This window comes from Phoenix dactylifera, unplaced genomic scaffold, assembly GCF_009389715.1.
Source record: "Phoenix dactylifera cultivar Barhee BC4 unplaced genomic scaffold, palm_55x_up_171113_PBpolish2nd_filt_p 000304F, whole genome shotgun sequence".
Lineage (NCBI taxonomy): Eukaryota > Viridiplantae > Streptophyta > Magnoliopsida > Arecales > Arecaceae > Phoenix > Phoenix dactylifera.
Window position 1 is genome coordinate 288633 of NW_024067778.1, and position 72089 is coordinate 360721.

A 72089-nucleotide genomic window follows, 5' to 3' on the forward strand; every position below is an offset into this window, starting at 1 on the left:
GGAAGAAGATAAACAGTGGATTCCCAATTTTTTTATTTTTTATTATTTATTTATTTATTTATTATGTATTATTTATTTTTTTCTCTAACACTGTTGTTGACCCTCTAATGGATTTTGATGAATACAAAACACTAGAGCATAATTCCCTTTATCTTAACAAGTTATTTGAGGATTTTAGTTGGTTAATTAAGAGTATTGTTAAGAAATGTCTAGGCAAGTTCTCATATTTTTCAAGAATTTATTGAAGAATTTTTGAGCTGAAGAAAACAGATCAGGGACAGCCGAGATGTCTCCGGGTTGTCTCAGAGACGTCCCTGGCACAAACAGGAAGAACTGGCACGTCCGGAGACGTCCCCTGAAAAAGCGGAGTCGACTCTCTCAGAGAATTCCAGAAGACTTATTTTTCGGAGATATAACGGCGGAGTCGTCCCCGAAGCAGCGGAGTCGTCCCCATGCAAAAAGCGCAAACAAGCGGAGACGTCCCCGTAAAGCACGGAGACGTCCCCGGAGCGCGGAGTCGTCCCCGAAGCAGCGGAGTCGTCCCCATGCAAAAAGCGCAAACAAGCGGAGACGTCCCCGTAAAGCGCGGAGACGTCCCCGGAGCGCCTGGGACGCGACTGACAACTTTTTCAGGTAGATTTGAATTTCAAACGGTCATATCTTTGTGTCTAACGGCTATATTTGCTTTTTGGGCTATAAAAGGGACCTCTTAAGTGCTTCTCAACAACTTCTCACCAACCCAACACGAGATCATTCAAGAGAGAAGAAAGAAAAAGAGGTTCAAGGGAGTTAGAGCTTTCAAGAGGAGAAATCAAGTGCATTCAAGCTTTCCCATCTGATTTCGAGCTCATCTACTCACTCCCACTTGGCAATCAAAGCTCGCATTCAAGCCAACGTGATCCACATCAGAAGAACCACCATCATCCACGCTTCCAACGGCAAAAAGGGTTCTTCCGATTTTATTGTTTCTCATTGTTATATTTGCTTCTTAAGAGCTTTCAAATCTTTTGTAAAACGTTTGAATATTGAGCTTGTTTCAGTCAAGGGACTTGGAACAAGGGATAGGCGTCCCAAGCCTAAGTTAAAATTGGGGGATTGTAGGGTTCGTTGTTAGCCCGGGGTAAAACAACGAGTTGGGTAGTTCACTCGAAAAACTACCGGATTGTAGGGTTCGTTGTTAGCCCGGGGTAAAACAACGAGTTGGGTAGTTCACTCGAAAAACTACCGGATTGTAGGGTTCGTTGTTAGCCCGGTGTAAAACAACGAGTTGGGTAGTGCACTCGCAAAACTATCAGACTGTAATCTGGAGGATTATAGTGAAATTCCCAAGAGGTCTTGGGGAGTGGATGTAGGTGCTGGGGTGCACCGAACCACTATATGTTTGTTGTGTTTGTGATGCTTTTTGTCATTGTCTAACTTGCTCACCTACTTACTTAGATAAATTGCTTGCTTAACTCTTATCCGTGCATCCTTTAGTTGCAAGCATATTTAATTTACTTAATCAAGTCTCATTCAATAAATCAAACTGTTGCTAAGTTTAAATTCCACTGTGCATCTATACAACTTAGCATAATTAATTGAAAAGTTTTAGAAGTAGTACAAAAGTTTTAAAAGACCCAATTCACCCCCCCCTCTTGGGTTGTATCTACTGGGCAACAAGTGGTATCAGAGCAGGTGCTCTAAGATTAATTATTGATCTCACGATCAAGAGCCAAAGATCATGACAACTCAAATAGATAGTTTTCTAGGAGAAGGACAATTAATTGATACACCTCCACTATTTAATGGCATAAACTATACACATTGGAAAGCACGCATGCGCATTTTCATACAATCACTTGATTATAATTTATGGAGAATTATAGTCAATGGAACACACACAAACACTAGTCATAATGAGAAAATGGTACAACAAAACTCAAAAGCCATGAACCTATTATATTGTGCATTAGATAGGAATGAGTTTAATTGCATATCTTCTTGCATGACTGCTAAAGAAATATGGAATATGCTTGAAGACAAATATGAATGCACTAACAAATCTGAAACATCATGTGTAGAAGAAGAGCAGTATCATATTGCAAATCCATGCTTCGTGGCACAAGAGGTTCATGCTGAAACTGAAAGCAATTTTACATTTGATGAACTCCATGACGCTTTTTCTGATTTGTATTTAGAATATAAGGAACTTATTTGTAAGAACAAGAACTTGAAGAATGAAAATCAAATTCTAATAGATGAAAAACTGAAACTAACTAGTAAAACTGAAATCTTAATTAAAGAGAATCAAGAACTAAATCAAAGAGATCAACTTCTCACTGAAAGTCATGATAAACTTAAGAAAAACAATGAATTACTTTTAGAAGATAACAGAAGATTAACTAAAGAAGTTGACAAATTAAAACCTATTGTTGAAAGATTTACCTTCAGCTCTGAAAAATTGAACCTAATGATAAATAATCAAAGAGCTGAATTTGATAAAGTTGGAGTAGGATATCAACCTTGGTACACCCAAAAATCTTTTAAGAATATGTTTGTTAAAACAGTTTTTAATTATTCTAAAACAGATTCTTATAATACTAATAAACAATAGCTAAGTAAAATCTCGTCTGTTGTTCCTAAATCTATACATTACAAATTTGATGAACCTAAAAAGCAAAAACAGAAAACTGAAAGTTTATCTACTACTCATATTCGATCTAAGTTTGTTAAATTATACATCCCTTGTAATCCTAAAATCTGTAAATTCATGGACAAAATAGCCATTAAGAAAACATGGGTTACAAAAGGAACAATTATAGCTAACCTACAAGGACCCAAAAGAGCTTGGGTTCCTAAGTTGAAAATATGATTATTTTTCAGCAAGTATGTCTAGCTATCCAAGGTTTTAATGAAAGATGTTATCTAAACAATGGGTGCTCTAGACATGTGCTAAGGAATTGAATTTAAAATGTAATTAAGAAGAATGAGTTAAGTGAAAGAAATAATGATATAAGTTATTATTGCATCCTCTCATATTGAAATTACTTTATTAGTTGATTAAAACATAACTTGCAAGTATTAATCATTTTTGTGATATAAGTGATATTTTTGGTATGAAAAGAAAATATATCCAAATCACTCCATCTTTCTATGTTATACTTTACCTATTGTTGGATAAGTTGCTAAATGATTAATCAATTTATTAAGAATAACTCTATGAATTCTCTATATGCTCGATTGAGAATTTTTATCCATGGCATTTTTTTTTATCATAGACATAATAATGTGTACTTGGTATGCTTTTGAATATATGCACTATGAATACCAAGATTAAAACCATCTTTGGCCTATAAAATCAACTCATGCTAGTATGTACTTAATCTCAAAAGATCTTGCCATTGGCTTACTTAGATTATCTTCTGAAAGGTCAAAGTTTGCTATGCATGTTAACTAAGGAAACAAACAAGAATCAATTTCTAAATCTAAGGATGTTGTTTCCATCACTAAGTTTTTCAAAAGCTTACATTGGATTTGTTCTTGGCAAATAAAATTGAAGTATTCTCTGTATTTGCTAAATCTTGTAAAAGTGTTTCAAATAAAAAAGTTTCCAAACCGTAAAGATAAAGAGTCATGGCACAGTGTTGAAAACCAAAATCCTGATAAAGTTTATTCAGAAATTAATTATTTCAGCACCAAGGACACCTTAAGTAAAATAGGGTTAATAGAATTCTTGAAGAAATGAAAAAGACAATTGTGTATGATAGTCATCTACTTAAATAATTTTTAAAAGCTATCATCACTGCTTGTCATACATATGATTTCTATTAGATCTATTTTTTTATGAAAACTCCTTTTGATCTTCTGAAAAATGGAAAATGAACCATTGCATATCTTTCATATTTTTCAGTCATACACGTTATGCTTGATATGTTCTTTTGAAAATAATGCCAAATCTGATAAAGATACTTCTATCTTTGGATATCATTCATCAAGCAATGCATATAGAATATTCAATGAAAAGATCCTAGTTGTAGAAATATCAATTCATTTTATTCTTTATGAGACTAATGATCTTTCATCAAGTCACTAAAATCAGATTATATGTGTATATGTTAATCTTTTTGCTTGCATATAACAATCTAAAACTAAAACACCTTAAGAAGAATGAGCAAGATTATAATTGGTCAAGTTCAACTAAATCATTTTTTAAAAGAGAGAGAATTTGAAATCTTGCCGATAAAATCGAAAAACTTGTTAATAATTAGAACCAAATTGAGTTTTCAGAAATGCACTTAATGAAGAAAAATTGGTGACTACTAAAAGATTCAATCAAGAAAAGATGAATTAAATCTTGATGAAATCCTTGCATGATTAGAAGTAAAGATCACCATTATCATTTGCTTGCTTCATGAGCCTTATATTCTGTCAAATGAATGTGTAGAATGCACTCCAATGTGGTTATTTCATTAAAAAGGAGATCTATGTTAAATAACCACCATATTTGAAAACACTCATTACAAATATGTTAAAGCAATATATAATTTGGAACAAGCATCAAAAGCATGATATAAAAGCTTAAGTAACCTTTTTGATAGAAAGTAATAATGATAAATCTATACATCAAAAAGAAGAATTTGTGATATCTTATTTGCTCAAAGTATGCATTGATGACATCATTTTTGGTTCTACTAATGAAGAGTTATATGAAGATTTTACTTAGCTCATGTAAGGTGAGTTTGAAATATGTATGATGAATGAATTAACATCTTCTCTCAAACTCCAAATTAAGACAAACAAGAAAGGGGATCTCCATTGACCAAAGTTAGTCCACAAGAAAACTCTTATAGAAGATTGGCATAAAGAAGGTATGTCTATGACCCCATCTTGTAGAATTTGAAAAGGATGAGCAAAGTAGATCTATTATTTTAAAGCTATATTGAAGCATGATAGAATAATTATTTTATCATACAGCTAGTAGACCAGATTGTATGCTCATTATGTGACCTTGTGCAAGACTTCAATCTAACTTTAATGAATCATATTTTATTGATAACAAATAAATCATAATCTGAATTTTGATAGAAACAACTGTTTAAGATAAGTTGATTAAAACTTAGCTAGCGTGTCTTATTGATAATTATCTTAAGCAAATAAAATCTAAACTAAATCGATTTTGAAAATAAGAAATTGATTTGACCTTGATAAATCTTCCTATTGCTTCACGTGCTTGTCCTTGAACCATCTTGGTTAATGAAACTATCTCTTTAGTTCAAGTGATATGTGCTTGCTTATATTTAGGCAATCTCTTGAGTAAAGTGACTCAATATTCAACTATTGTCATATCTTATATTGAGTCATCTAGTTAAAAATATGTTGGATGAATGGTTTGTATCTTAAAGAAACTAAAGACTTTCTTTCAAGAAAGAAAAGGAATTTGTTAATAATGCAGGATCCTTGAGTAAGAAAATGAGAGATTTCAACTTGAAGGACACCTCCACATAAGACATAATAAACATTTACATGCAAACAAGAGAGAGGACCTTCTTCAGCCAAAAGTTCATACATAAGAAATCTAGTAGGTATTTGACTTGAAGAATGCAGAATGAATCGGTAATTTTAGATACCTCTCTCATAAATTAGCTAAGCAAAGTCAATAACTTAAATCTTATTGTGGCATGATTAAAATCTTTAAATATTAATTTCTAGACATCATGTCTATATATGCATTAATTGACTTATGCTTTTAGACAATTGTTTCATGGTTTGCTCAAACTAAAATATTTCATTGCCTATATCATAACCATGAAATACACAAGTAAATGCTTAAAATTTTGATTTAAAATAACTTGTGAGAAGTTATGAATCCTTGAGCACAATGAAAATGTTGTTTGCATGATATACATCTATATGATACATAAGATTATTTCCTTATTCTGCTCTTTCATGCAAATTACTTGAGAATAACAAAAAGAGAGAGAGATAAAGAAAAGAAAATGGATATTATTCAAGAGAAGTAAAATCTAAGTAAAGGCAATTACTCCAATCTTAAGGAAAAGCAAAACAAGCATAATATATTCGGCACATTTGTGAGACTTGTGTGAGCATTCTTTTGGAAGGGATAAAATTCGTAATTAATTACACCTAAACAGGAAGAGTTTGAAGTAAACATTTTAACATTTCTATATTGCTCATCATAGGGATGGTGCCAATGGGGAGGCTAGTGGTAGTACCCGGCACTATTTGACCCAACTATTCGGTGTAGGGCATATTAGGGACGGCACAAGAGGGAGGCTAGTGGTAGTACCTCGTGCCCCTTCCCAACTCCACCGGATAGGGAGCAAATAGAGTATAGAGCATAAGAAAGTTAAAAATGAAAGACAAAGTAAATGAAAGTATATAAGAAGAATCAAGTCAAATTTTTAATCACTTGAAAACACACTTTAAGGATGAATCAGTGCAAAATTATATAGGGGGAGTTTATTTGAAAAGAATTGATTTTGATCCTTGACATTCTTTTTCTTAATATTTTAATGCATGACTTAACACATAATATATTATGCATGTGGCATGATGTTTTGAATTATGGGTTCTCAATATTTTGTAATGCTTCATGGTTGGATAATTTGATTGAATGTTTGAAATACTGCATAAATTTTTTTTTTTGATATTATTGAAAAGAAATTTCAGATTTATCGGTCACAATCATCTTTAAAATCTGAAAGTTGAATAAATCTGTAAAAAGAAGAAGAGAAAGATATCTCTATTTAGGCAAAATGAATTGATCTTGATCTATCTCTCAACTTGCCTAACTTTGATATATAATATCCTAATACTTGTTAAAATATCCTCCATTTTGTATCGAAACTCAATATTAAATACAAAGACTCTGAAAGTGATCTAATGTTATTGAAATATGTGTTTTCAATCTTGGTAATTTAAGATGAACTACAATGTAGAAGATACATGTCTCAAATTATAATTTTGAGATCCTTCTTGGAAATTCTTATGAAAATTCAGAATCTGATTTTGTATAAAAGCTTAAACTTAACTTAAAAATGCTTATATCGTTACATCTTTGTAACCTTAGTCATATGCTTCAATGATCGTGTCATTTAGGAGAATAACTCAATATGACTTCTAAATGAAAACTTTAACATAAGAAAAACAGAATTAATTTTGATGCCTTGGTTGATTGCTCCGATACGCATCCGAAACATATCATTTCTTATCTTTAAAATGTACTAAAACTGGTTTAAGTGATGTATTTTTCAACGATCTTGATTGCGAACAAATGTTTCTAAATATATGATTTTATTTAGATATTAAAAAAATTTATTGTGTTTCATGTATACATTGCTGAAAAACTATGATTAAGAAATTGAGTTCTATAAATATATATACCTCAATGATCATCTATATGTTTTTCTCTCCTACATTCTTAAAGACTTCCATCAGAATTTATATATAGAGTGAATGATCTTAAAGCTAGAAATATTTCAGCTCACTCAAATGATTCTTAAAAGAAAGAAAATGTAAATGCTTTTGAAAGAAACTGAGCTTCAAATGAATCATTTTCTAATTAATATTTCTATACATTTTCTCTAAGATTAAGAGAAAGCATAACTTGTTCTTGAAGGATTAGAAAGAGTAATTGCTACAAATTTTGAATAATGCTAGATTACTCTACATTCTCGATATCATAGAATTTCAGTTTTATTCACGTTTATCATTAAAATCTGAAATTCAACAATAGAAAAGAATGATTAAAGAAGAATGCATCTTTTGAGGGGGAGCTTTAGATATTCAGTATCCTATCCTAAAGTTACTTTAATTTGAAGCATACCTTGATTTTTATGGATTGATTTTGATGAACCTCCTTATATTGCAAGACTTGCTTTAATTATATAATAAGTTTATACCTTGAGATGAGTTCTATAAAGGTTGTCTTATCTCAAACCTTGAGTCTTATGAAAATAAGCTGAAACTTATAGAAAATATATTTTTGAGATTGACAATTTTATTGAACATTATCTTCAAATTCTAAACTCTTAAATGGAATGATCAATTGAGGGGGAGAAAGAAAATTTCAGAAGGAGAGATCTTATGGAACTTAATCGCATAAATCTATAACTAAAGGAGAGAGAAAGAATACTAAATGAGAAGTGATCCTAATACTCTCCAATATGTATCATTTGAAATTTAAATCTGAAAATCTTTATGATACACCTTGAGGCTTGTTATTTGGTTAGTATATCTTATGCATCAATCATGAACCAAATTACAATTCAAACAGTTGATCTTAAGAGCCTCTAGTTCAATGAAATAGGGGAAGAATAATGTGTTGAATTTTCTTGAGTGTCTCTCAGAAAATCTATTTTGGAATTCACTAATGAGTCCTAATTGGCTTGCTCTTTAGAACTTCAATTTAGTGCCAATTGATATTCTTATATATCAAATTGTGCTTATCTTTTAAGAAATAAAAGAAAGCCTTTAAAAGAACTCTAAAAGAACTTTCAAAGCCTTGCAATTTATGAATGCTCTAAGATATATCATAAATTTCATGAATTCATATTTTGATATGTATGCCACAATATTTTTGTTCTTATATTCTGAAAATTAGTTCAATTGCTCTCATGTTGCTAAAATACTTAATATATTGGGCAAAAGATCTTAAATGAACAAGCTTTCATACTTATTATTGAAGAAAAGTTAAATTTCCATTCGTGCTTTCCTTGAATATCATTCTTGGTACTTCTTGAATTAACTTGAGAAAGATTCCACCTACACTTGATTTGAAAACTATCTTTGGAACCACATTCGATGTGTTCTCATTATAATTGGCTCTGATCTATGCTCATTAATCTTTTTCTAATATTATTGTCTTGAGTTATATGATTCATATTCTTGCAATAATTTGACATGCAAATCAGAGTACAAAAAGAAAAAGAAATATTTGAGTATTCTTATCTTTGTGCTTAATGTTTCATTATCTTGCAACCTTTTTGATGTTGTCAAAAAGGGGGAGAAATATCTAAGTATATGCTCATAATGCTGTATGTTTTGAATTGAATACAAATCAGCTTAAATTGAAATATGTTGATTGTGTTAATTGAAATATGTTGATTGTGTTAAGCTGGTTAAATCGAAAGCATTATCATGAAGTATGTTTTAAATATATATGTTTTCTAATTCATGCAACTTAGCTATGCATTAGTCCTAGAACACAATATATTTTATATTGCACATACTCCAAGTTTTGTCATCATCAAAAAGGGGGAGATTGTTGACCCTCTAATGGATTTTGATGAATACAAAACACTAGAGCATAATTCCCTTTATCTTAACAAGTTATTTGAGGATTTTAGTTGGTTAATTAAGAGTATTGTTAAGAAATGTCTAGGCAAGTTCCCATATTTTTCAAGAATTTATTGAAGAATTTTTGAGCTGAAGAAAACAGATCAGGGACAGCCGAGACGTCTCCGGGTTGTCTCAGAGACGTCTCTGGCACAAACAGGAAGAACTGGCACGTCCGGAGACGTCCCCTGAAAAAGCGGAGTCGACTCTCTCAGAGAATTCCAGAAGACTTATTTTTCGGAGATATAACGGCGGAGTCGTCCCCGAAGCAGCGGAGTCGTCCCCATGCAAAAAGCGCAAACAAGCGGAGACGTCCCCGTAAAGCGCGGAGACATCCCCGGAGCGCGGAGTCGTCCCCGAAGCAGCGGAGTCGTCCCCATGCAAAAAGCGCAAACAAGCGGAGACGTCCCCGTAAAGCGCGGAGACGTCCCCGGAGCGCCTGGGACGCGACTGACAACTTTTTCAGGTAGATTTGAATTTCAAACGGTCATATCTTTGTGTCTAACGGCTATATTTGCTTTTTGGGCTATAAAAGGGACCTCTTAAGTGCTTCTCAACAACTTCTCACCAACCCAACACGAGATCATTCAAGAGAGAAGAAAGAAAAAGAGGTTCAAGGGAGTTAGAGCTTTCAAGAGAAGAAATCAAGTGCATTCAAGCTTTCTCATCTGATTTCGAGCTCATCTACTCACTCCCACTTGGCAATCAAAGCTCGCATTCAAGCCAACGTGATCCACATCAGAAGAACCACATCAGAAGAACCACCATCATCCACGCTTCCAACGGCAAAAAGGGTTCTTCCGATTTTATTGTTTCTCATTGTTATATTTGCTTCTTAAGAGCTTTCAAATCTTTTGTAAAACGTTTGAATATTGAGCTTGTTTCAGTCAAGGGACTTGGAACAAGGGATAGGCGTCCCAAGCCTAAGTTAAAATTGGGGGATTGTAGGGTTCGTTGTTAGCCCGGGGTAAAACAACGAGTTGGGTAGTTCACTCGAAAAACTACCGGATTGTAGGGTTCGTTGTTAGCCCGGTGTAAAACAACGAGTTGGGTAGTGCACTCGCAAAACTACCGGACTGTAATCTGGAGGATTATAGTGAAATTTCCAAGAGGTCTTGGGGAGTGGATGTAGGTGCTAGGGTGCACCGAACCACTATATGTTTGTTGTGTTTGTGATGCTTTTTGTCATTGTCTAACTTGCTCACCTACTTACTTAGATAAATTGCTTGCTTAACTCTTATCCGTGCATCCTTTAGTTGCAAGCATATTTAATTTACTTAATCAAGTCTCATTCAATAAATCAAACTGTTGCTAAGTTAAATTCCACTGTGCATCTATACAACTTAGCATAATTAATTGAAAAGTTTTAGAAGTAGTACAAAAGTTTTAAAAGACCCAATTCACCCCCCCTCTTGGGTTGTATCTACTGGGCAACAACTGTTCACATGAACAGTGTTTTCGGCATTTTGGTTTTTTTTAACACTGTTCATATGAACAGTGTTTTAACTGGACACTATTCATATGAACAGTGAATCGTGAATATTTAGTTATTATTATTATTATAAATTTTATATGAAGGCAGGTAATGAATTGGTTGAAAATTAGCTTTGAATTTGCGGTGGGTCATGATCGTTGAGTTGCTTGAACTTGTTTTCGAGCCCAATGTCTTCCAAATTTAATTATTGCTAAACTGCTTCAGATCGAACTCGACCAGTTAAGACTAGAAACAAGACCATGACTTAATAAAAAGGGTTAATCAAACGTTTTCCTTAGCAAATTTAATTATAACTTTTGATCGAGCCAGAACCAAAATCTATTTAATTCTAACCTTAACTTCATCAGGTTTCCAAACCGAATCAACACAATCTCCCCCTTATTTTTTTTTGTAGTTTTCATGAAAGATCGTAACCAAAATTTCAAATTTATTTCAATGATTATTCAATTTTTTGGTAAAATATGTATTTATTAGTTTAAAAACATTGATAAGTGCTATGGAAAGATAACTAAATTATGAATTATTAAGCACTTATCAGCGTACCGGACCCGGGTGTTGGATTCGAGATGTGACAGAATTACCAAATATATACTTAGACCCTTTATTTTGACTAGGAAAATTTTCAATTCCCAGTAACTAAAGAATAAGAAAACTAAATATGCAAGACAAATGAAGATAATACTTGATGAATATATACAAAATCACTAACGTAGATACAAGGGATATTAGTTTCAGAATGTACTGTTCAAAATGGTCTTTTCATGTCCTCACAAGACGGATGATAAACAGAATTTCTGATGCTTCAATCTGCCCCTTGCATGCCGTAAAATTATCTTCAAGGGAAAAAAAGAAAAAAGACAAGCACTCTGCAATGCTCAAGTCGCACACAATAGTTTATACATGACATGATGTAAAGAATGTTCGCTAGGTAGCTTGCAGGGAGAGAAGTTAGATCCTCAAACCCAAGATAAACAACTTTATACTATCAAAAAAGAAAATCATGCTGATACAAGACAATGTAGTCCACAACATATAGCCAATATATCATAAAGGGTTTTTATAGCCACAGGGGATTGAACATCAAGGCTCCGGAAAGTAGTATTTTTGCATCATGGCACGAAGCAGAAACTTCTCCTTTGTGCAATATCTTCTAGAAAGCACCCCAATTATCCAAACATTACATATGATAATGGATTCATGAAGATTTGAAAGGCCCAGTTGAGCCAAAGGGGTCTTCTGCATCGTCAAATGATTCAAATTTTCGACTGTGACCGAAACCTCCGCTGCTGCTAATGGAGTCAAACTTTGTAATGCTTCCACTTGGAGGATAAAACTCACTGTCATGCGTCTTAAAGGAATCAAATTTGTTAAAATGGTTGAAGGAGTCATCCTCTCTCCCTTCATTAAACCTCAATGATGAACCAGAGTTGAAAAATGGAGAATTCGGAACGGAATCCTCAAAGAATATACTCTTCTTCTCTGTCCCAAATACACTGGCAGCACTTGGGGAGCCTACTTTAATTGGATTTAGACCAAAGTTTTCTTCAAAGCCAAAGAAAGAGTTCTCTGGGGTCCTCTCATGAGCAGCCTCCTACATGAGATAACAAACAAAATAAAGGTTCGTCCAATGATCATGTACAAGCACTTCCCTTCATGCAATAGGAAATATAAACATAACTGCTTATCCAAGAGAGAGAAAGAACACTCTTACCTTCATATGTATTGCATTAGAACCCGATACTGAATCAGCATCATCAAAATTCCAGGAGGATTCATCAGCAAAGTTACCACCAAATATAGAGGATTCAGCACCACCGTGATCACTGCATGCCAAGTATCATTGGCAAGTAAGATTATCATGATCAAGTAACATAAATAGACTTAAATACTCACATATAGTTTCAAGAGAATAAATAGCTAGCAGTCAATAAAGCAACAAACTTCTTCGATATATGGTTTCCTGTACATAAAGTTCTATTTGAATGCTAAGAAAATGAAAGGAAGGAAAAGTTGATCAACTGAGGAACAGAAAGGAATGTAAAAGTAAAGAAAATTGAGAAATTTTTCATGTTTTGTTGAATTGAAAAAAATTGCAGAGAGAAAGAACCATATTCGAAGAGATTGGTATATGAGGGAGTTATCCTGATTCGCTATCTTCTTGAGAAAATTTTAGGCCAGCTAGAGAATCTGGTCCCTTTACTTTCACCTTATTTTCATCTCACAATTTTCTTTCATAGGCGCACAATTTTCTCCTCTCACATTTTCAGCAACCAAACAGAAAAGTGTTTTGCTGCACCCGCCACCATTCTTTAGGAAAAAAATTATTATGAATTTGCAGAACTATGATCATCAAGATATGTTTGGAGAGTCGCAAACTAAAAAAAAGTAGAGGATTGATACATAATAAAGCATCAGAAATCATGCAATAATATGCAGAAGAGACTTTTAACACAAAATTTTGTTCTCCTTTTTTTGATAAAGAAAATATAAATTCATTTTTCTCTTGATTCTCCCGATAAACAAAAAAAAACATAACATGTATTTCACAAAGAAGGATAACACCTCTCTGCTCTTCATTGAATACACATAGAGATCAAATAGTTTGTAGCAGTAGAACTGTAGGGTAAGATAGGATGCAGTAATTAGAACATTACAGCAAGGTTTTGTAGCACATATTTAGGGGTGGTTTTCAATAATTTCCTGTAATGCTCAACATCGTGAATACATTTATCACCAACATAAAAGTTTTAAAAGAATAAATCAAATTCATAAGCAAATATATTAGGAAAAATGTGCCATATAAAAAATGATTAATATTGCAGATCTATGAAAAAAGTAGAAATTTTCTTTCAAAATCATACATTAAAGCAACAGAACAACAGATATCTCATTATCCGTTGATCAAACACACCATGGATGGCATGTTTCCCTTAAAGGGCAAGGTTCGCCGGACCGATCGTACTAGTGAGCACCGGCACCGGTACGGTTCCGGTTCGATACCGGCTTGGAACCGGTACCGAACTGGAGCCACGCGCGGACATCAAAAAAAAAAAAACAAAACAAAAAAAAATGCGTCCGCGCACAGGCGCGCGCAGACGCGTCTAATGCCACTCTGTGGCATTTAATGCCCCCATGAGGGCTGTCAGCCTGCGTGGGCATGGTGCCCCACGCGGGGAACCGCGCTCGGGTGCGATTCCCTACTGGGGAATCGCGTGCGGGCGCGGTTCCCTACTGGGGAATCGCGTGCGGGCGCGGTTCCTACACAGGGAATCGCGCGCGGGTGCGCGTTATCCGCTCGCGCGTCCGCGCACGTTTCCCAAAAAAAAACGCGTCCACGCTCTTCTCCGCGCGCATTAAGAGGCCCACGCGGGCTCCAGCTACGTGGGCGCTCTTCTCCGCGCGCGGGGCGCGCTGCCCCGCGTGCGGGCGCTCTTCCCCGCGCACCCACGCATGGGGAAAGAGTGGCTTGGACCGGTGCGAACCGGGGCCGGTTCACACCGGTCCAAGTACGGCAGCAATCGATTCCGACACAGTTTGGATCGGAACCGTTTTTATACGCTGTACCGTACCGGTGCCCGTCGACATCAGTTCGGTACAGGCTGAACCGACCGGTTCATACCTTGCTTAAGGGCCTGTTTGGGATCCACCGGCTGGAACCAGAAGCATTTGCTAGAGAGACAGCGCACGTGAGGGGGGGGGGGGGGGGGTTGGGGAAGGGTGGGGGTGTTGTACCTGTAACTTTCTTTAGTGCGTGGAGAAATATCATGCACATCAAACTGTGCAGAGCGAAATGGACTTTCCAGAGTACTTCTTCCAGGACTGCCAAGACTTCTTGCTGATCCTTCTTCACTATGGTCGTAGGCAGATCCACTCTCAGTAATCTGTTCACTAGTACTAAAAGGCTTCTCATTCTTGCTATTAGCATTAGAAGAAGATGCAACAGGGGAAAACTCATCTGTAGAAGCTTTATCACTCCAGACTGTGGGAGACTTGGGATTTGTAGCAGAAAACAAATTTTCCACCTCTACACCAAGATCTTTTACAACCATGAATCCTGGAAGTGCAAATGAGGCAATAGAGAACCATGGTAAGTGTCATGATATATTTCTGACAAATTTCCCTTAAAAGATTCCAATTCATGGTATCCACATATCTCAGGTACATAAACAACAAGCACCAGTAAGCTTGAATATAAATTATCAACAATTTCAAAAAACATTAAAGACAAAGATTTCAAAGAGATGAATGTGCTGCGTAAAGGTTCAGACAGGAGCAGCTAATAAATCAGACACTTGCACTGATGCAAGCTTAGACATAGAAAAGAATAACGATACATGTAGAGTCAAAAGTTGAAAACAAGAAAGCTGAACTCACATTACAAAGAAGACCAAACATGGCTAGTGGCCATAGTAAAAGACTTCAAAGAGGCTTAAATCAATGGAGAAAATGCCTGGTTTGGTTATGGTGATGGCCAAAAGTTTTTCCATACTGAAAGGGGGGGAATATTCAAAAAGACCTACATAAGATTATCAGAGAAGTACTAATTTCCATTTTCAAGTACGTCACATCTATTTTAAGTTACCAATAAGTTAGGTTGGCATATATGCATACAAAAATGTGAAATAAATAGACTTCATTCTATCATGGTACAGAGATCGCAATATAGAAATAAACATTGGCTAGAGGTGCAAAACAAGCTTTTCTATCATAAGGCTTAAGAAAAGCCCAACTAATTAACAAGAGACAAAGGAAAGAGAAGTTTATTCCAAGCTAATTCTGAGTGTGTCAGTTCAAATTTAAAGAACACAAATCAAAGTCTCATCTCAAGCATGCAAAAAAAAAGAAGGGTCAGACCCTGCTATGTATAAAGAATCTCGCTTCTGCCTAAAAGTCCATCCGTTGAGACTTCATATGTGCAAGCAAAAGCATGTTAATAAGCAATCCATTTGACATGACTGACAATAAAAGCACCGACTAATTGCTTGTATTTATTTATTTTTTGAAAGACTGGCTAGAAGTAATGCTCATCCGTAATCAAATAGGTGAGAAGGTATACCAATGGCATTCTAAAGTTCATGCAACTCGATACAGGGCATACTAACATTGCTCCGTCTGGGTGCGAGATGTCATGTGAGATCAGAATAAAGACATGCAGAAGTGGACAATGCTGAGGTTTGCAGAAGCAGGGTTTGCTTGAAAATGAAACAAGATACAACCCGAGTTCAAACTACAGAGTAAGATCCAAAAGTTCTCTATATCCTTAGTACAATAAAACAGATACAAAACCACGGGACAAGGAAAAGAGATGATGATTAATGAGCAAGCATGCTATCCATCCCTCGCTCACTGCACCAACAGCATGGTTTGCAAAGGGGTCACACACCTACCTCCTTGGAATCAACACCAAGGTAACATCAAGAATTCAAGATTCTACAAAATAGGCACTGCAGGGTTGGTTAAGGGTTAGCACTCCACCAGAAAACAGGGAGCATTAAGAAGTTCAAAACAAGTGAGGAAATTTCATTAACCTTTTTTTTCAAAAAAAATAAAATCATTAGCTTGTTAAAAGGTAGATTTAAGTGTGATAAATATAGACCAGGGGCTCCAATTAATCTAGGAATCCCGGTGATAAAATAAGAAAACTAAGAGACAAGTCACAAATCAGCCAAATTGTCATCCATAAAAGCAAAACGAGAAAACCATTATCATTGGCAGTTCTAACAGTCCTTCGGTAAAATGGTCATATCTCTTATATCCAAATTTGTGTGATTCTTTAAGCATTGGCAAGCTCATTTTATAAGCTACCAAATGGCTTTGTTCTGTCACCTGATTTATAGCAGAAATGTTGTTGGTGATACATGTTTTTGACTATAGTTTATACTAATTTAAGGGGGACCACAGTTAGACTCCAAACTTAGACTTGAACTTTGAAAAATTCTAAATTACAATTATAGTACTGTAAGGACTCATGACCAACTGAAACAGAAAAGAAAACAACTAATAAAACATGTTTAAATTGAATAGGACTCAACTAGAAATGAAGTTTCTTTCCACTTGGCATTCTGAGCAACCAGGTCATCTTTGATGATCCTCAATCAATCCCAACAATGAAAACCATGGGCTTATTCAACACAATTTGGATGGTGTTGATCTTGTGTCGATTTACATATATATTCAGCCATGATGAATGAGGGGATACAGAACCATAACTCACATGACTCAAACGAGAACCAAATAAATAGATTAAGCATTAAAATAAATGAATGTGTACATTTGATGCAAAGATAGGAAGAATATTTATCTAGTGAAATTAACTGTGAAGACTAACATTTCCCAGTGTCACCAAACTTAAGTTTAACATCACAAAATGAACTCTGTAGCTTGACATAAACTAAACACAAAATTCAGCCTTACTATTTCAACATGATGTTATTCATGTACATTCATCTCTATAGCATGAGGCCCCCTGAAAATAAACTACTTTAAGTAAATACACCCCCACTGATTCTTTCTTAGAAGAGAGGAAGACATAAAAAAAGTGTATTTATTAAATTATGTTTCCTAGAAAGAAAGAATGATGATGAAAGACCAGTTCGGTGCAAGACCAATTCAAACATTTCATTGATTGATGGAATTGCAGATATCCATTGGATACATCTTCCCCAGTCAAAAGAATTACCAACCTTTCCTTCAGTGATCTTACAACGAACAAGAGTTTTTCCATTGTAAATGAGTACAAAACATGCCAAATTTTTAATATGGAAAAAATAAACCAAAATTTTGCAGGGATTAATGGGAATATGGACATCCATCAAATGTTCCTTGCGCTTAAACAAATCTGATGCAACAAAGATCATGGGCTACAACCATCCATCAGACACTCCTTTCTCTTAAATCAATGACACACAATTCATGTCCCAAATAATTCAGATGAACTTTAAAACAAAAGGTTGATGCTAAGAAATCCTACATCTTGATATTTCATGATTGAAAATATTGACCCATCCATTAAATACTCTTTCCATATGTACCAATCATAAACATCACATATGATGAGATCAAAACCATTCATCATCACCTATCTAATATCCAAGGTTGTCAAACTGTCCAGGCAGTATCTGCCTTAACAGCCTAAGTACAGCGTATGTACCTGAGCTTAAAATTGCAAAACAATTTAACACCAATATGGTAATTTCTCATTTCACATCTAGAACAAATAAAAAGAATCAGCAATGAGGAAAAGGGAATTGGATACCAGATGGATGGTTGTAACCCCATTGACTGATTAAATGCGGACAAATAATTCTTTTAGGACCCATTCTTTGGTGGGTAAAAAACTTACCCGGCAATCTATATTTTCCTGGGTAAGTGTTTCCCAGAAAACATTTAGATAAGAAAATAATTTACCTATGTCCTTTTATGCATTGAAAACTGGCATCAGAATCTTACCTATGTTCTTTTGTATTACAACTTTCTTGGGTAAGTTGTTCAAACCTATCTATATTTTCCATAATACCCTTTATTATATAAGTATTATATTATATTATATTATACTATATTATATTATATATATTATAATATAATATACAATATTGTTATATATTATATTAGATTAAAATAATATTATATTATATTAGAATATTAATATAGTATATTATATTATAATAATAACTTAGTATGATATAATAACATTATATTATATTGTTATTAATAATATAATGTATATTATATTATTGTTATATTATTATTATAGAATTAGAGGCATTCTAGGAACAAATTAAAAAGGTTATTTTTCTGGCTAATGGGAAAATGACTTACACATCTCCTAGGTGAGTAAGATTTTTCACTATTTCATTGGTAAACGCTACCCATGGAAAAATAACTTACCTACCAAGAGAAGCATGAGACCATGGGTAAATTGGTCAATTAGAAAAGTTGACCAACTTTCCCATTATATTTACCCACCAAAGAACGGGCCCTAAAGCATTATTTGGAGAACATCTCAATTGTGTTCGCTAAATTAGAGTATAGGTACTACAACCCATAGCCACAAGTTTGGCATTCAGGAATGACTGGGCAAGAGGTAAAGATTAGGAAATCAGAAAAGCGGAAGATTCACTAAAAGTTTAGAGAGGATTTGGATTATCAAAAATAGAAAATAAATAAAATAAGTTAATACAATTGATATATTTATATATTTATTCATGTGAAAGCAAAGTATAGGAGGTGTAAGAACAGGGTCGGCGAAACCATTTTGAATCGTCTGGTTTGGGGCATCCCGAGCTATACTGGCGGCGAACTAGGATGGTTCCGGCAATGAAACCGAGACGCCATCGCCGGAGGAAGAGAAGGAAAGAGAGAAACAAAGAAAGCGAGCGAGGGACGGAGGGAGAGGGAGGGAGGCCGGTGGAGGTCCTACGGAGGCTGGCGCTCGGGCAGCTGGCGGAGGCCGCTGCGGCCTCCGACCTCCCTCCCTCTATCTTTTCCTCTCTCGCGTTCGCCTTCTACTCCTCTGCTATGTCGATACTGACTTGTGTTGCTGGGCAGCCGATATGGTGCCCGATACCGACACAGCAGACCATGGGTAAGAACAATAAATTAGCAAGAACAAAACTGCAAAAGGATCAGATGCTGGTATATCGATATCCGCGTCCAACAGCCACAAATATAGATATGGATGTTAAATGGATTCCAAAATGAGTATCCATATTTGTTCTAAACGGATATGAATGTACAATAGATATTAAGCAATTCATATTTGTTTTAAATGGATACAAATACAAGTCAGGTATTAGTTACATCAACATTTTAAATCCAAATACGGATATAAATTAGATATTATTTCTGATATAAATCAGATTTTTAGTAGAATTCAATAATGAGAACATCAATAACATTATCATAAAGAATAGAAACAAAATCCACCATCCAGATCACATCTGATGTATGGGTGCTAGCTAAGGGTCTAAGTCATCAAACCCATATAGAGACTGACCTAGCCAAGGGTTCATATCACTAGTCCGATTACCATCCCATTCAATCGCTAGTCTAATTACCATCAGATCAGGTTTGTATTAAAAATATATTAAAATTAAATATTATTTAAAATAAAAATATAATATAAAATATTGACAAATTTTCTATATTAAATATAACCCCTTAAATCGCATGAATTTATATTCGAAACTACTCTTTAATTACGACAAAAATAGTAATAATCACAAATCATCTTATTTTTTGGGAAAACCTATAAGAAGCTTATATAAAATTCAGGAATATTTAGAAGTTACTGATTTTTTTAATTATTTTAAATAGTACAGTTTTAAAAATATCATAAAGAATTGAATGACGTATATTCATTTTTCATTTTCTATCAAAGGGAAAAAGGATTGAATTTTATACAAAGTACTAATTATTGAAATGAAATTTTCAACATTATAAGATACTTTAAATAACTCTATTCAATGATGCGAATAAGTTTTAAATAAGTATAATAGACCATCACCATGAAACAACATTTAATATTATCTTATTGGTTGAGAACTTCTCAACTAAACAAAAGATGAGGGGTTCAATTCTGGCTTCAAGTGGAATTTGTCATATTTTTTTTACCAGATATTTGGACCCAGATCCAAAAAAAACTCTTAAAATCTGGATCCAAATTTATATTTGGCAAAATATGCATATATACAGATCCTTGTCCAGATCCAATTGGATATAAAAATTTCTATCTGAAACCAGTCCTAACTGGATACAGGGATACAGTCCACATCTGGTCGGATTTTGTCCCACCTGTTTTCAGCCCTAAGCAAGAAAAACACCAAAAACATACAGCATTGTTGATTTCTAATTAATAAAGACTCCCTGAATAAATCATAAATAATGCATCAATTTATCGAGAATAATTCAAAGAATCATCCGACGAAGGAAAAATTTCTAATACTTCAAGAATATATCAATAATTTGAAAAAAGAAGTTACTATGCTTGAAGCTTCTTACACTATCTAAAGTCTATTCAAAATCTAAATTCACAAGTGCAACTATAAAGGGAGTGTTGCTTTCATATAAACAATTTTGAGCTGCACTTAAGTATTGAGCAGTAGTCAAAATACCAATATACAAACTAGGAGTCTAGGATGCCTTTGGGCATCTACTAGCCTGCCTAATGCAAAGATTGTAAGTACCATATGGCACATGTCATGTCTGTGCAGGTCAAGGCTGGCATGGTAAATAACATGACATGCCGAACCATGCCAAAAATGTGCTTGCTGAAACAGCATACACCGGTAAGCACAATACAAGGGTGCATTCCTCTGAACCATGGCTCTATCCAATATGGACTAGCATGGTATGATACCTTAATCCTTGCCTGCTTGAGATTCATGAAAGTGGTAGATGCCTAGGCAATGTTCCTGCCAAAGCTCCTTGGCAATTGCCTTAGGCAAACTGCTAATATCCCTTCCTTGAATCACTTACGCGCAATGCACGATCAAAACAGTTACACATATAATCAACTTTTCTTCCCAGGTGGGAAAACAAGCTCTGCTAGTAGATGGAAATATTAAAATTCCTAGCGATTTATTCAGGCCTCCGTAAATGTATCATAGGCAACTTTGAGCGAAGTACAAATTGAAGCATCTTTAAAAAAAGAAAAAAGAAAAAGAAAAATTCACCTAAAGTTATCTAGAGGCAAAGAAGTATACCTTCATCTTCAAATTTGTCCCAATCTTCATCCCAATTGGCTGCCCCCTCTTGTGTGCCAGGTTGCCAACCTTTAGAAGATCAAAAGGAGCTATTCATCAAAAAAATAGTAGACAAGTGAATAAAAAAATATTAAAAGGGAAAAGAAAAGGAGAGAAATTAGAGTAGAGCACAAAATATCAAAAATATTATGATTAGATAAAAAAGATTGTTCTGCATATTAAGATCAAAATTTGCTGCCAAGAAATGAGAATGACATGCTATATTGGGGCTAATTTCAGTTTTACTTTTTGTCAATCATTATTTGTCATAGATGCAATCATGTAAAAGCTCATCATCCAAATCATACATTATCAAGAATTTTTTCAAAGAATTCTCTCCTAATTTACTACATCTCCAACAACTTACCGTTGCTCACAGATTTTTGTGAAGTAAAAAACTTATTCCAACAGCAAACAAGTCAAATCCATTCTTTTTTTTTTTCTTTCAGTGTGTTGTTTTTTGGCAATCAAGAAATATAACAAGGAACCGAGATGTAACCGATGGAGTGAATAGCCTGTAAGAAACTACACCTTTGAAACTTCTGCTACCATTTGTCTAATTGGCTGTTATCAACTATTGCCTTTGCAAGAATGAGAGGTGCTATTCTTTTGACAATTTTGACAGGAAAGATGATTAAGTTGTTGGAAGAGAACATCAAAAAGCAATCAAGTGATAACTCCAAATATAAATCAAGATCAGGAAATGCTTGCAGACAATGTCTAATAACATACTGGACCTACTAAGCCCTCAGAGTTTAACACATGGCATCATTGTGTTACATGTATGAGGCATAAGTGTGAATTTGGACTCTGAACCCCAAATAACAGAATCAACATGTGATAGGAGCTTTGCAAGGCACTCTTCTTTTCTTTTTGTATGACAAGATAAAGTTATAATCTAGCTATTGTTATCAAGATGTCTTTTATTTAGATATCTCTCTGAATCTCTAATATCTCTAACAATTTTCCAGTTTCTCATGAAATTTTCTGAAACGAAAATATATTCCTGCAATAAAACAATCCAACATATTTGTTTACTTGTTTTCTTAAATCTTAACATTGTTGCTATGGCTGAACAAAAAAGGAGTTCAGCAAGGAACCATATATATAATTGCAAATGGAGTGAACATCCTGCTACAAAAATACATACGCGACACTTGTGTTAACATTTGGCTTATTGGATGTTATCAAATGTTGCTTCTCAAGGAATAAAGTTGCTAATTCTGTGACAACTTTGACAGCAGAAGACAATTAACCTAAAGGTGAAAAGCAACTAACTCCTCTTAGAAACAAAACCAAGACCTGTTAATGCTTCTGAAGACTTTGACCACATGATACTACTAGACAAATGAAATCAAGATTTAATTTGCATTAAGAACAAATTATGCGTCCGCAGGAAATCAAAAGTACCCAAGGGAAGCTCAATTGATGTAGCTGGTTTAACATGCAATCTATGTTGCTTGCAACGTTCATTCAAAGCTTTTTCTAGCTTCTCAAGATCAGATTGTATTCGATCAGCACGAACCTGCAAATAAGTACTGAAACTGAGTTAAAATTGTCAAACAAGGAAAGCTTAAAGCCAGCGAAGATAAAGTTTACCTGAAGAAGACCATCAGCACTACCACCTTGTTCCATTTTGACTAACGCATGATACAGTTCAAGTTTTCTCTCCTATGAATGGTAAAATTCAGTCTAACAGATATTAGGATATTACTTGGAGCGGTGCTATAGAAGCTGCTCAAAGATATGAAAACAGTAACTTTGATAGGACCTTTTCCAAGTCATCATGCTATGATTACCTGAATATCACGAAACGTAGCCTCCTCCACCGCCAGTTTTGAAGCTAATTCTCCAACTTGCTTGTACTTTTCTTCATATTTTTTTGCCAGTGATTCAACCTGACACCCAACACTATTCTTGTCATACAGTTTTGCTTCCCACGGAAAGAAAAAGCAAGTTGGATGCCAAGCACATGCGCTATGCAAGACCATCTAATGTATCATCAAGTCTTAGTTTAGCTAATCAGTTTTTATGCAGAAGATGAATGAAATATCAACTCCTTTTCTCTCCCAAGATGTGAAGCCCTAGAAAAGAAACAATCAGTTTGGGTTTTTATCGTATTTTAGTACATTAGCACAACTTTGACCATTCATTTTGACAGAGACTCAAGATTGTGTCTTAAAGCATCGTAGGGTTGCAACTTAGGGTTTTTTTATTAAATTTGATCTTAGTCATCAATTTTCTGAATTTTCCTGGTTATTTTTTGTTTTAATTGCTATTTTTGAATAAAGGGCTGAGATTAAAGGATTTCAATAAGGGCTTTATGAACCAAGTTATTGCATTAGTACTGTTCCTGGCACTGTTTATGCTATATAAATGTGAATAATAACTGCACCTTATTAGCTTTGGAATTGCAAAAATTGTTATTGTTTCTTTTCTTAGAAACTCAGGTCTTAATTTATGTAATCAGTTTTTATGCAGAAGATGAATGGAATATCAACTTCTTTCCTCTCCCATGATGTGATTCCTTAGAACAATCATAAAGGCTTGCAACCCCAGGCGTGATTCCTTGGTTCCAGAGTGAGTTTAGTATTATCATCTCTCTTCCCTTTTCTCATGGTACACCATACTGGCTCCAATCGGACGATACGGAGCGTACTATACCGTACCAGTACTCAGTACGGATGGCGTATCGAGGCCGAAACGGAACGTACCATATCGTATCGATTTGGTACTGATAATCAGTACGGATGGCATACCAACACTTGATATGCCAAAAAAATTCCATATCGTACTGTACCAACCAAGGTCCGCCGTACCGGTCCGGTCCGGCGTACCGGTCGCCGGCCGGACCGGTACCGTACCGGTCCGGACCGGTACGGTACCGGCCGGGCTCCACGAGTCAGACTTTTTTTTTTTTTAATGTTGTCTCTGTTGGATCTTAAATTAAATGAAAATTGATGTTTTTTTATTACTTTTTTCATGATTTTTGATATTTTCATATTTAAATTTAGGGTTGAAATTTGAAACATATATGATGCATGATTGCATGTTACGTTTTCCTCCCGTTCGAAATGATAAAATCATACACATAAAATATCTTCGAATTAAGATACAATCATTTACATACATTTAAAGTACTCTAGGATATCTAAAATCGGGACGAGTGCTGATGGCTCTCGTAGATATCTGGATCATAAGTATAATCAGGAGGAGGCAAATCAACCCAATCAGAAAGAACACGCGCCAGATTATAAGAACTGTCGGATCTCTCGCTCACGCTCTGGCTCTGAGAGGTGTCCTCTGATTGTGTAGGGGCCCATCCAAATATGGCGGAAGCAAAATCCAATGCACCATATCCGTATTCGTCAGGTTGAGGCTGTGGATAATAGAATCCGTATCCGTATGTCCTCGGATCTGCAGTCGTATCCTGTCTTCCTGAACGACCTCGTGGAGCCCGTCTTCTATATCCAATAATATCCTCACGATCTCTATCAGGTGGTCGACCGTGGTCCGTATCCTGTGTAGCACCCATAAATTGGGACTCACCGGTGAAATAAAGACCACCCTCCGGCTGTGTCTCATGAGTACCATACTGTCTCTTAAGTTAATCCCAGATTAACAGAAAATTCCAGCTTAGTAATGTTAAATTCGTACGGAAAGAAGTGGCCGGTCGGCCGCTTCTTGGTTTTTAATGGGAAGGAGTGGCCTCCGGCCACTCCTTTTCCTATTAAAAAAAGGGAGAAAGCTGTGGCCTGTCGGCCACAGCAATTTTTTTTTTTTTTTCATTGAAAGAAGTGGCCGGTTGGCCACTTCCTTCACAAAACCACGCGCGGCGCGTGGTTTTTGAAACCACGCGCGGCGCGTGGTTTTTGAAACCACGCGCCGCGGTGGTTTTGGGAACCACAGCGCCTCGCTGTGGTTCCCCGAAAAAAAAAAAAAAAATTGAAAGAAGTGGCCCCGTGGGCCACTTCTCCCTAAAACCACGCGCGGCGCGTGGTTTTTGAAACCATGCGCGCGCGTGGTTTTTGAAACCACAGCGCGAAGCTGTGGTTTCGTAAAAAAAAAAAAAAAACCACCCGTACCGGTGCGAACCGGCCGGTTCGCACCGGTACGAGTCCCGTACCGGCCGGTACGGGGTCCGTACCGGCCGGTACACAGATGAAAACCGGATATACTGGTTTTCATCGCTCTCCGGTACTGGTCAAGCACCGGACCGGTTCGTACCGGCCCGTACCGGCCGGTACGGACCGGTACGGCTTTCCTTGGACGCTGTGCTAGTATGGCACCGGTACGGGGTCCAGTACCGAGACGGCGAATCTTGCTTTTTCTATTTGTCTTTATTCTGATCTTCTTCAATTAAAAACGTACTTTTATCTTCATCAATTCCCTAGTTTTTTCATATCACATAATCAGATTTTTTCCCCAAAAAATCCAGCAAACTCTTGATTTCAGCTATTCAATTATGTAGTGTTAAAAACCCCTAAAATCCTAAACCCTATGTTAGATTAGGGTCAAACAGCATCTATTTTCTTCAAGAATGTTGTCTTTCTACTCTAAACTGAAAACTTAGGTCATATCCAGAAATTTCAGAAATCTATAGGATCAGCCCTATCCAAAACCCTTATAGGTTCCCTTTGTTTGGGAATAATGATAAATTAGAATAGGTTTACTGTTACAGCAGATCCTATTCTCTTATTGTGGTGGTGAACCATAACAGCCCTCCATCATGACTGCTATTTGATCCCTGCAAACCCTAACCCCTGCAACCTTGAACAGCACCTGCTGCACAGATAGGGCTAAAATTGGGGCGAGCTGAGCCGAGCCATGCCCCTAGCCGAGCCCAACCTGAAATTTTTAGAGCATTGAGCATGGAAGCCCAAAGATTTTTCAAAAATCCCAGCCCGAAATCCAATCGGGTCGACCCAAATTAGCTCATTGAGCCAAAATATTGGACTGACCTAAGTTGGTTCAACAAATGGACTGCAGTACCACCTCTAACTGCCTAGTACAAGACGCACCATACTATACCGGATCAGAACTAGTACGATACTCATGTTTGGGTTGGTTTAGATCCTGTACCACCCCATGTCGAGGCATACCGAGGAGTACTAAGGTGTGTATCAAGGCGTACCAACCCATACATAGATGCACCAAGATAAACAATAAGAAAAATTGTTTGATGGCTATTTCAGTATGGGGCGCACACTATACCGTACTAATCCATACCGTACTGAACCGATAACATACCAGTACGATACCCAATACTAAGATTGCGGCCTTTGGTTCAATATCAAACATGAAGCAAAGTAACAACAGAAAAGTACAAAGAAAATTTCAATTTTAGCAAGAGAAAAAGCAAGATAAGGATCGATTGATTACTAGATCTCCGACAAGAACTGGATTTGGCCACAAGGAGGGCTGCCATTTTGCTCTTTGTTGTCCCTTTTCCTTTCCCTCTAGAACCCAAATCCCTCAACCACAAGCATCTCCTCCGAAACTTGCAGAGGAGCAACAAGTTGAGATGGTTATGTCATTAAATCCCATGCAAAGATCCACCCAACGGAGAAACCAAACCACGATCCATCAAGAATGCCAAAAATCCAGTTCTATACCCCAAGAACAAAACCCTTCTGAGTTCTGACCAAATTGTTTAAAAATGCATCAGTCAGAAGAACAAATCATGACTTGGGAGTAACTACCTTGCTTGGTACAGCGACCAACAATGAGGGAGGGGCGACATGAGGGGGGCAGCTGTCATCAAAGGCAAACAGGCAGAGAGGAAGAGAAAGGCGAAGGGTCAAGCAGCAAGGCAGAGAGAGTCAAAGGATTGAAAGAGAGAAGTGAAGAAAGGTGGAGAGAGCCGAAAGGGCGAAAGGCAAAGAGAGGCAAAAAGAGCCAAAGGGGCAGAGGTGAAAGCTAAAGGAAATTTAGGGATTAAGGATAGCAATTGAGGGTTTAAGCCCATGCCCCTCACACATCACCTTAGGCAGTCAGCGGGTTGGGCCTCACCCCTCAGCTCACCGAACCTGGCAAACCCGATTGAATGTAGGGTCACTTTAAGTCTAAAGCCAAGTTTGGGCTTGGTTTTAGTCCGACTTCGGGCCTAATTCGGGGTTCGATTTTCAGGCCTGATCTAAGCTCGGGCTTCTGGCCGAGCGAAGCATCAACCCAAGCTCAGCCCAAAATTCCTTCAAGCCCTATTAGGCCCATAATTGACCTGAATTGCCCTAGGTCTAGCCCGTGGCCCCATCTGAAGCCGGCATAGTCCGACAGTCAGCCCACTTCCAGCCCTATGCTAAGATCCCTGGAGTTGTAGAAATAAATAAGCTATCGTCCACCTTAGTTGATTTTCTTCCTTGAATCTAAATCTGCAAGCTTTTAGCTAGACCTATTTTTCATGGACGCCATAGCACAACAGGTTGTTCAACTATGATTCAAACACTAAGCCCACTCCCCATCATCATTCCATCAAGCCTATTGACATCCTAAAGCTTGATGAGAATGCTCTGTAAGCTTGTTGAAAATGCTCTGTAAGCTTGTTGGGCGTAATGGATTGGCATGAAGATTCAGATTGGAGCCAAGGAACCTTAAGGGAATCAAATGCAACCAAGCATAGTAATCATCTTGAACTCTTGAAAACTAGTTAAATGTTGTATAGCTTATAGCTTGATTTGCATGATTAAGGATCCGGTTTGATCTCAACAGATTGCCGTATCCATTGCTTTTAATTTTGCATCATCCTAGGACTAGCTTAGTAGATTACAATTTTCTATGTTATTCTTATTTTTGTTTTCTTTAAGTTGTTTATACCATACTAAATTCAGTTAGTTGTCTAGGTTTAGATTATCTTCTTTAGGTTTAGCAGTTGAATTTATTTCCATTAATTGCTTCTTTGCAATGTCCTCATATTAGTGAGCATATAGAGTTCCCTTTCGGTCGATCATGCGCCATTTTTTTATCTCCTTGATGCATGGGTTAGACTTCAGAGACTACACAAACAAATGATTTTTGGAATTTTTAATAGTATAGATTATGATCAATGGTGTGGATCTTCTATTTGGATGCCGATCATTGATTTTGGAATCAAGAGGAGTAGATATTCTCTCCTCTCCAGAGGAGAATAGTCCATTTCTCACTCGATATACATGTGTAAGCATGTAAGTATGCATCTATGAGCATACACACAGGAGCAAAATTGCATGTGCGAGTGCCATGTCAAATGAATAAGATATAGCTTTAACACCAACTTTTCAATACTTACTTTTTCATTTAAATACAAGTGTCATACAAAAAAAAACAATTATTCATCTGCATGCCAAAAAAAGGTTGATCTAAAAAATCGACAACTTTGAAAACTTTAAAATCAATGGCGTTTTATCTATCTTAGAATGTCAATCATTTCTCTGGATGTTCAATTGATCAACTCAGATTTAAATGGCTCAATTTTCCTTTCAATTTTTTAAAGAGTATGAATCTACTAATATATTAGGGTTACATTGTGCAAGCTATTTGCTTTAAAGTTTAAACATTTTAACAACTATTGACTTGAATTGGAACTATAGCATCTAAATTAACCAAGGGAGGGGGGTGGGTTGCAAATTCTACCAACTCATTAATGTTGATTGTGTAGCCAAGTTGACCAAGCCAGTAATGTCTTTACTGGTTGTACCAACTACAAGATTTTGGTTCAAATCTTATCTCCACCGGGATTTGAGAGGTTAGGGGTGTTACAAGAGGGTCACCCTCCACTGTATAGTCCATTGTTTACATATTTCTTCTACCAAAGAAAAACTTCAACAACGCTGAACAAGTACATTGCATACCTTTGGATTATATCCAGGGGCACTTGTGACACATGTCCTTACATCTGATTTATAACATATCATCTGGTGCAGGCATTCACAAGTTCACACATGTCCATAACATCTAATTTACAATTTATCATGTGGACTGAGCATTCACCAAGTTCCTAAAAACTATAAAGTAAACCAGATAACCAACCCACAAATTCATATTCAATAGTCCCCTTCAGAGCTAAAATGCCGAGACATTTCTCTTCCAAAGCTGCTAGCTTCCTTTTCCATAGTTCGCCTTTGTGTTATATTTGTCTATATGCCAAATCTCAATCCAGTCACACTCGAAAGCTATTCCTAAAGAATAAAGATAATTTTCAAGGATCGCCATCTTCGTACTAGATCCCATACCAGTACCATACTGGTACAATATCGGACTTGTCGGTGTGCCAAGTACAGAGTCGGTTTTACGTACCAAGACTCCATATGCACCCTGTACCAACTCTCAGTTCAGTATTAATATGGTATGGTATATGCCCGATATGGGGCAGTACGTATCGGTATGATGAATGTTGATTCTCATCAAGGTCTATTATGACTATACATTATCAAAGATAAGAATGATGTAAGTCCAAGAATTGGTTAGCGAACAAGTAGTAGCCAAGCTCTATATTATTCAAGTTGAAAGTGGTGATTCTAGGAGATCTTTTAGATTCTAAAAGAAAATTTTGGGGGGATTAAGAAGGACAAAAAAAGGGGCATGTAGTTGGGTGGGTCTTTCTAATGACTGTTTGGCTGCTTGGAGATTGAAGGATGAAAGTCCTACTTGGTTTTATCCAGAAAGGATCATCATTTTCTCTAAGCATTCTCCCTTTCATCAAACAGCCAAAACCCGTTAAACCATTCCTAAATTTTTTTTTATCAAAAAAAGAATAAAAAAAGAGACAACAAAAAAAATCCTACTAATAGTGCAGCTAAATGGAAGAGGGCAAGGATCACATCCTTGGGATTTCTCCTCAAAAGGCAGAAGAAAAAAATAATTGAAAAGCATAATATAATCATAGTCAACGAGTAAAAGATCATCACCTCCTAAAAATCTCCACCCATCTCATCAAGACAAGTAGCCATTGGACTTAAGCCAAAAAGATGTATAAAAGAATAGGCAAAGAGATGAAATAGAAATATATCATAGCTGAATCAGGAGAAGAACATATGATGGAGAGGAGATGAAGCAGATGATGTCAAAATAATAAATTAATTGTAATATTATCCATTATAGTGCCAAATAAAATATATAATTATATTATTAGAACATACTGAATTACTCATTATCAAGATTTTAAACACCAGTGGGATGGTGGGGCATTTAAGCATCTCGAGTGTTAGAATAGGGCACCATCCAAAGTGTTGCAATTGGATGAGTCAAGAAATGGACCAAGATAGGGTGAAACATCCACCGTCCCACATGTCAGGATGCAAGTGGTTCCATGACAGCCCATCCAACAGTATTTAAAACCTTGTTTTTTACATACTATGCTGACTAAAATATGCATAATATAGTGCTATTACAATATACCTTACATAATATTGCTATATAATCTTAATAATATGACTATTATATTACATACCACATCATTATGTGCAATAATATAGTAAAATTATGTAACAACACAATATATACAAAAGCATGAAAAAATTTTCTACCCAAAACTAATCAAGGCCTTCCAATTAAAGAAATCCTGGTCATCTAAGGACTAATATTTGTAAAATTCCATAAATTGAATGAAAATCATCGTTATATTACATACATAATTTTCGAGCATTATTTAGCCAGAACCTATAGGAATTTCACATACAACCATGAGATCAACTATAGATCTCAAATACACCTTTTCAACAAGTTCAAGACTAAGTATTTGATGTAATGGATATTGGTCAAACACTCAAAATAGAGTGGCCCGGCCATATACAACATAGTACTAATAATTATATGCTAAATGCTTTTATTTCTAAACTACAATTCCAATATGAATGTCTCAACCAATAAACTAACAAAAATTTAATGAATTTTCATAATTAAACTATAATCAATTATAATTTTTAAATATATTGCCCGTTCTGCAGATGTATTTGCATGCAGACTTTCCTTAGTATATAATATTGCTAAATATGATAATATCAGTAACATGATAATAAGATAGAATATGTTAACAAATTATTATGCCTATTATAATATGGTATATTAATGCTTACATTATAAAATAACGTATCATTGTAATATTAATATAGGCATATACTAATTTCTAACTGTTACAATATTATACTATAGTACCTTAATGATTATAATACTATGATAATATTGCAAAATAATATAATTCATATTAAGTATTATATATTATGTTCTTAATTATATACTTATACGATGTTAACGCATAAAATCATAAATTGTACAATGTTGTTATAGTTGCATTCAAGGGCCGCCGAACCAATATCGGGACCCATACGGATCGGCAAACGGTTCCAGTAGGGTATGCCACCTCCGTACCTTAAATCTAATTTGATTGGTAATCACTCTTTTTGAACTTTTTCAATAATTTTAAGTCTAATTTGATATTTTTTTGATGTTTTTTGATATTTCTATGATCTCGGTTTAACCTTAAATGATGCATCTTATTGTTTTAAAATGATACAAATAATAATATGATTAATGAGATGTTGCATGCTACAAAAAATAATATGATTAATGAGATGTTGCATGCTACAAAAAGCAACATGAAATATCCTCAAATCAAGTAGTGAGATGAAAATTATAAAATAATACAATCAATTACATACATTTAAAATACTACATACCGATATCTAAAATCGGATCGAGTGACGATGCCTCTAATTGATATTTGGATCATCAACACAATCAGGACTCAGGAGGCACATCTGCCCACCCCTTTAACCAAGCGGCATTGTAGTCTTATATGTTCCTCCTATAAGAAATATGCTTTGGATTATAAGCATTTTTGGATCTCTTATTGAAGCTCTGGCTCTGAGAGGTGTTCTCTAGCTGATAAACTGGCTGATAAAACGACTGTGAAGAAGCCCACCGAATAAGTTGGCAGTAAAATCCGACCCATAAGATGCTCCGGCTACGTAAGATAGTAGCCATCGAAATATGCCTCAAACGCCCCATATCCATATTCGTATGGGTCATAGGCTGCATGTGGCTGCGGGTAATAGAATCTAGTATACGACTCGGAACTTAATATATCTATAAATCCTACTCCACGTGCAAGGTCATCTGTAGCTGCATCATGTCCTCCTGAATGACCTCAAGAAGCACGTCTTATATATGCAACCGGATTCTAGCGGGCTCCACCAAATCGTGCACCATGGTTTTTATCCTGTGTAGCATGCATAAACTGACTCACCGATAAATCGAAGACCACCTTGCGGCTGTCTCATAAACAGTGGCTCCTGTCCTCCACTCTCTTTCTGGCCAGCAGATCCATGACCACCAGAATTGCTGCTCCTGATCTCTGAATCTAAGTGAACTGACTTCTCGACACTCCATTGGGGTTGCAGGCGCCTTTTATTTTATTTTTTGGTATGCTAGGCAGCTGCCTTCTTACTCTTCGTGCCACTCCCTATCTGCTTACCCTTTGTGGCTCTCTGCCTGGCTATGTTGGAAGAATGTATATCGCCCTCCTGACTGAGTCGATCGAATAGCGTATTGGCCTCGTCTAAGCATCTCTCGATCATATCTCTAAGAGGATGTTTCGGATAAGGAGTCATGTGATGACCGGCTACCTTGTGGCTATGGCTAATCAGCCAAAAGGATGAGTGCAATATTGCTCGCTGCCCATTGCCCTACATTAACCCAAGCCTCACTGGCTACGAAATTGGCCGGTCGTGAGGCGATTCTCGCTCATCAAGCTCTAGCTCTTGCTGCTAGCCCACAAGCCATCCGATCATAGAATCAGCCTCATCATCAACGAAAGCACTATGGATCGGATTCGTGTACTTAGCTTCACTTCCTTTTGAATGCACTTTAGCCTCAATCTTTGATTGTAGTGAATACATATAAGGTCGTTGAGGCGCTTCTGTATCAAACGATTTCTCTGCTTGCTATAGATGAGGACGAAGATGGACTAATTACGCTAACAACTACTCTAGGAGACCATCTGGAAGAGGATCCGGATAGCTAACCGCTTAAAATTTTTCGCGGACAACCCAAAATAAATCCACCATTCAGCTATAAAAACATTGAAGAATATTACATATAAGATAGTACCATATTAGTAACCATCTAACGTCCGATAAATATCCTCCTAATGTGTAACATATCTGGATTTACGACAGCTGCCAAGACTCTAAAGCTATCGGTGCCCTCTCTAAATATTTTAGTCTGTGAAAAAACTCGTGTTGTACTATGTCAATAATTGAAAATACCAATTAACTTACATTTAAGTTAACTTACCTCTTCTAGACATAAGGCCGCGACTTCTGAATCAAGCTTCATCTTATAAATCACATTATGTAGAGCGGCCAAAAGTTCGTTATCCAAATCAGTTCCAGCTATGGTGTACTGAAACTGAGAGTTTAGATAGTATGCTGCATATAGAGTTCATAATTATCTTAGTAAAATTATACAAGTATAGAAGCAGTCTAATTTTCAATGTTCTTGCTTGCCTGCTAGATGCAAGTTCCTATCCATCTGGTAGTCCTATCGCCGCTCAATGATATCGATGTATTCATGAGTAAGGTACACCGTACTGGTACCGATAGGCGTACCGATGGCTTATTGAACCGGTACGATTTCGGTTCGTACCGATTTAAACCGATACCGAACTGGCGCGCGCCCCACGTTAAATGCCTCGTGCGCCAACGCGGGCGCGGGAAACCACGCGTGAGCGTGGTTCCTAGCTGGCGGAAGCGGTTCCCTGCACGGGGCACCTCGCGCAGGCGCAATTTCCAGTGGGTGCGGTGCCCCGCGCCCAAAGGGGCGCTCTTCCCCGTGTGCGGCGCGCGCTAAACGCTCTTCCTCGCGCACGGGCACTCGTCCCTACGCGTCGGTACCAGTACACAACGAAGATTGTTCAGTTTCGACCTTAGTTTTTCATAGTCGAACCGTACCGATTGGCGCCGGTATCGGTACAATACATGCTGAACCAGTCGGTTCAGGCCAGTTCAGTAGATCATGCTCATGAGCATATGTCGGATCTACTTCTGTGATCTGAATCTTTGCACCCTCTATTATGTGATACAAGAAGCCCATCAGGGGTATCTCTCGCTGTCCACGGCTCGAAGCACTTCAAACAATAGTCTATAGTCTTCACTATCGCAGTGACCTGCTGCCAGAATATCTACCTCGTCATCAAATCCTCAACAATGCTCCCTTCAGTGCCAACCCTCGCATATCGACAATGCATCGAGTTGGAACGGAACCGGCCGGTTCCAGTCCAGTTCGCATAGGTAAAGCCTGGTTCAAACATTTTTCTGCCAGTTCAGGACCAATTCCGACCGATTCAAGACTAGTTTCGACTGGTTTGGGACCAGAACCGAATCCAAATAGCAAATCGACCCGATTTCCAACCGGATCGGCTCGTTATGGGCCGAACTGGGCGGTTCGGCCTGATTCGGCATTCCATGGTTGCATTATACAATGTGTAATATAATAACATCATATAATAATATTTTGCTATATTGTATTAAAATTGAGAAGTGTGCTCAAAGATGGTGAGATGGGTGGGGACCGATAATAATGACAAATGCAAGTTGCAACTAGTGGTTGCAGTTACACTTGTGACAAAGGTCCGCTGAACCGATACCAGAATCTGTACCGATTGAAGGCCAATATGGTTCAGTACCATACCGTGTCAGTATAGTAGGGAGTGCCGGTTCCGTACCGGCACACCATTTTTTTGGAGCATTTCAAGTTGATTTAATTGATAATTACTATTGTTAAACTTTTTCAATGATTTTAAGTCTATTTGATTTTTTTATATTTTTTGATGTTTTTAATATTTCTATGATCCTAGTTTAATCTAAATGATGCATCTTATTATTTTAAAATAATTAATAAAATGTTGCATGCTACAAGGAGCAACATGAAATATTCTCAAATCTAGTGAGGTAAAAATTATAAAATAATACAATCAATTACTTTTATTTAAAGTACAATATACATGTCATATCTAAAATTGGGTTGAGTGGCGATACTGTTAGATGTATGCCCTAGAAGCAAATCTGGCGGACACATTATTAATTCTGGAACATAAATTTGCACTTGACTTTATTATTATTGAATAATAAATGGGCATCTTTTCATTCATATTGTTTATGTGTCTATGAATCGTCCAAAAAATTAATAAGATGATACATATTCTCAAGAGTTGAGAATTTGAGCCATGTATCATTGGTGATTAATTTCTAAATGCTCCTGATCAATGGATCATCACGAGGACGGTGATCGATCCGATCAGTGCACAGATCGCTTTCCTTATGGATGGACGAGACTCGAGTCCACAGTGTAGGGACACTGAAGTGATAGTGCAGGTGCTTGTTAGAGAACAAGGGTACTGAGCGTGACCAAGACAAGAAGTCACTTGGATGTCTATCCACTCGTCAGTGACTTGCTTGATGTTGCAGTAGTGTGACTGGTCCTTTGATCTACGGTGCTTCGGCTATTTACAGTGAGGTTATTGTAGTTTGACTGCACATATACATGGTCTCTAGTCATATGGGTCCTTGTTGTATAGATTGGCTGCAGTAGGTTCACTGTAGGAGTAGGGTATGCACTTACATAGAATCTATCGACCTTGATAGAAGAGGAGTGATCCTATGTGATTTATTAGACTGAGTTCTAAGACCTTCGCCAGGGCAGTATATACAGTGGAGAAAGAGTTTTCCACTCTCGAACTCAAGTCGAATAAATCTAGACATATGACAGACGACGGGGTTTGACGAGTTATCTATGACCTCCGGTCTGTAGGGATTCACGATAGGACTGTATCATACGATAACTGCACCTATAGATTCATCATTCTATTCTGCTAGGTAGCCACTACATACTGCTAGGTGTCATATCCAGTTTGTGAGTCAAGAAAAAATGGCTAGATTGCCCTTTGTAGGACATGGGGAGAGGACCACTGAAATACTTACCCTGGTACACACTGATGTGTGTGGCCCATTTGATGTGTCAGCTAGAGATTGTTATTCGTACTTCATTACCTTTACCGATGACTATTCACGATATGGGTATGTGTATCTTATGAGATACAAATCTGAGTCTTTTGAAAAGTTCAAAGAATTCAGAAATGAAGTAGAAAAATAGACTGAAAAAACCCTTAAGGTTCTTCGATCAGATCGAGGAGGAGAATACCTTAGTGGAGAATTTCGGAATTATCTCAAGGATAATGGCATAGTCTCACAATGGACGCCTCCGGGTACACCTCAACTCAACGGGATGTCAGAAAGGAGGAATCAGATTCTATTGGATATGGTCCGATCCATGATGAGCTTCACAGATCTGCCTATGTTTCTTTGGGGAGATGCCTTATTATCTGCGATTTATTTATTGAATAGAATTTCCTCTAAGTCCGTTCCTACCACACCGTATGAGATATGGCATGGTAAAAAGCCAAGTCTTGGTCATCTCAAGATTTGGGGATGTCCTGCCCACATCAAGCGACAACAGGCGGACAAGTTAAAGCCTAGGACCATAAGTGCTCGTTTCATAGGATATCCTAAAGAGTCATTAGGATACAATTTTTACGTCTCATAGGATCACAATGTGTTTGTGAGCCGACATGCCATCTTCTTGGAAAAATAGTTTATCTTTGATAGAGGCAATGGGAGGAAAATTGAGCTTGAAGAGAAAGTCTCTGAAAAGCAACAAGTAATGGATCCTATAGAACCTATTCACATAGAGCCAGTACACGTAGTACCTCCTCCACCTCGTAGATCAAGTAGGATCTTCCATCCTCCTGATAGATACTTAGGTATATTAGTAGAGGATACCGAGGAAATGTTCCTCATGGGAGATAGGGAACATGTACAGGATCCCAATACCTACAACAAGGCGATATCTGATATCGATTCCAAGAAATAGCTGGAAGCCATGAAGTCAGAGATAGACTCCATGTATTCCAACCAAGTCTGGACCTTAGTAGATCCACCAGAAGGTATAGTACCTATTGGATGTAAATGGATCTACAAAAGAAAAATAGGTTCGGATGGGAAGGTAGAGACCTATAAGGCAAGGCTAGTGGCGAAAGGGTATAGTCAGCACGAAGGTATTGACTATCAGAAGACATTTTCACCTGTAGCCATGCTGAAATCCATTCGAACATTGCTTGCCATTGCAGCATTTCATGATTATGAAATATGGCAGATGGATGTGAAAATTGCTTTCCTGAATGGATATCTTGATGAAGATATCTATATGGAGCAGCCTTTGGGTTTCACTTCCAGTGATGGTGATCACAAGGTCTGCAAGCTGCAAAGGTCCATCTATGGACTAAAGCAAGCATCTCGGAGTTGGAACACTCGTTTCAATGATGCGATCAAATCGTTTGATTTCACCAAAAATGAAGAGGAACCGTGTGTTTACAAGAAGGTTAGTGGGAGTGCTGTCGTGTTCCTCGTACTGTACGTAGACGACATCCTCCTGATAGGGATGATATTCCCATGCTAACTTCGGTCAAGGTCTGGTTATCAAAAGAGTTCTCCATGAAAGACCTTGGGGAAGCATCCTATATTTTGGGGATTAAGGTCTATAGAGATAGATCTAAGAGGATGCTTGGCCTATCACAGAAGATGTACATAGAGGAGGTACTGAAGAGGTTCAGTATGGAAAACTCCAAGAGGAGTCTATTACCCCTAAGGCATGGGATTCACCTCTCCAAGAAGATGTGTCCCAACACATCTGAAGAGATACAACGCATGAGCAAGATCCCTTATGCTTCGGCAATAGGGAGCTGTATGTCATGCTATGTATACGACCTGATATAGCCCTTGCTGTGAGTGTCACTAGCAGATATCAGTCGAATCCAGGCGAAGAGCACTGGACTACTGTGAAGAACATTCTTAAGTACTTAAGAAGAACTAAACATTTGTTCTTGATTTTTGGAGGATCATCAGAGTTAAAGATAGAAGGATACACAGATTCAGATTTCATAACTGATATTGAGGATAGAAAGTCTACATCTGGATATGTGTTCTTGTGCAATGGTGGTACGGTAAATTGGAAGAGTTCCAAACAACCGATCATTGCTGATTCTACCATGAAAGCTGAGTATATCGCTGCCTCTGAAGCTGCAACGGAAGTCTTCTGATTCAAGAAATTCATTGCAGAGCTAGATGTAATGCCATTAGATACCATCACACTCTACTGCGATAATAATGGCGCCATAGCTCTTGCTAAAGAGCCAAGGTCTCATCAGAAGTCCAAGCATATAGAGCAGCGCTTTCACCTCATACGCGATTACCTCGAAAAAAAATATGTCGAGGCGCAGAGAATAGACTCCGCGGACAACGTGGCGGACCCGCTCACTAAGCAATTAAATCGGCAGAAGACTGAAGCCCACCTTGAGAAGATGGGACTTAGATATATGTCTGATTGGCTTTAGTGCAAGTGGAAGATTGTTAGATGTATGCCCTAGAAGCCAATCTGGCGGACACATTATTAATTCTGGGACATAAATTTGTACTTGACTTTATTATTATTGAATAATAAATGGGCATCTTTTTATTCATATTGTTTATGTGTCTATGAATCGTCCAAAAAAATTAATAAGATGATACATATTCTCAAGAGTTGAGAATTTGAGCCATGTATCATTGGTGATTAATTTCTAAATGCTCCTGATCAATGGATCATCACGAGGACGGTGATCGATCCGATCAGTGCACAGATCGCTTTTCTTTTGGATGGACGAGACTCGAGTCCACAGTGTAGGGAACTAGGGATACTGAAGTGATAGTGCAGGTGCTTGTTAGAGAACAAGGGTACTGAGTGTGACCAAGACAAGAAGTCACTTGGATGTCTATCCACTCGTCAGTGACTTGCTTGATATTGCAGTGGTGTGACTGGTCCTTTGACCTGCGGTGCTTCGGCTATTCACAGTGAGGTTATTGTAGTTTGACTGCACATATACATGGTCTTTAGTCATATGGGTCCTTGTTGTGTAGATTGGCTGCGGTAGGTTCACTGTAGGAGTAGGGTATGCACTTACATGGAATCTATCGACCTTGATAGAAGAGGAGTGATCCTATGTGATTTATTAGACTGAGTTCTAAGACCTTGGCCAGGGCAGTATATACAGTGGAGAAAGAGTTTTCCACTCTCGAACTCAAGTCGAATAAATCTAGACATATGACAGATGACGGGGTTTGACGAGTTATCCATGACCTCCGGTCTGTAGGGATCCACGATAGGACTGTATCATACGATAACTGCACCTATAGATTCATCATTCTATTCTGCTGGGTAGCCACTACATACTGCTAGGTGTCACTGGTGGATGGTGAGACTCACAGGGATCATCTCGATGGTCGATAATCCCTGGTGAATTGAGTTGGAATTGTTTCAACCCATTGAAAGGAGTTTTCAATAATATTGTGATAGAGATTGCAATATATCTCACTACCAGTCAGAATAGAACCTATGGGGTCACACACATTAGAAGTATTGACCGATCCGATGGTTGAATTGTGATTGAGAATCACATATGATCAATTAGATTGATAAATTGAAAATCTCCTAAGAGTTAGTGGTTATAAGAAGGAATAATTGCAATCGGATTGCAATTGGATTTAATTAATTGGACTTGATCATGAGTCCTACTTGGAGTGGGATTCATGAAGTCCTAATTGGATTAGAATTTCAAATTAAATTAGAGTCCTACTTGGAATAGGATTTCTAAAGTCCTAATTATCTTGGGGCTGAAATTTGAACAAGTCCTAATTAGATTAGGATTTTCTCAAGTCCTAATTAATTTTAATTTTAATCTAATTAATTAAATAACTCCTAATTGGATTAGGATTGGAGAATTCAATAGAGTCATGGTTCAATTAAATCCTAATTAGATTAAGATAAGGAGGAAATTGAAATGGGTTCATATAAATCCTATTTTGAATAGGATTGGACTCATGAAATGAACCTAAATTAAATCACCCTTTAATTTGATTAAATGGCAGATTTAATTGGACTTAAGGGAGGGGCCCACGCCCCTCCCCTTGGGAAATTCGTGGAAGAAAAAGGAGGGGCGTAAGACCCTCCTTGCTGCCGAGTTCAATGGATAATAATGAGCTCCTTGAAAATAGGAGCTTATCCTTATCACATAATGAATTAAAAGGAGGGGTTTGGCCCCTCCTCTCATGCTTTTCTCTTGGGTGTTCACGACAGCAACCTCCCATCTTCTTCCTCCTTTCAGCCGCAAGAGAAAAGGAAGAAAAAGAAAGGGTGGCGTGGCCTTCTTCTTCCTCTTCCTTGGGTCCAGCGCAGGAGAAAAAAAAAGGCTGCAAAGAGCCTTGTTTCCTCTTCCTAGATCTTTCCTTCTTCCTCCTCTCAAGGCAATTAAAGGTTGGTTCAAAGGAGAGGACTTCAGCCATCAATAGCCTTCTCTGCAAGGGAGCTAGCACCCCGGGGAGATCCAAAGGCTTCGATCGACTCACTACTTCGTGTGGATACCTGTAGAGGCCGGACGTGTGTGCGGCTTCCACTGAAACTTCATCAAATACCACGTAAATCAGATTTGCGGAGACCATCTACCCGCACAAGATGAAGATCTGATCTTAATCATGATTTTAAAATGATTTAATAAGAATTTAATCCTGATCTATCTACAAAAGGTATTAAAATACGTTCATGCGATGAACGGGATATGCACATGTCATTCCGCTGCGCATCTGAAAAATTTTTGAATTTTCAGCGGCATGTGACAGACCCTAACAGATACCTCTTGTAGATATCCGAATCATCAACATAGTCAAGAGGTACATCAGCCCATTTCTCGAACCAAGCGGCATTGTAGTCTTGTATGTTCATCCTATAAAAAATGCGCTTCGAATTATAAGTACTCTCAGATCTCTCACTGAAGCTCTGGCTCTGCCGCTCGGCAGTCCACCTCTACATTCTTCTTGAAAACCCTTTCCTTTACTGCTCTGAAAGCGGTGAAGTACTTTTTCAACTGTCGAATCTCCTGTGGGTATTTCCGACACATAGATATATTGAAAAAACTACCACCTAAGTGCTGTTTCAACCTAGTTACTCCTCCTTCCTTGAACTCTATGTTGCACCAGTTGCACTTTCAATGGTACCGACCCAAGAGCATTTACTTATGATCCTAGCTAATGTCACACTCTGACTCCTTTTTCTTTGATGGTTCCGTTCCTGCAGGTTTATCAAGTACATAGTTTATCAATTATTTAAAAATAGCAAAATATCGTTATGACGAAGATAATTTTTTATCCAAAAAAATACATTTGATTTATGTAATACATAATACTAATTTTTCATATTATTTATTTACTTATAATAATTTTTAAATTTAAAAATATGTTTAAATATCATAAATTCAGAAAATTATGATTTCTGCCTCAAAAATTACTTCTGAATTATGTAATACGTACTACTAATTTTTCATAACTTTGATATTATTTATATATTTTTAATTAATTTTTAAATTTAAAATAATTTTTAAATATTAATATTTAAAAATTAATTTCAGTTCAGATCCATGTAGAGCTCAACAATAAATGCTACATATATTTTTTCAGGCCCTTGAGCATACATCAAAGGCTACTTATGTTTCAATTTTTTTCAAATTTAGGCCTAGGCCACTATGCACATAATTGCATCAAAACTTGAATGAATGAATATCAATTTTTTATGGAGAGTAGCTTGCATACCCCTAAATATGTTTCTGATTTTAAAATTTTTTATTTTTTATTTATTTTAAAAAATTATTTTTTAATACAAAAAGATATTTTTAATTTTTAAAAATTATATATAATCCAAAAATTAAAAATTTTGATGTCATCTTGTAGATCGTTAATATATCTACAATATATAATAAAATCAAGCCAAATCAAAAATTTTGGCATGATCTCTCCTTATTTTGCAACCCCCCAAAAAAGAAAGAATGAGATAGAGGAAATAGCATATCTTATTTAGGCTTGGATCTTCCGTTTGAACTGCTGAATCGGTGTGATTTTTAAATTGTTGGAAAGGAAGAGCGACAGAAACCTCTCCTCCGCTTTTAATAGGACCTTCCCAACAACAAATAATGCCTCTGACAAGTCAAAAAAGGAGGCCCAGTTCAAAACCACATCAACTCGGTGCGAACCGGGTTCCACCGAGTTTGAAAGGAACCGAGCAGCTCCGGCCGGTTCCAAGCCGGATCGCACTTGTTCCAGCCAGCTCGGACCCTTTTTGGCCGGTTTCGATCGGCTCAAGACTGGTTTCGGCCGGTTCGGTACCCGTTCTGGTCGATTCGAGGCCGGAACCGAAAAAAATAGCAAACCGACCCGGTTGCGCACCGAGTCAGCTCAGCACTGTCCGAATCGGGGGGTTCGGCCCAGTTCGGCAGACCATGCTTGTAACCAAATTTTACAGCAAGTCATTTTGCAACAAAAGGGTCAAATTTGCAAGTTGACTTGCGACAGATTATTCCGTAACTTGCCTAGTTGCACACTAAATAACCCCTTGATAAAATTCTTACTTCGTAGTCATAAAAATATAAGTATTCCTACCAAAGGATTGACACCCAATTTCTTATGCTTAAATAGAATCACATTATTCTAAAAAAATAAGTATTCCTACCAAAAGATTGACACCCAATTTCTCATACTTAAATAGAATCACATTATTCAAAAAGAAACTAAAAAGGTGAATATCTAGGATCAATAATGGACAGTGCCTCCTTCTGTATCTCAATTTTGCCCATCCTCGGTGCTTGAATGGTCACTCAAAGATCCACACTGCCAGACCATCCGCTGAACATCTCAAACACAATTTGACGCTTGATGGAGTTGGAAAAGGAGAAGAAAATTCCACCTTGCCTAGGTTGCCTTTGATGAAACATGCTTCCTTGTAAATGGAAACAAATAACTTCCAGAACACACAAGAATACTGAATCACTGATATTCAAGGCACGTGGTCACACTAATGCATATTTGTATGTGCATGAATGATAGCCATCGCAAGAAAATCTTCAAGGTCTCTATCTACATTAGTTCTTTATATGTAAAGAGCATAGAATATCTTATGTTAGTTTTTGTCCTTTTCATCATGAAAACCATGATAATGATTCATGGCATTAAATCTTATATTTTTCTTGTTATCTACCTTCCATGCTTCTAACAATATAAGATTTCTTCAGACCAAATTGTGGCTGAGGCACTCTAGATCTTTTTCCTAACAGCTTAAATGAAAAAATGTGGAGTGACTCCCTCAAAGCAAGCTGTTGTTTCAAAATCAAACTGTGTATGTCAAAATATGACCACATTAGGCATGGAGAGCATTGGGGTAGAAGTCAAAACGTTGATAAACTTCATAGTTCAGTGTTAAAAACTACAAACATATTATGACCAATGGTCATTGCATAAACAAGCATGTTTTGGGCCCTTCAACGTAAAGTTGTACAGCACTAAGATGTATCAAACTAAATTATACAGCACAGGATGAGAGCAAATACTAGAATTCGAGAGCAAGGATTTCTACAAGCTAATCACAGATGAAGAAACATTACAAAACAAAGAAAAAAGGATAGAAGGCAACAACCTCTAAAAAAGTAATATATAATGAACAACTTTAACAAGACCACTGACAGCATTTGCATGCTCTGACACTTCTCTTGGACTCAAGTTTCATATGCAAGAAGTAGAAACCAGTAAGATTAACAATCCACTTACAAAATAAGAGCAACATAAGTCATGTAGAGCCACAATAAATTTAATATTGCTTATGTGCAAGCAGAAATGCAAAATCTTTTTTTTTTTTTTGATAGTATTGTACCTCATGCCTACCAGCAGATGCCCTTTCTGTGATCTCATTAAGTCTGTTGTCACACCTGCTTTTGTAGAGAACCTTGATCACAAAAAGGAGAACAACACACAGTTATCAGATAAAACAGGCGTAGAACAAGAAGGCAACTAAATAAAATACCTATTTAACAACAACTGAACTTTTATTCACTTGACAATATTACCAAATTAATTTTTTTCAATCATTTCATGGTTATACCGGACCTTCTTCTAATTAAGGCATTTCAGTTCAAAGATTTACTAAGATCTAGGCATTAGAACTATTTTAACAATAGCTGACAATTTAGTAGAGGATCCACATTTTTGGCATCTAGCATTGTCTTGCATAAAGCATCTTCTATCACTTAGGCAATGAGCCTAGTTCTCAGGCTCAATTGAGCTTGGCTTGATTACATCACTACGAAGACCCCATTGCCTTAAATTCATAAAAAATATAAACATGCACATTCAGATATATACAACAACATATTGTCCATTCCTCCATGTTATTATCTATTCTAACGAGTCACTTTGTGAGCAGTATCTTTCCACTAAAATATACAACCTACCAAATGGTAATACAACACTCCGATTCCAACCTTAAGAATTTGTTTCTCTTGAAAGGTCCTTTCAGATACACAATCCACCCTCCGAAAACATTGACATAACACAAGGAACACTTTTGCAGAAGTTATCAAATTAAATTCACATTTGGAACTCATGCTATAGACAATATAACAGTCATACCATAACCCTTTTAGATGCTTATCAAATTTCCAGAAAACTACCGATCTATGTGAGTTATTTCAGAACCCAATCCAGGAAAAGTGCACCAGCTTAAATATTTTTGATTGCATACCTCATCTGATTCAGTTAATATATTAGATTGCAGAAATTTCCCTGAAAGTCCTTGTGCACTAAAGGTTGCTTCAGCCCCTCATCAAGTAATTTTTCACATTTTAGTTGTAAATTGGAATCATCTCAAATGACATAGAAGGCAAATATGTCTTAATTGCCTCTCCAGAAGTCAATCAGAAAGGAAATTATACACATACATGAAGTATATATGTACTTTACATTGAAAATGTCATCCAAGTGAAAGTCCTTGTGCACTAAAGGTTGCTTCAGCCCCTCATCAAGTAATTTTCCACATTTTATTGGTAAATTAGAATCATCTCAAATGACATAGAAGGCAAATATGTCTTAATTGCCTCTCCAGAAGTCAATCAGAAAGGAAATTATATACATACATGAAGTATGTATGTACTTTACATCGAAAATGTCGTCCAATTACTCAGACCCGAAGAATCACCATACTTAAAGCAAAAAAATGAAAGGAAACAGAAATATTGGCTGCTATTAAGTATTAAAACATAGTCATCACAATGAGGCTGTTTCAAAAGTTCAAGAGATGAAATTAGAAAGGAAAACAAGTTAGTTGTTTGGCGTCTGGATTCATTCATGTAGAACAGTACCATTGTTGGAAAAATAATACAAGTAATAAGCAGGTGACTCACGAGGTCTTGCATCTTGGTGCGGTAAAATTCAATCTTTTCTTTGGAATCAAGGATCTGCTTGTCCAATTCCTGAACCTTTCATAAACGAAAAGAATTAAAACATTCTATCCTCCAAGGACAATATATCAATAACTAAATGATGGTAGAAACTAGAAAAAGAAAAAAAGAACAACCAGTAGTGCAATATGTAACCATGTAGATTATTTCATAGCACCATATAAGAATTCACTCAGTTTATCAGAACTTGTGAAGCAGCCATAAGAGACAAGGTGTCAATTATGAAAATTAAAATACCATATCCAAACTTCTAAAAGCTCTAAGAGATGGATACATTAGAAGAAAAGGCAATAATGGAGATTGTTAAAAAAGGTGCATCTCAACAGTTTCTGGAATGATCAAATTAGCAAGTAGCAACCATCTGCCAACACACCAGGCATCCGTATGCAACAGCAATGCAATTTCCTGTGTGCATGCTTTAGAACGCTTGTGCATGAGTTATACATATCAAGCAATTATTTGTAAAATGAGATAAAGCCAAATGTGTGCAATGCATGCAGAAGATCAAAGGTAAATCTAGAAAATCCTTGTCTTTAAACCTACAAACTTCTTACCAAGAAAATGAAGATCCAGGCTACCCAAAAAATGCAGATTTCCTCCAAAAAAGGTATAGCTAGGAGAAGAAAGAGAGGCATCCATGAAAGTGATACATGTAAGAATTCATGAATGTAATATTTTCACCCTTCCAATGATATTTCAAAAGCAATAAACCCATGAAGAAATTTTTGCTTTGATACATTATGACTACAGAATTTCAATATAAGACTAAAAAGAAAAAGATCACTCAGATGATGAAACCTTGGTTTTGACAAGAAAACAGAAGACAAAATGATAGCAATGAATCATGTAATCTACATTAAAATTAAGTTTGTGAGAAAGGCATGGAAGATGACGAAACAAAGAGGAAATAAAAATATATTCTAATATTTTAAGAAATTCCTAAGAATGGTAAGTGAACAAGCTGCCATTAACAGCATAATTAGTTTTTTGCTGTCATCAGCCAACAAAGAAAACAATGCACCAGTAAGCTTCACATCTCAAGGATCACTGTTAACAAAACATGTTAAAACAAAGATTTAAGATCTTATATCATACTAGGGGTGGTTAATAAACAAGTTGACTATTACTTTTATTAGTGGCTAATAGACATCTAGGTTTTTAGCCATCATAACACAATTAAGTGATCAACATCCATTAGTCTTGTTATCTATACTATTTGAATGTCATGTAAACTAACTGTATTGACTTCAATGTTTATAGGTAAAGTTGCAGCTTATAGACATACAGAAATCAAGTTAAAATTGTAACTATCGCAATTATTGATGGCACTCATCATACTTAAACAAAAAAAAGACAACAAAAATACTTTCTTATCAGCATCTATCGCCTCCCGGTAACTTGAGTTCATTTTTTTCTGCTCATCCTTGCTGAGTTGGTTTGCCAGGTGATTATGCAATCCAGGTACTCTTGACTTCGGTTGCACTGACTGAACTGCACCATCAGGCTGCAGAGGGACAGATGTTTGCATTGGTGGCCTCATTCCAGTGGCAGGCATCACAGAACGAGATCCAAGGATCCCTTGCTGAGGTAATCCTGGTCCATAAATAAACAACAACACATGGGTGAAGATTAGTGATATAACAACAGAACTGCAAAAAAGTTGAAAACAGAGGAAGTTCAAAATTACTACATTCCCAGCTTCAAACTACATCTACAATAACAAAGATGGGTAAATACCAGGATTTGGCTGCCAAGCCGGACCACCGTATGAAGATGAAGGCTGACTTGTGGCACGTAACAATGTCTCGTCATACCTAAGGGTATCTGGAAGCACAGCTGGAAGAGGACGCCCTTCTCGGTACCGCTCCATCAGATAGAGAGCAACACAGAACTCTCTTAGAGAAAGCATGCTATCGTTATCTTGGTCAGATAAGTCCCACACCTGTTTTAGGACCTCTGAAAACTCAAGGGAACAAACTGCATTAGCATTATATCATAAAAAGACAGCAATGCCAAGTTATTAGCTCTCCCAGTTCATAATGACCTTTTTGAAAGTTAAGTAAATTACCCTTTTGATTAACTAACATGCATAATAAAACAAAATGCAAGATAGAGAAATCCTCTGCAAGTAAATAAATCGTTCTACATATACAGTTTTGAATCTTTATGCTTACAGAATTCAGCATGAAGAGCACAACTGCACGAGCAAAAATCCTAATTGCATATATAGATTAAAAAAAGGGCAGCCTAATGTATGAGGCTCCCACCACTACAGGGTCTACAAACAGTTACATGTATGCAGCCTTACCTAATATGTAGAGAGACTATTTCTATGTTTCGAACCTATGACACCTAGGTTACAATGGAACAACTTTACCGTTGCGCCAAGGCCCGCCCTCTAATTGCATATACAGATGATAACATCAAACAGATTTCAGTTCATCTTTAAGGTGCTGATAACATTTTGAAGTAAATCAATATTGACTCTTTGGAAAGATCGTAGCTCAAGGCAACATAAAGCAATGGAATAATGCCTACCTCTAGGAAGTCTCCAACTTAAGAACAGGTTACGTGCCTGTTCACCTGTGATCTTTCCATCTCTATCCTTGTCTACCTCTACAAACACAGCAGTATACTTCTGAATATCAGATTGAGTAATTCTTGGCCATTGAAGCTGCGATTGGTTGGAATCTGAACTTAGAGATCCAGCCGAAACATTAACTGCAGCCAATGCTGCAGACTTCTGCATTTTATCTAGCTGATCATGCTTAACTATTGACTGAGTCTGTTGAAGCTGACTACTACCAGAAGTAAGTGCCACAGTATGCTGCAAAGGATCAGGTTGACCTGGCCTAATTAAATTTTGAGACCTGACAGCCGGTGACATGATATTGGAGGAGTTGGCTGAACTGCTTGCAGAAGAAGTTGGTGCAGAAGCATCTGGCCTTGCTTGAGAAGTAGCAGAAAATGCATGCCCTCCAAAAGCTGAGTCAGATGTAAAGCCATTTCCAGATAAAACTGAAGCGTTTGACTCATTATTAGCAGCAGGTCGGTATGATGGTACAACTGGATCCAGAGGTTTCAGCTGAACTGAGGATGCTGGTGCGGATTGTGTTTGTGGTTTAGGAGGCAGTCCAGGAGACATGCCAGAAAATGCCAAGCCAAATCCATATGGGTTCTGCGAGGTGCCAATGCCCCTAACAGAAGCTTGAGAAGTTCCCCCAACTGCAGTTCCACCTGTCCTCCCACCAAGCCAATCAGTTGATAGATTCGGTGTACTTGAGCTTGGCATCCGTGGACCAGTAACATTGCTGCCTGCAGAAAGTACTTGATTGACACCCTGCATCTGAAGCGAAGGTGCAGCAAGTGTTGCTTGAGGTGGCCTCATGAAATTAGCATTCGAAGAGAACTGTTGATTCATGCCCACATTTGGAGTTGATTGTGACCCCCTAAATCCTAGATTTTGATATGCAATTGGCGCCACAACACCCATTTGAGTGGACGATGGCCGCATAGAATTTACTTGGGGCATAGGGGTAGGGACCGAATTCATTTGAGGTGAAGGAATTGACACAGGATTTATCTGTGGTGCTGGAATTTTAGCCGCAGCTGGACCATATAATGCAGATTTTACGATATCAGGTGTTAGTTCACGCCCACTTTGTGCCACAGTTACAAGTTTTAATGCATTATAGAATTCTTGGCGCCCAAGGAAGCCAGTTCGGCTCTGATCAGCATGCATCCATATCTGCACACAACCAGATTGCCATGATAACAGATACCAAGAGCAAAAAAACTTGTAACCGTAAAACTCTCCAGTAATGATCAGTCATCGATATGTGACACACACATAGAAAAGAGACTGCACTTTCAATAAATATAAGATTTGACAAACTTCTAAGCATTGATGTAAAACTGAAATGCATCTATACATTTAATGGTCAAACCCAGAAGCATGCTAAAAAAAACTCAACACCATCAAACATTCCCACAAAACTGTAACCATAAATTAAGAAAAAGAAACTAAGAGAAGTTATACAAAATCAAGATAGGAGAAAACAGCAATCGAATAACAGAAGAGGCATGAACAGGAAATATATGTTTTAGCATCCTGATCTTAATGATGTCAAAACCAACTCAATATCAGATCTACAAACATAGAAAACAAGCCCTTCCAATATACAAGAGTCTGCATATCGGCAATGAAATTGTTGACTGAATGTACACCAAACTTTCTGAAAGCCTCCCCCCCCCACCCCGGCACAGATACTGGGCAGTGTTGATAGCATAATGGAGTTCAAATGATAAAGTGCGTCATCATCATGAACAGCTGCTACTTAGTGCAGGCCACAGTGGTCAAAGCATGATATAGCAGCAAGAAGCCACCACAACATCCTTTGTCCCACTTCAATGGTAACAATGAACACCTATTTTTAGATTTTCTATGCCAAGAATATTCTGATTCCAGTCTAACATGAGAAGAACAAATACATTTTCACCAAAAAGATAAAGGATTGTGGGATCTGCTTGTAAGCACTGGCAAGAGCTACATGTAAAGTATATCAGCATCTCCAGAAAAGCTAATCTCTTGGAGGTTCATCAAAATGCATTTACTCCAATGAACTGGTGATGTCCAAACTTGAGATGTACTTCGCATTATACAAAAGCAACGAACCCAAATTGCACCTTTGATATGAGTCAGTTTAGCAGAAATTCACACTCGTTAGCAGCTAACAATTTAATTTTCATACAAGGTTCTGAATTTGCATCTAATGTGACAGAACACCAAGCTACAAGATTTAGCTTCCCACCGCCCCACCCTTTTCTCTCCCCTTCTCTCATGAAAATAAAGTCTCACAGACTGAAAATGCCAGTCACGAGAACTGTTTGCATGCCCATAAAAAATTAGAAAACAATGGACAAAACAAATCAATTAATTCTATGCCGATCCCCGGCCAAATCAAACCTCTATTTATCTACGGACCTAGCTAAAGCAGAATTCAAGCAAAATTTAGCTATCATAAGGAACCCAATTATTAACCAAACAACCAATATACGAGATAAAAGAAAAAAAAAAGGAAAAGGAAAGAAAAGAGGCACCTGAGCTAGGATGTTCTTGGGCAAATTGGATCCCTGGAGGAAAGCAACCGCCTCGGCCCCGCTAATCCTCCCATCGCGATCCAAATCCGCTCGCCCGAAGTACGCATCGAAGGTGTCCAAGTTGGAAGGCCGCACCGCCGCCATCCACGCCCCCCTCCCTCGCCGAAATTCTTAGATCACGGCGCAGGATCGGCCCCGGAGTGCCCTCGGAACGCCAACACGGAAACCGGCCGGATCCGGCGAGACCGCCCGGCCGATGGCGGTAGAGATCGAGGAAAGTGGGTTTAGAGGAGGCGGCGGCGGGTTCGTGTCTCCGCGGGATCGACAGACACGAAGGAGCGATGCGTCGTGGGTCGATCCAGGAGGAGAGGATGGTGAGAGGGAGGAACGAAAAAATTCATTTTTTCTTCTGTGATTGTAAGTTGATGACGCTGGTAAGAGGATGCAGTCATGTTCCCCTGGGTGGGGCCAAGGAGGAGACAGCGCTTTGGAAAGCAGCAGAAGGCGTACGCCTTTGGTGGGTCCCTGACGTCACTGCAAATTACAGCAACATGGAATACCGACCCGGAGAGATTTAGGCTCTGTTTGGAGGGCCATACGCAATAGAGCTGTTTTGAAAGTAGGATGCTTGAGTACGACTTTTATAAAAAAATATTTATTATTTAGTAATTATATTTTTAAAATGCTGTGGCATTTTAATATGAATTTAATAAATAAATTAAAAAAATATTTTTATATAATAAAAGTACTATAATAAACATTGTATAATATTATACAACAGAGTATAATAAAATATAATATATATTAATACATAATATACGATATAGTATAATATTACTGTAATATAAAATAATATTATTATAATATACTAATATGACATTGTATAGTATAGCATAATAGTAATATAATTATTAGAGTAAATTAATTTTTCATAATATAATATAATATTAAATTATTTAATATAACCTATTAATGTTTTATGATATAATATAATATATATTATATTTATAGTATAATACAATAATAAAGGTATAAAATATTATAATTATTAGTATAAATTAATTTTTCTTAATATAACATAATATAAAATTATTTAACATAACATATTAATGTATTATGATATAATATAATATTATATTATATTTATAGTATAATACAATAATAAATATATAAAATATTAGTGTAAATTATTTTTTTACCCTTCTAATGACTATTTATCTATTTAACTGATTATCTCTTTACTTAACTATTTGCAATGGTGACAAATTCACTGTACCTATCAATATCATAAAGATCAGATTATTTGCTACTCACTCATTATTTATTTATTTATTTATACGTTCATTCATATATATATATATATATATATATATATATATTTATTTATGCATTTATTTATTTATTTATTTATTTATTATTTTATTCATTGAAATATATTTATTTATTATCTTATTTATTTATTCATTCATTCATTCATTTATATACATATTTATTTATACATTTATTTATTAATTTATTCTTTTCTTTTCTTTCTTTTCTTTTCTTTTTTTTCTTCTCTTTTTTTTCCTTTCCTTTTCTTCTTTTTTTTTCCTTTTCTTTTTCTTTTTCTTTTTTCTTCTCTTCTTCTCCTTCCTTCCTCTCCCCCCTTCTCCTTTCTTCTGCTCTCGCGCGGCCGGCGACGCCGGAAGGGGGCCAAGCCGTGGCGGCCGCGAGAGGGGGCCAAGTCGTGGCCGGTGCATGCGGCCGCAGGAAGCGGGAGGGCGCCCCTTTCTTCTTCCTCTTCTACGGCACCTCCCCACCGTGGGGGCGGAGACATCCGCGACGACCGATCTCCTTCTTCTTCGGCACCTCTCCATCCGTGACGGGGACATCTTGGCCGGCGGCGGCCACGGGAAGGGAGAGACCGACCCTTCTTCCTCTTCTTCGGCACCTCCCCACCATGGGGGCGGGGGCATGGGGGCGGCGGTGGGGCAGAGGGAGGGGGTTGGGAGAGGAACAGGCGGTGATATGAGCTTTTTGGGAGGAATTTTTTTTTAATGGGGTATTTTGGTTAAAAATAGAGCTTTCCGACAAAGCTCAAAACAACGTTTTCAGAAAGCTACAAAATGGAGCTTCTGCCAAAAAGCTATTTTTAGCTTTCTGAAAAAGTTGAAACAGCTTCTCGAAATTTTTACCAAACACTATTTTTTATCTAAAAATACTTTTGGAGGGCCAGAAAGTGCTTTTTAGTCTTCCAAAAGCTCCCCTAAACGGGGCCTTAGACTTAATAGCTCATTGTGTACCTGTGGTGGACAAAATGAGGATCAAAAATGGTTTTTTTTTTTACACCGGCAGCTTATACTAATCTCGCATGAACGCCGCCTACTGAGTCAAAGGACAAAATACTCCACAGCGGTAGAGAGACAGATACAAAACGGGTCCAGAAAATCTCTCCAGAATGATGAGCAGCAAAAGAGGTGACTCAGTCAGCAACTCTATTCACCTTTCGAAATACATATCCAGCCTAAAAGATGTCACAATTCTGCAGTAGCCGTCGAACGTCCTCTAGAAGCGGATAGTCAAAGACCCCTGGGCCCTTTTGTAGAATCCGTTCAACCACCTTCATTGAGTTCCTCTCCAAAATGATGCACTGGGCCTCCAAAACTCGCCTCGTATAGGAGACACCCTCTCAGGCAACTTGAGTTCCGCCCTCAGAACAGATTACTCTTGATTCCTAATTACAAAGGCAACACTCGTGCCTTCTTTACCAGTGGACAAACTACCATCAAAGTTCATCTTAAGGTGGCCGAGGGGTGGGGGCTCCTAGGATGTGAGGACATACCTAGACGTATAGCAGCAGAGAGAGAAACCCAAATGTCCCTAGCCAACCAAGATGAAACAGTCATAGTAGCCTCGGAGGCTTCATCACAATACTCAGGGGGCCTTCTGGTCTCGAAGACTTTGTTGTTCCTATCCAGCCAAATGTGATAAGCCAGATAGATATCAACAATGCCCCAGGCAGCGGAACTCGGAGCCTGAATGGCAGACCTCAAGTACCGGAGTAAATTCTCAGCAGACTTAGTGGACCTCGGTAGGAGAAAAGAAGCCCATCGCCAAATTTGAATGGCCTATGGACACTGTAATAGGACATGGCTGATCATCTCCTCTGCCTTCGGGCAGTTCAAGCATAATAGAGAGATCCCCACCCCCCCCCCCACCCCTCCTTGTTACTACACTCCTAGTCAGAATGCATTCTTCGGCCACCTTTTAGATAAATAGAGCAATCCGCCCGGCGGTGGATCCGCATTCTCCAAATCCAGCTGCCGTCCAGTCGCGTCGAGCTCTCTCTACCCATTGCGACTAGCACATCAGCTGATCAGACCCTAGCCCTCCCAGTGGCCGACCACACCAGTCTATTCGTCGTGGGCTCGTAGGATAGTGGGCTGGCAAGGATCCTCTCAGCTAGTTGGGACCCGAAAGCTCCTCTAATTAGCCCCTCATCCCACTTGCCCTCGCTAGAGATAACGAGGTCGCTGACCGAGGGCCAGCCTCGCCAAATCAACCATTGTCGACAACCGACTCAGTGGATGCTCGACCACCCACCTATCCTCCAGAACATCAATTGACAGACCGTCCCCAGCAGCCTGCATGATCTGCGCCAAAACCACTGGAGCATATGAACAGATCTCTTCCATATGAAAGAACACCGCCGCTTGGGTTAGAAGTCCACCAGCACTGTGTACGCTTTGTAGGCTTCTCTTTGCTACATTGAATTATCAAAAAAAAATTTGGATGGAAAACTATTTTGTAAGCATGGAAAAATTATTATACATCAACTATAAATTAAATCTAATATATATATATATATATTATTTTTTTTTCTATCCACTCTATTGCTTAATTATAGTGCTTCTCATCGCCCAAATACATCAACAATTATGATATGCTAATCTAATGCTATATTAAAGGAAGCATTGAGGAGAGCTTTATATTTGTCAGATTCGGTCTTTGGATTTTAGTATGTATATAAATTTTCATTACAAACTAATTATAATGAAGGATAAATTTGTAAACTAAAATGTAAAGTGTATGCCTACTTCTTCCCACACTCTCTTTTGTATTCTTTTAATCATCATACTAAATCCTTTTCTACCATAGATAAAAAAAAGAAAACAACTCTTGCATCATTCCCTTATCTACTTAGAACATTATCACATCTACTAACGTGTCTCCCTCTTTGAACATTTTATAACATCCTAATTTACTGTATAAATCCATCATTTGGGTTGGAGAGATGATAATTTATATAGTTAAGAAATAGAAAAATAAAAAGTAAAATATATTATTTTAATGTTCAATTTTATGTCACTTTTTATTATCGAACCTCCATTCTTTGTCATAATTGTACCATCCGAATCAAAGTTCGCCAATTTTTTTTTTGATCACGGGAGTTTTCTACAACTAAAATCCTGTTTGGGTATCCTAGAAAAAATACTAGAGAATAAAAATACTTTAATAATCTAGTTATATAGAGAAACGTGCTATAGCTTTCTAAAATTTTAGATATTTGGATGGTCATAGAAATTTTTGAAAATGTCTGCTTTGTCGGAAGTAGTTATTATAGATAAATTCACTTTAGCTTTTAAATAGAATCATTACTATCTAGCTATTGTAAATCATAGTTTTTCAACGCTTAAAATCCATATTCTACTAACTATTATAGCTGGTCACTATAATTAGCCAATATAACCATTCATTTCAACTAGCTATTGTAACTAGGCAATTCAACTAACTTTTTATATATGGTCATATCAACTAGCCATCACAATCGGTCATTTCAACTAGCCATTATAACTAATCATTTCACCTAGTATTGTAAACCAGATATTTAACCTATATATCCCTTCCCTCCTTTTGCAAACACCATACTTTTTGCCCTAATACCCTTTATCACCTATTGCCTACCGTTAGAATTTCTTATAGTTAATATAGACCTGAATTATTAGTAAAGGATCAATAATGAAAATGATGAAATGATGCAGATAATTTTTTCTAGTTTATATGAAGGCTCAATGAAAATTGATCCTGTCACATGTTGATCTTGTCTGTAGCTGCATATGTCACAAGTTTCACTATAGGAAAGGACTTTTGCATGGAAACTGGTATTTTTCGAGAACTCATGCAATGTTAAGAGACAAATAACTTCTTTGCAATAGCAAACATGTCATTTGTAAGAAGCAAGTAGGAATATCTATGAACCTCTTATCAAGAAATATAAGGAACCATATTGTACAGGAGCAAATCTAGCATATTAGTGAAATCGTAATTCAATACTTTGATCAAGTTTTGGATACTATTATGCAGCTTATCAGATATTATATATGCCTTCTGTCGACCATCACCTGCCACAAGTTAAAAGCAACCGCAAAATTTTTCCTTATTTTGAACTATATATTTACTATGGAAGTAAAATTAGTATTTCATGAGAATTTGATAGCCTTTTTTTTTCTATTGCAAAATTATATTGGTGCTATTGATGACACCCATGTCCCCATATCAATTTCAATAAACAAGCAAGAACCATATCAAAATTGTAAACAAAGTTTATCATAAAATATTATGGTTGCATATGACTTTTGCTTGCCTTTGGGCTGGTGGGGAAGGCTTAGCCTTAGAAGCTACAATCTTGCAACACGCACTAGATTTTAGTGGCTTTTATGTTCCACATGATAAGTATTACTTAGTGGATGCAAATTATGCAAGCACTCCCAATTTTATTGATCCATATTAGTAAAAAGCAAAGAAAAGCCTAAAAATGCTACTAAGTTTTCCAACTTTTGGCATGCACTGTTAGAGGGTCTCGATTCTTCTCTAGAATTCCAGAAAGAATCTCAGATCCACTACATGCCAGTACTGTGTAACTGATTCTTGTTACAGCCGATTGGTTCTAACTAATTTAGCTAGGCTAACAACCTCCTAGCTGCAGCTCTAGAATGTTCCCCTGCCTCTATAAATACTTGTAAGGCAAACCGGGTGATGGTATTCAATTCAATGAATCATATAGAAGTTCCACTATTCGTTGTTACGTTTCATTCATGTATCAGTCACTGTAGCTTAATATCAGCTACTATTCATCAGCCTATGAAGCTCTGTTCAATCCTCTATTCTTCTTCTTCACTTATCCATCTCAATACAAAATTTCTACATGGTATCAGAGCCAAAGCCGGTGATCTAACTCATGCTCTACTAGCTGGAAATCTCCTCTATCATCTTCAAGAATCAAGAGAGGCTTACCCAATAGTTCATGTTTTCTCCATTGATTCCTCTGGAGGTTTATCTGCCAGCAATAGAAGAAGACAGCATGATGAATCCTGGATCAGCCAGCACTACAAGATCCGGCAAAGTCACCGGCAGCTCAGAAAATTTGGGAATATCTCCCAATCTCAAGTTCTTAATGACCAGGCTGCACTCTTTGGTTCCCACACAGCTCTATTCAACAAATTATCTTACCTAGCGATCTCAAATAACAAAAGTCTTCAAGGCCAGCGGCTTCTATAGATTTTTAGATGGGTCAGCAGGATCTCCCACAACTCACACTTCTGCATCTGCTGAAAGGAAGTCCTGGACTCTCACAAACCAATTCCTTGCCACAGCTCTCAGCTCCACAATATCATCCTCTCAGCTACCATATGTCGTCAATCTAGAGCACTGCTCTGAGATTTGGTCCACACTTGACTGTAGACTAAACTCCACTACGAGATCGCATGTGATCCAGCTCAAGAATGAGTTGCACAATATCAAAAAGCAAAATCACTCCATGCAGCAATACATCCATGAGGTTCGCCTAAAAGTTGACGCCCTGGCGGCTGCAGGATCAACTCCTGACATTGAAGATATCATTCTTCACATTCTGAACGGCCTACCTCCTTCCTACGACTCGTTTGCTACGGCAATCCGAACATGCTCCTCGTCCATCACCCTAGACGAATTGTATGCATTGCTGTGCAGTGAGGAATTGATTCTATCCTCCAAAGGACAACAGTCTTCTACCCCTGATTCCTCCTTTGCTCTTCTATCAACAAGAGGATGAGGCCGGGGGCGCTTCTTTCCCACAAACCGAGGACGAGGACGATCAAGAATCAATGGCTGGTTTCCTTCTGGCCGCAGCAGAGGGCAATGGTCCTCCATTGAATGTCAAATTTGTGATAAAATTGGTCATATTGCCTTGAAATGTTGGTACAGGATGGATTCTAACTTTGCAGGACCTTCTTCCTCCTCCGGTCATCATGCATTTTTTGCTCACTCATCATCGGAATCCACTCCAAATGAATGGGTCCTGGACAGCAGAGCCACAAATCACATTACATCTGATGTCTCGACTATGCACAGCTCTAAACAATACCTTGGTGTTGATTAGGTTACCATGGGCAATGGCATGAATCTCCCAATTGCTAACACCGGCGCTGGTATTCTTCATACTCCCTCCACCACCCTTCATTTGTCTCGCCTACTACATGTTCCACAAATCTCCCATAATCTTCTCTCTGTACACAAACTTGCATCAGATAATAATTGTGTACTGATTTTTGATGCCACTGGTTGTCTCATCAAGGACAAACTCTCAAACAAGACACTGTTCCAGGGGATCTGCACTGAGGGTCTCTACAAAATCCAGTTCACTTTCTTCCGCAAGTCTTCTTCAACATCTTCACCTCAAGCATTCACTGCCTCCACATCTTCTTCCTCTCCAGTCTAGCATCATCGACTGGGTCATCTGGCCACTCCAATCCTCTCAGCTCTTGCAAAGCATCTTCACATCCCTTCACCTCAACAATCTACCTCTCTATGTCAGTCCTGCTGCCAGGCCAAACAGCACAAGCAACCTTTTTAGCCAACTCATATCATGTCCAGGCGGCCATTAGAGCTCATCCACTCTGACGTTTGGGGTCCATCACCATCACCATCTGCAAAGGGATTTCAATACTACGACCTGTTCTTAATTGACTTTTCCAGATTTTCCTAGATTTATCCTCTTGTTTGCAAGTCAGATGTATTTTCTTCCTTTGTTCACTTTCAAGCTTTAGTTGAAAACCAGTTTTCATCCACCATTAAGACTTTTTTGCTCGGACCGGGGGGGGGGGGGGGGGGGGGGGGGAATTCAACAACAACCAATTCATGTCTCTATTTGCCAACAAAGGCATTGTTTATCAAATGTCATCTCCGCATACACCCGAACAAAACGGGGTTGCGGAGCGGAAACACAGACACATCTTAGAAGTCACAAAAAGTCTCCTCATCCACTCATCCCTGCCTCACAACTTCTGGGTTGATGCCGTATATACCGATGTATTCCTCATCAACAGACTGCCTACCCCAGTTCTCAAACACAAATCACCTTTTGAACTCCTCTTTAGGAGGATTCCTAACTACAACTTTCTAAAAAGCTTTGGCTGGAGGTGCTTTCCTTGGCTACACCCTTACTCCAGCAGCAAGCTCTCTCCTCGTTTTCTTCCATGCATCTTCTTAGGCTATTCCACACAACATAAAGGGTACCGCTGTTACCATCCCTCTACAAATAGAATTTTCATATTCCGACATGTTCAATTCGATGAAAACTGCTTTCCCTTCTCCTCTTCCCATTCCACGTCCTCCTCTCAACCTCCTTAATTTACTACCTATACCATGCCTTATTCCCTCATCTCTACTGTCCTCCCCTACATCGCATACTTCGTCCTCCCCTGCTTCAGTTTCCACCTCACCATCCTCGGTCTCTACTTCACATCATGTTCTTTCTCCATCCCAACAACCAGCACTACCCATTCTACCCCCCGGTTCTGCTACTTTGCCCACTGGTCATCCCATGGTCACCCGTTCCCAAACGGGTTCTCTAAAACCAAGGCGCATTCTGTCTCTCCTCGGCACAGCTTCAGACATCACTGAACCAAGCTGTTATTCAAAGGCCGCTCTTGATTCCAAATGGCGAGCTGCCATATCAACAGAGTTTGATGCCTTACTTGTTCAGCGTACATGGGATCTGCTGCCACGTTCTTCCGCTTAGCATATATTAGGCTGCAAATGGACATATCGCATCAAAAGACATTTTGATGGGTCCATTGCTCGTTACAAAGCTCGTCTAGTTGCTCAAGGGCACAAGCAAGAATTCGGAGTAGATTACAATGAAACTTTTAGTCCGGTCGCCAAGTTTCAGACTATCCGAATTATTCTTATTTTAGCTCTTCAATCAAAGTGGCTTGTTCGTCAACTTGACGTCTCGAATGCATTCCTTCATAGGGATTTAGAAGACACAGTGTTCATGGAACAACCCCCTGGATTTGTGAATCCCAGCTTTCCTCATCATATTTGCAAACTTCGGAAGGCTATATACGGCTTGAAACAAGCCCCTAGACAATGGTTTGCCACATTTTCTGGATTCCTCCTGGATCATGGCTTCACTCAGAGCACAGCAGACTCTTCCTCTTCATTTTTCAGCAAAACAATGTTTTTCTCTATCTTCTTATATACGTGGATGACATTCTATTCACAGGCAATGATGCTCAAGCCATGTCCTCCTTTTTCCTTCAACTACAAGGTCGTTTCCACATGAAAGACCTCGGACATGTTTCACACTTCTTGGGCATCCAGGCGCAGTACTCTGATATTGGACTAGCCTTAAACCAGCGTACATATGCTGCTCAAGTACTTAACAGGGCTGGAATGACTAACTGCAAGCCTGTTTTGTCTCCTCTTCCCACTAAGATTGTTTTATCTACACACTCCAATGAAAACTTCACTGATCCAGAATTTTATCGCTCCATTGCTGGTTCACTGTAGTACCTCACCATAACCCGCCCGGATATATCATTTGCTGTGAACTTCGTTTGTCAATTCATGCACAACCCCAAGGTGTTGCACTTTCAACTGCTTAAACGCATCCTTCGCTATGTCAAAGGTACCATAGACTTATCTCTTCAATTCTGGCCCAGATCCTTTGACTTATCTGCATTTTCAGACTCAGATTGGGCGGGTGACACATCTAATCGAAGATCCACCACTGGCTTCTATATTTTTGTTGGTTCCAATCCGGTTTCTTGGCACGCCAAGAAGCAACCTACGGTTGCTCGATCCTCCACTGAGGCAGAATATCGGGCTCTAGCTGTGACAACATCTGAGATAATATGGCTTCATCGTCTCCTTCGGGAACTGCATATGTATCTCCAACTACTCCAACAAAATTCTACTGTGACAATGTATCTGCCATAGCATTAGCATCCAACCCGGTATTTCATGCCAGAACAAAACACATAGAAGTGGACTATCACTTTGTTAGAGAGAAAGTCCACTCTGGAGAAATTTGCCTTGCACACATCTCCTCCCAAGACCAACCGGCAGACGTCTTCACCAAAGCACTTTCAGCTGCCCAACACAACCTACTTTGCTCCAAGCTGATGGCGCTTTCAGACCCATCAGCTTGACGGGGGGTGTTAGAGGGTCTCAATTCTTCTCCAGAATTCCAGAAGGAATCTCAGATCCACTACATGCCAGTACTGTGTAACTGATTCTTGTTAGAGTCGATTGGTTCTAACTAATTCAGTTAGGCTAACAACCTCCCAGCTGCAGCTCTAGAATGTTTCCCTACCTCTATAAATACTTGTAAGACAAACCGGGTGATGGTATTCAATTCAATGAATCATATAGAAGTTCCACTATTCGTTGTTACGGTTTCATTCAATGTATCAGTCACTGTAGCTTACTATCAGCTATTGCTCATCATCCTATGAAGCTTTGTTCAACCCTCTATTCTTCTTCTTCACTTATCCATCTCAATACAAAATTTCTACATGCACAACTTAGAAATCATATTGAGAGTATTAATAGTATTCTGAAGATGCACTACCTAATTTTTAAAGGTGGTTGCATATATCTAGACTGACATTGTGATGGTATCTTGTGTGCAGCATAACTTCATGCACTCATAATGGTCAAGGTAGATGGCTTAACAATAATAATAATGACACTAATGTTAGATGTATACCCTAAAAGCCAATTTGGCTGATACATTGTTGATTCTAGGGACATAATTTTGTACTTGACTGTTTATTATTGAATAAATAAAAGGCATCTTTTCATTCATATTATTTATGTGTCTATGAATCGTCCAAGGAATTAATAAGATGATGATACATATTTCCAAGAGTTGAGAATTTGAGCCATGTATCATTGGTGATTAATTTCTAAATGCTCCTGATCAATGGATCATCACGAGGACGGTGATCGATCCGATCAGTGCACAGATCACTTTCCTTCTGGATGGACGAGACTTGAGTCCACAGTGTAGGGACACTGAAGTGATAGTGCAGGTGCTTGTTAGAGAACAAGGGTACTGAGCGTGACCAAGACAAGAAGTCACTTGGATGTCTATCCACTCGTCAGTGACTTGCTTGATGTTGCAGTAGTGTGACTGGTCCTTTGACCTGCGGTGCTTCGGCTACTCACAGTGAGGTTATTGTAGTTTGACTGCACACATACATGGTCTCTAGCCATATGGGTCCATGCAGTGTAGATTGGCTGCAGTAGGTTCACTGTAGGAGTAGGGTATGCACCTATAAGGAATCTATCGACCTTGATAGAAGAGGAGTGATCCTATGTGATTTGTTAGACTGAGTTCTAAGACCTTGGCCAGGGCAGTAATATAAAGTGGAAAAAGAGTTTTCCGCTATCGAACTCAAGTCGAATAAATCTTGACATATGACAGACGATGGGGTTTGACGAGTTGTCCATGACCTCCGTCCTGTAGGGATCCACGATAGTAGGACTGTATCACATGTTAACTGCACCTAGAGGTTCATCATTCCATTCTGCTGGGTAGCCGCTACATGCTGCTAGGTGTCACTGGTGGATGGTGGGACTCACAGGGATTATCTTGATGATCGATAAACCCTAATGAGTTGAGTTGGAATCGTTCCAACCCATTGAAAGGAGTTTTCAATGATATTGAGATAGAGATCACAATATATCTCACTACCAGTCAGAATAGAACCTATGGGGTCACACACACTAGAAGTATTGACCGATCCAATGGTTGAAATCGTGATTAGGAATCACAAGTAATCAATTTGATTGATAAGAAGTTGAAGAAGGAAAGGGAATTAATTAATTGGACTTGAAACAAGAATCCTACTTTGGGTAGGATTCCTAGAGTCCTAATTGGATTAGGACTGGGAATCCTAGTTGGAGTAGGACTGGGATTCCTACTTGGAATAGGATTCCTACAATCCTAATGAGATTAGGAACTTTGAATTAAAATTGGATTCCTACTTGGAGTAGGATTCCTAGAAATCCTAATTGGATTAGGACTTCGAATTCAAATAAAGTCCTAATTGGATTAGGACTAAAATTAAACAAATCCTAATTGGATTAGGATTCCTTAAGTCTAAATTAATTATTAATCTAATGAATCAACATGACTCCTAATTGGATTAGGATTGAAGAGTTCAATTAAGTCATGATTCATTCAAGTCCTAATTGGATTAGGACTAGCGTAGATTGAACCCAAATTTGGCTAATCCTAATTAGATTAGGATTAAACCATGAGAGAGGCACCTAATCCTTTTTGGAAGAGGATTGGGTTAACCAAGTAAGAGGGGCATCAGCCCCTCTTCACTTAGTTGGTGCGACATGAAGAGAGAAAGGGGGCCGGCGCCCCCTCTTGGAAAGTAGTCAAGGGCTCCTAACTTGTAGGAGCCCTTCATCCTTATTAAAGGAGGACTAGGGCCGGCGCCCTAGATGGACCTTTCTCCTCTTCATCATGTGGCCACCCCCTCTCCATCTCTCCTTGGTTCAGCCGCCATCAGCAAAGGGAAAAGAAGAGGAGGCGTCTCCCTCCTCTTGGTCTTCTTCCTTGGCTCCAACGCATGGAAAAAGAAGAAGGCTGCAGGGGCTTTTGATCTTCTTCCCATCTTCATCCTTCTTCTTCCTCCTCTCAAGCACAATCAAGGGTTGATTGAAAGAGAGGAGATCAGCCATCAAAAGCTATCTCTGCAAGGGAGCTAGCACCCCGGTGAGATAGAGAGCTTGGATCGGATCCTGCTTCGTGTGGATACCCGTAGAGGCCGGACGTTTGAACGGCTTCAAGCGAACCCTCTTCCAAAACCACGAATTCAGATTTGTGGTGATCATCTACCCGCGCAAGGTGAAGATTTGATCTTCCTAATAGTTTTAAAAGTTTTAATTCTTACCTAATTACGAAAGGTCTAGAAACAACGTTCATGCGATGAACGTCGAACCCGTGCATGCCGATTCCGCTGCCATCTGAAAATTTTTAAAATATCAGCGGCATGGGCGGGTTCCCAACAGTGGTATCAGAGCCTAGGCTTCGTAGATTAAGGTAAGAATTAATTATCTAAAGGCTTATTAGATCTGAAAATTGAATGATCATGCATGCTGAAAAATTCTGCATGCAGATTTTTCAGGGGTGCTGATTTTTTGCATGCTGATTTTTATGTGATAAAAAGATGATTCTAATTGCATTGTTAATGGGATTACAAAGTTTAGAATCATGATTAGCATGATCAGCGACCTATGTCATGATACAATCAGTTAGTTTTCAGATCTGAAAATTATAATTGTTGCATACGGTGATGATCATAGGATTCAACCCCTTTTGGTATCAAATGTAATGACCTGCGATGTGATCTGCGATGTCATGTAATTTTTCAGATGCTTGCATGCATCTTATTTGATGTTTTGAGAGGCCTGCATGCCTCCTAAAAGGAGATGTAATTTATTTTTATTTTTATTTTACATCTGGTTGTATTTCTGTGATGTGATGTACATCAACGATCAAGTTGAAGCAAAGGCATGAGATGAAAGGTGATCTAAGCGGTTGATGGCGATGGGATCAAGAGTTGATCAAGGATCGAATCAAGGTGGCTTAGAACCAATTCAAGAGTTGAAGACCACTTGATCGATTGATGTGCATGTGCTTGTAATACGACCTAATTAGAATCCATGATCATCACCTATTTAAAGTTTAACTTTATTTGATGCTGCGATTATAACTGCCTGTGATGTACCGTTTGCATGAGATGTGAATGCGAGTCGGGTAGATAGGTTTACATATGATGTAGCAAACCCAATTGAGACCTAAATCAAAACCTCCTCAATCAAGTCGAGAGTGAACCGACATGAGCAAGTCATATTAGATTAATTGATCTAATTGGTGTCTAGGAAAGCATGAAAGGTGGTTACTTAATTAGGACCTTACTCTCTGAGTAAGGGGAGCCTCCCACCTGCTTACCTGGCCAATTGCTCGATTACCTCTTATGAAGGGCTCAAGTTGCAAACACTAAGACCTGATTAACCAATATTAAGTCAATAGGTCTTCCACTGTAGTAGAGCTGCTAAGGCCTTTCTGATGTTGATTTGTCTCGGCTGGACACAGTGGTCAAGTTGCATCGGGGGGCTGGACCTCTCTATAGACATGAGATGTTGTAGGGTAAAGGTGGGGTTGGGCACCAATAACTGTTAGGTGAGGACCCAATGACGACTTTATTCCTACGGTTATACGGTGGGTCTGACTTAACTAAGAAATGGGACCAATAACTGTTAGGTGAGGTCTTCATGGCTTAGAGACCAAGTTACACTGCAACATGCTTGAGAAGCATTGTACAAGAGTTGTACACTCATCCATCTATGTGTCACCAATAACTGTTAGGTGAGGTGGCATGTAAATTGGTGGGACCGTAGTACCCACTAGAAACCCTAGTCGTGTAGGATTTCCGTTTCCCTACCAGGGGAGTGTGAGGGATTCGAGAAAATAGTGGGAGTTACATTTGTTCTAAAAGACCTTAGAACAGATTAGGATCAAGTACAAAAGTCTAACTAGAATCTTTACTCTCTGCAGATACAATGTCGGCTTCAAACCCTCTGACCCGTATTCTTGAGACCAACCGACTGACCGGAACCAATTACAAAGACTGGCTTAGAAATCTCAAAATAGTTTTGGACTGTGAGAAGATAGGCTACATACTCGATTCAGATATCCCCACACTACCAGCACGTCCTACTGATGTTCAGCGTGAGTTGCATAAAAAGTGGTTGGATGATGACATTAGAGTAAAATGCTATATGATGGCATCCATGTCTAATGAACTCCAATGCCAGCATGAAAATATAAAGACTGCTAGGGACATACTGGCACACCTGCAAGAGTTGTATGGTGAGCAGAGTCGCACAGCTCGTTTTGAAGTGTCCAAGAGGCTTTTCAAAGCGAAGATGCGCGACGGGCAGTCTGTCCATGATCACGGTCTGACCATGATCAAGGACCTAGAGGAGCTTGAGAAGCTCGGTATGGACATGCACAAGGAATTGCAAGTGGATTTGATCCTACAGTCACTTCCTGATTCATTTGGTCAGTTTATAGTAAACTACCACATGAATAAGATTGAATGCACTAAGACTGAACTAATCAACATGTTGGTAACTGCTGAGGGAGCCTTGAAAGGTTCAAGGGGCAATGTCCTCGCTGCTGAGTTGACTTCTGGTTCCAAGAGAAAGTCTACTTGGAAGAAAAAGAAGCCTGCTAAGAAGCAGAAGAAAGACAAGAAGCCAAAGAAGGAAGTTCAAAAGAAAAGTGCTAACGACAAAGGAAAATGTTTCCACTGCAATGTCGAAGGCCACTGGAAGAGAAACTGTCCTTCATACCTCGAGAGCCTGAAGAACAAGAAAGGTGACACACCTTCAGAAGGTATAGACTTGCTCATAATTGAAACTAATCTAACGGTTTCTTCTACTTCTAGTTGGGTTATAGATTCTGGTTCTAGTGCTCATCTGTGCACTACCATGCAGGGTCTAAAGGAAAGTAGAAGGCTGGCGGAAGGTGCGGTAACCTTTAGGGTTGGCAACGGGGCAAAAGTTGCTGCTGTGGCTGTGGGCACCTACCATCTGCGACTACCGTCTGGATTTAGTTTAATACTTAGAGACTGCTATTATGTACCTGTTGCTAGCAGAAATTTGATTTCTGTTTCATGTCTAGCACAGGAAGGTCATGTTTTTACATTTGACAAAGACTGCTGTTCTATTTATTTGAGAAATAAATAGTCGCACGTGGTTTCATGATTGACAGTCTCTATCATTTACATATGGATGTATCTGTGAATGTTACCGAGCAAGATGTGAGTGCCAAAGGATCCAAAAGATCCAGAGATGAGATAAACCAAAGATATTTGTGGCACCTCAGGCTTGGCCATATTGGAGAGGACAGAATGAACAAAATGGATAAAGATGGGCTTTTAGGCTCATTGACTTCCGAGTCATATCCAGTTTGCGAGTCCTGTCTTCAAGGAAAAATGGCAAGACTGCCCTTTGTAGGACATGGGGAGAGGACCACTGAATTACTTGCCCTAGTACATACAGATGTATGTGGCCCATTCGATGTGCTAGCCAGGGGACGTTATTCTTACTTCATTACCTTTACCGATGATTACTCACGGTATGGGTATGTGTATCTTATGAGACACAAGTCTGAGTCTTTTGAAAAGTTCAAAGAGTTCAAGAATGAAGTAGAAAAACAAACTGAAAAACCTCTTAAGGCTCTTCGATCAGATCGAGGAGGAGAATACCTTAGTAGGAAATTCCGGGACTATCTCAAAGAAAACGGCATAGTCTCACAATGGACACCTCCGGGTACACCTCAACTCAACGGGGTGTCAGAGAGGAGGAATCGGATCCTATTGGATATGGTCAGGTCCATGATGAGCTTCACTGATTTACCTATGTTCCTTTGGGGAGATGCCTTACTCACAGCGATTTATTTATTGAATAGAGTTCCCTCTAAATCCGTTCCTACCACACCGTATGAGATATGGCATGGTAAGAAACCAAGTCTGGGTCATCTCAAGATTTGGGGATGTCCGGCCCACGTCAAGAGACTACAGGCGGACAAGTTAGAGGCTAGGACTATAAGTGCTCGTTTTATAGGATATCCTAAAGAGTCATTAGGATACAATTTTTACGTCTCAGAGGATCACAATGTGTTTGTGAGCCGTCATGCCATCTTCTTGGAAAATCAGTTTATCCTTGATAGAGGCAGTGGGAGGAAAATTGAGCTTGAAGAGAAAGTCTCTGAAAAGCAACGAGTCATGGATCCTATTGAACCCATTCATACAGAGCCAGTACACAATGTCCCTCGACCACCTCGTAGATCTAGTAGGGTCTCCCATCCTCCCGATAGATACTTAGGTATACTAGAAGAGGATACCGAGGAAATGTTCCTAGTGGGAGATAGGGATCACATACAGGATCCCAAAACCTACAACGAGGCGATATCTGATATCGATTCCGAGAAATGGCTGGAAGCAATGAAGTCAGAGTTAGACTCCATGCGTTCCAACCAAGTCTGGACCTTAGTAGACCCACCAGAAGGTATTGTACCTATTGGATGCAAATGGATCTACAAAAGGAAGATAGGTTCGGATGGAGAGGTAGAGACCTATAAGGCAAGGCTTGTGGCGAAAGGGTATAGTCAGCGCGAAGGCATTGACTATCAGGAGACCTTTTCACCTGTAGCCATGCTAAAATCCATCCGAACATTGCTTGCCATTGCAGCATTTCATGATTATGAAATCTGGCAGATGGATGTGAAAACTGCTTTCCTGAATGGATATCTTGATGAAGATATCTATATGGAACAGCCTTTGGGTTTCACTTCCAGTGATGGAGATCACAAGGTCTGCAAGCTGCAAAGGTCCATCTATGGACTAAAGCAAGCATCTCGGAGTTGGAACACTCGTTTCGATGACGCAATCAAAACATTTGATTTCATCAAAAACGAAGAGGAACCGTGTGTTTACAAAAAGGTTAGTGGGAGTGCTGTCGTTTTTCTCGTACTGTACGTAGATGACATTCTCCTGATTGGAAATGATATTCCCATGCTAACCTCGGTCAAGGTCTGGTTGTCAAAAGAATTCTCCATGAAAGACCTTGGGGAAGCATCCTATATTTTGGAAATAAAGGTCTATAGAGATAGATCTAAAAGAATGCTTGGCCTTTCACAGAAGATGTACATAGAGGAGGTGCTGAAGAGATTCAACACATGAGCAAGATTCCCTATGCATCGGCAATGGGAAGCCTCATGTATGCCATGCTGTGTACACAACCTGATATAGCTCTTGCTGTGAGTGTCACAAGCAGATATCAGTCGGATCCAGGCAAGAAGCACTGGATAGCTGTGAAAGAACAGTCTTAAGTACTTGAGAAGAACTAAGGACATGTTCTTGGTCTTTGGGAGAAGATCAGAGTTGAAGGTAGAAGGATGCACACATATTGATGATAGAAAGTCTACATCAGAATATGTGCAATTGTGGTTCAGTAAATTGGAAGAGTTCCAAACAACCGATCATTATAGATTCTACCTTAGAAGCTGAATGATAAGCCGTATCTAAGGGTGCAGTGGAAACCTTCTGATTAAAAGTTAATTGCAGAGTTAGGTGTAATGTCATTAGATGCCATAACACTTTACTGCGATAACATTGGCACCATAGCACAAGCTATGGAGCCATGGTCTCATCAGAAATCCAAGCACATAGAGCGGCGCTTCCATTTCATACGCGATTATGATATAGAGGTGCAGAGAGTAGACTCCGCGGATAACGTGGCAGACCCGTTCACTAAGCAGCTGAGTCAGCAAAAGACTGAAGCCCACCTTGAGAAGATGGGCCTAAGATATATGACCAATTGGCTTTAGTGCAAGTGGGAGATTGTTAGATGTATACCCTAAAAGCCAATTTGGCTGATACATTGTTGATTCTAGGGACATAATTTTGTACTTGACTGTTTATTATTGAATAAATAAAAGGCATCTTTTCATTCATATTATTTATGTGTCTATGAATCGTCCAAGGAATTAATAAGATGATGATACATATTCCCAAGAGTTGAGAATTTGAGCCATGTATCATTGGTGATTAATTTCTAAATGCTCCTGATCAATGGATCATCATGAGGACGGTGATCGATCCGATCAGTGCACAGATCACTTTCCTTCTGGATGGACGAGACTTGAGTCCACAGTGTAGGGACACTGAAGTGATAGTGCAGGTGCTTGTTAGAGAACAAGGGTACTGAGCGTGACCAAGACAAGAAGTCACTTGGATGTCTATCCACTCGTCAGTGACTTGCTTGATGTTGCAGTAGTGTGACTGGTCCTTTGACCTGCGGTGCTTCGGCTACTCACAGTGAGGTTATTGTAGTTTGACTGCACACATACATGGTCTCTAGCCATATGGGTCCATGCAGTGTAGATTGGCTGCAGTAGGTTCACTGTAGGAGTAGGGTATGCACCTATAAGGAATCTATCGACCTTGATAGAAGAGGAGTGATCCTATGTGATTTGTTAGACTGAGTTCTAAGACCTTGGCCAGGGCAGTAATATAAAGTGAAAAAAGAGTTTTCCGCTATCGAACTCAAGTCGAATAAATCTTGACATATGACAGACGATGGGGTTTGACGAGTTGTCCATGACCTCCGTCCTGTAGGGATCCACGATAGTAGGACTGTATCACATGTTAACTGCACCTAGAGGTTCATCATTCCATTCTGCTGGGTAGCCGCTACATGCTGCTAGGTGTCACTGGTGGATGGTGGGACTCACAGGGATTATCTTGATGATCGATAAACCCTAATGAGTTGAGTTGGAATCGTTCCAACCCATTGAAAGGAGTTTTCAATGATATTGAGATAGAGATCACAATATATCTCACTACCAGTCAGAATAGAACCTATGGGGTCACACACACTAGAAGTATTGACCGATCCAATGGTTGAAATCGTGATTAGGAATCACAAGTAATCAATTTGATTGATAAGAAGTTGAAGAAGGAAAGGGAATTAATTAATTGGACTTGAAACAAGAATCCTACTTTGGGTAGGATTCCTAGAGTCCTAATTGGATTAGGACTGGGAATCCTAGTTGGAGTAGGACTGGGATTCCTACTTGGAATAGGATTCCTACAATCCTAATGAGATTAGGAACTTTGAATTAAAATTGGATTCCTACTTGGAGTAGGATTCCTAGAAATCCTAATTGGATTAGGACTTCGAATTCAAATAAAGTCCTAATTGGATTAGGACTAAAATTAAACAAATCCTAATTGGATTAGGATTCCTTAAGTCTAAATTAATTATTAATCTAATGAATCAACATGACTCCTAATTGGATTAGGATTGAAGAGTTCAATTAAGTCATGATTCATTCAAGTCCTAATTGGATTAGGACTAGCGTAGATTGAACCCAAATTTGGCTAATCCTAATTAGATTAGGATTAAACCATGAGAGAGGCACCTAATCCTTTTTGGAAGAGGATTGGGTTAACCAAGTAAGAGGGGCATCAGCCCCTCTTCACTTAGTTGGTGCGACATGAAGAGAGAAAGGGGGCCGGCGCCCCCTCTTGGAAAGTAGTCAAGGGCTCCTAACTTGTAGGAGCCCTTCATCCTTATTAAAGGAGGACTAGGGCCGGCGCCCTAGATGGACCTTTCTCCTCTTCATCATGTGGCCACCCCCTCTCCATCTCTCCTTGGTTCAGCCGCCATCAGCAAAGGGAAAAGAAGAGGAGGCGTCTCCCTCCTCTTGGTCTTCTTCCTTGGCTCCAACGCATGGAAAAAGAAGAAGGCTGCAGGGGCTTTTGATCTTCTTCCCATCTTCATCCTTCTTCTTCCTCCTCTCAAGCACAATCAAGGGTTGATTGAAAGAGAGGAGATCAGCCATCAAAAGCTATCTCTGCAAGGGAGCTAGCACCCCGGTGAGATAGAGAGCTTGGATCGGATCCTGCTTCGTGTGGATACCCGTAGAGGCCGGACGTTTGAACGGCTTCAAGCGAACCCTCTTCCAAAACCACGAATTCAGATTTGTGGTGATCATCTACCCGCGCAAGGTGAAGATTTGATCTTCCTAATAGTTTTAAAAGTTTTAATTCTTACCTAATTACGAAAGGTCTAGAAACAACGTTCATGCGATGAACGTCGAACCCGTGCATGCCGATTCCGCTGCCAT

The 72089-nt window shown here is 38.3% G+C and overlaps 1 protein-coding gene across 2 annotated transcripts; it reads right to left on the reverse strand.

Annotated features, from left to right (window-relative positions):
- Window positions 1-11501: 11501 nt before the first annotated feature.
- On the reverse strand, window positions 11502-51485 carry LOC103723600 (epidermal growth factor receptor substrate 15-like). 2 transcript variants are annotated; one of them, XM_008814558.4, is made up of 13 exons: window positions 51065-51485; window positions 48503-49712; window positions 47702-47920; window positions 47331-47557; window positions 45908-45976; window positions 44383-44454; window positions 23373-23471; window positions 23173-23244; window positions 22984-23098; window positions 21535-21603; window positions 14564-14885; window positions 12543-12654; window positions 11502-12422 (listed from the first exon to the last, which is right to left on the reverse strand). In XM_008814558.4, the coding sequence occupies exons 1-13, from the start codon at window positions 51206-51208 to the stop codon at window positions 12027-12029; spliced, it is 3126 nt and encodes a 1041-aa protein (XP_008812780.2). In that variant the 5' UTR covers window positions 51209-51485; the 3' UTR covers window positions 11502-12026. The 2 variants fall into 2 exon arrangements, with proteins under 2 accessions (XP_008812780.2, XP_008812778.2); XM_008814556.4 differs by having other exon boundaries at window positions 45908-45982.
- Between the last annotated feature and the right edge of the window lie 20604 nt (window positions 51486-72089).

Bases quoted from the DNA above. Each gene is read 5' to 3' on its own strand.
- LOC103723600 (XM_008814556.4), bottom strand. From the start codon at position 51,208: ATGGCGGCGGTGCGGCCTTCCAACTTGGACACCTTCGATGCGTACTTC. The intron at 45,983-47,330 runs GTATTTTTGTTG...CGTTTATGAAAG, and splicing joins CGATAGATGCTGATAAGAAA to GTTCAGGAATTGGACAAGCA. The intron at 21,604-22,983 runs GTACTTTTGATT...GATCTTCTAAAG, and splicing joins ATCAATTGAGCTTCCCTTGG to GTTGGCAACCTGGCACACAA.